The sequence below is a fragment of the Mesoplodon densirostris genome, chromosome 10 (assembly GCF_025265405.1).
Source record: "Mesoplodon densirostris isolate mMesDen1 chromosome 10, mMesDen1 primary haplotype, whole genome shotgun sequence".
Taxonomy (NCBI): domain Eukaryota; kingdom Metazoa; phylum Chordata; class Mammalia; order Artiodactyla; family Ziphiidae; genus Mesoplodon; species Mesoplodon densirostris.
The window spans coordinates 40,999,272-41,064,753 of NC_082670.1; the positions used below are offsets into that span (position 1 = coordinate 40,999,272).

General features: G+C 54.0%; 5 protein-coding genes across 14 annotated transcripts; 2 read left to right on the forward strand and 3 right to left on the reverse strand.

Moving 5' to 3' along the window:
* Positions 1 to 574: 574 nt before the first annotated feature.
* Positions 575 to 4,625, reverse strand: RING1 (ring finger protein 1). Its single transcript, XM_060110954.1, has 7 exons — positions 4,457 to 4,625; positions 4,201 to 4,335; positions 3,112 to 3,272; positions 2,795 to 3,010; positions 1,710 to 2,099; positions 1,254 to 1,527; positions 575 to 972 (listed from the first exon to the last, which is right to left on the reverse strand). The coding sequence occupies exons 2-7, from the start codon at positions 4,276 to 4,278 to the stop codon at positions 871 to 873; spliced, it is 1,221 nt and encodes a 406-aa protein (XP_059966937.1). The 5' UTR covers positions 4,279 to 4,335; positions 4,457 to 4,625; the 3' UTR covers positions 575 to 870.
* Positions 4,626 to 6,283: 1,658 nt separating this feature from the next.
* On the reverse strand, positions 6,284 to 8,380 carry HSD17B8 (hydroxysteroid 17-beta dehydrogenase 8). Of its 4 annotated transcripts, XM_060111219.1 has the most exons (9): positions 8,316 to 8,380; positions 7,916 to 8,133; positions 7,697 to 7,813; positions 7,491 to 7,583; positions 7,303 to 7,388; positions 7,127 to 7,211; positions 6,891 to 6,933; positions 6,652 to 6,726; positions 6,284 to 6,468 (listed from the first exon to the last, which is right to left on the reverse strand). In XM_060111219.1, the coding sequence occupies exons 1-9, from the start codon at positions 8,359 to 8,361 to the stop codon at positions 6,452 to 6,454; spliced, it is 780 nt and encodes a 259-aa protein (XP_059967202.1). In that variant the 5' UTR covers positions 8,362 to 8,380; the 3' UTR covers positions 6,284 to 6,451. The 4 variants fall into 4 exon arrangements, with proteins under 4 accessions (XP_059967202.1, XP_059967204.1, XP_059967203.1 ...); XM_060111221.1 differs by lacking the exon at positions 7,491 to 7,583; XM_060111220.1 differs by lacking the exon at positions 7,697 to 7,813 and having other exon boundaries at positions 7,838 to 8,133.
* Positions 8,381 to 8,640: 260 nt separating this feature from the next.
* On the reverse strand, positions 8,641 to 12,836 carry SLC39A7 (solute carrier family 39 member 7). 2 transcript variants are annotated; one of them, XM_060111218.1, is made up of 8 exons: positions 12,728 to 12,836; positions 12,017 to 12,419; positions 11,759 to 11,927; positions 11,544 to 11,597; positions 11,265 to 11,408; positions 10,976 to 11,116; positions 10,586 to 10,782; positions 8,641 to 9,471 (listed from the first exon to the last, which is right to left on the reverse strand). In XM_060111218.1, the coding sequence occupies exons 2-8, from the start codon at positions 12,413 to 12,415 to the stop codon at positions 9,199 to 9,201; spliced, it is 1,377 nt and encodes a 458-aa protein (XP_059967201.1). In that variant the 5' UTR covers positions 12,416 to 12,419; positions 12,728 to 12,836; the 3' UTR covers positions 8,641 to 9,198. The 2 variants fall into 2 exon arrangements, with proteins under 2 accessions (XP_059967201.1, XP_059967200.1); XM_060111217.1 differs by having other exon boundaries at positions 12,017 to 12,831.
* A 236-nt stretch (positions 12,837 to 13,072) lies between these two features.
* RXRB (retinoid X receptor beta) lies at positions 13,073 to 19,715 on the forward strand. Of its 4 annotated transcripts, none has more exons than XM_060111214.1 (10): positions 13,073 to 13,424; positions 14,094 to 14,341; positions 14,837 to 14,993; positions 15,358 to 15,537; positions 16,674 to 16,846; positions 17,240 to 17,369; positions 17,574 to 17,706; positions 17,810 to 17,913; positions 18,232 to 18,337; positions 18,449 to 19,715. In XM_060111214.1, the coding sequence occupies exons 1-10, from the start codon at positions 13,190 to 13,192 to the stop codon at positions 18,594 to 18,596; spliced, it is 1,614 nt and encodes a 537-aa protein (XP_059967197.1). In that variant the 5' UTR covers positions 13,073 to 13,189; the 3' UTR covers positions 18,597 to 19,715. The 4 variants fall into 4 exon arrangements, with proteins under 4 accessions (XP_059967197.1, XP_059967196.1, XP_059967195.1 ...); XM_060111212.1 differs by having other exon boundaries at positions 13,094 to 13,424; positions 17,822 to 17,913; XM_060111216.1 differs by lacking the exon at positions 13,073 to 13,424 and adding an exon at positions 13,632 to 13,704.
* A 1,381-nt stretch (positions 19,716 to 21,096) lies between these two features.
* COL11A2 (collagen type XI alpha 2 chain) lies at positions 21,097 to 48,619 on the forward strand. Of its 3 annotated transcripts, XM_060111199.1 has the most exons (66): positions 21,097 to 21,178; positions 23,834 to 23,983; positions 24,118 to 24,328; positions 24,805 to 24,967; positions 26,426 to 26,617; positions 27,419 to 27,496; positions 28,115 to 28,177; positions 28,859 to 29,038; positions 31,195 to 31,254; positions 31,355 to 31,396; positions 31,628 to 31,690; positions 31,975 to 32,049; positions 32,518 to 32,604; positions 32,866 to 32,922; positions 33,085 to 33,138; positions 33,225 to 33,278; positions 33,386 to 33,439; positions 33,596 to 33,649; positions 33,823 to 33,876; positions 33,969 to 34,013; positions 34,137 to 34,190; positions 34,629 to 34,673; positions 34,861 to 34,914; positions 35,106 to 35,150; positions 35,245 to 35,298; positions 35,553 to 35,597; positions 35,829 to 35,882; positions 36,012 to 36,056; positions 36,179 to 36,232; positions 36,595 to 36,702; positions 37,729 to 37,782; positions 38,055 to 38,108; positions 38,208 to 38,252; positions 38,337 to 38,390; positions 38,513 to 38,557; positions 38,696 to 38,749; positions 38,849 to 38,902; positions 39,130 to 39,183; positions 39,571 to 39,678; positions 39,825 to 39,914; positions 40,084 to 40,137; positions 40,343 to 40,450; positions 40,582 to 40,689; positions 40,831 to 40,884; positions 40,987 to 41,040; positions 41,223 to 41,330; positions 41,555 to 41,608; positions 41,836 to 41,889; positions 42,116 to 42,169; positions 42,313 to 42,366; positions 42,710 to 42,817; positions 43,205 to 43,258; positions 43,450 to 43,503; positions 43,620 to 43,673; positions 44,204 to 44,257; positions 44,529 to 44,636; positions 44,731 to 44,784; positions 44,927 to 44,980; positions 45,235 to 45,342; positions 45,495 to 45,548; positions 45,857 to 45,892; positions 46,087 to 46,140; positions 46,253 to 46,520; positions 47,081 to 47,193; positions 47,552 to 47,758; positions 48,479 to 48,619. In XM_060111199.1, the coding sequence occupies exons 1-66, from the start codon at positions 21,097 to 21,099 to the stop codon at positions 48,617 to 48,619; spliced, it is 5,211 nt and encodes a 1,736-aa protein (XP_059967182.1). The 3 variants fall into 3 exon arrangements, with proteins under 3 accessions (XP_059967182.1, XP_059967184.1, XP_059967185.1); XM_060111201.1 differs by lacking the exons at positions 27,419 to 27,496; positions 28,859 to 29,038; XM_060111202.1 differs by lacking the exons at positions 27,419 to 27,496; positions 28,115 to 28,177; positions 28,859 to 29,038.
* The last annotated feature ends 16,863 nt before the right edge of the window (positions 48,620 to 65,482 follow it).

Below are 65,482 nucleotides of genomic sequence, written 5' to 3' on the forward strand. Positions count from 1 at the left end.
CCCCGCGGCTCGGCGGGCACCGACCGGCTCGCTCGCTCCTGGGAACTGTAGTCCCAGGCCCTGCCCATCTTCTTCGGGAGGCTACCCGGGGGCGGGATATGTGCAGGGAGGTTCTCGCAGCCCTCCTCCCACCCGCGCCTTTTCTCTCCGGCTTTAGAAACCAGCTTCTCGCAGGGACGAGGAATTGTTCCCCTTCCAAACATCTCGGGCCTGCCCTGTCACCCTCTTGAGCCACTTTCCTTCCTTCCCTGTGGTATTGAAACCCGAGATCTCAGCCTGGGCATTCAGGTCATTGGGGGAAAGCTTGGGATCTGACTTCACACCTCTCCGCTCTCCACCCTCTTACAGCTTCACAGGTCCTTTTAATTTTCCTTCACATTTGCTGATTTGAAGGTTCAGGAAAATGGGATCTGCACACCGTGAATACCCTTTGACATTTCCTCCCCATTTCCAAGGCTGATTCTACATGATTTCTAGGGTTCCCTCCCCGATCTTTGTTTTCCTCTCCTTCTAGTACCCACCCACCCCGATAAAGAGACACAGAACCACAGGTTTCAAAGAGGAAAAAAAGCACATTTGTTGTTGTTGGTAGAAGGGCATGAAGGGAAGGGCTCTTCACCCTTCCCAACATCTTGCATGGGTGGGAGGTTGGGGGCAATAGAAAAGGCAGTAGATGGGGGCACAGGCCCCACTCTGTACAATATAGAAGAATCTGATATAGATACTTTGTATAAAAGCCACTTGTCCTCATTTGTGTCCTCTTGCTGGCTGGCCGGGCTGGGGGGCTCTGGGGGACAAAGAAGCTGGGTGGGTGGGCCAGGACTCAGGAACACCCCATGGTCCCCATCCCCTGGCTGTCCCCTTGAGGGGTCACTTTGGATCCTTGGTGGGGGCATAGCAGAGCTCCAGTGGTCGGGACACTTTCCAGAACTTCTCATTCACCAGCTCCAGGGTTAGCGAGCCATTCAGTGTCTACAGAGGGGGTGGAAGGGGGAGGAGAGGGAAGAGAAAAAAAAGTTGGGAAAGATGGTAAAGGAAATGAATGAGAGGAGAAAAGAAAAAGGAAGAAGGAATAATAAACGGGGCAAAGCAGGGACACGGATGATGGGGAAGAAGGACGGACAGAGAAGGGAGATGGGAGATGCAGAGGGAGAAGAGGGCTGGTCAGTTAGGAGGTCAGGATCTCGGTTCTGCGTCCCCAGGCCACCCTCCCTCCTCTCCTCTCTCACATCGCTGCCCTCAGAGGCTCTCACCGTGAAAGCTCCGCCCCCGGGGGCGATGTAGATGGTATACTGCTTTTCGCTGACACCTTCCAGACTGGGCAAGGCAGGCTCCTCAGGGCCGTCACCTCCTCCGGCACCCCCACCCTCCCCGCCTCCCCCATCAGGTCCTCCGGCGTCAGAGGCGCCCCCTCCAGGCCCTCCTGGCTCCCCGGCCTCTTGCTGCTGCCGCCGTTCGAGGGCAATGCGCAGGGCCAAGTACTTGGAGAGATGGTCCACTGTGGCATTCCCAGTTGTCTTCACATACCTGGAGTGGGAGAGAGGGCAGGTTGAGGGCACAGGAAACCTCAAATGGAGAAGGGAAGTTGGGGATTTCCCAAAGGGCCTCTGGGTTAGGGATTCTTTCTGGGTTTGGGCAAAGCCCACTTCTGATGGAAGATCGTGAGACCTTTGGTTTCTCAGTGGTCTGGGGAAGGACGAGGCTCTCACCTAGTCTGGCAGTATTCTCCCTTCTCCACGAGCAGGGGGTGGGGCCGGAACACGAGCTCAATTTCTCCACCTGGCTCTGGGGGACTGGGAGCCCCGGGAGGGCTTGGGGGGCCCAGGGTTCCCCCTCCCAGGGTCCCTCCCCGGTCACCAGAGTCTTCAGAACCGGCACCCCCACCCACCCCACCAGTGCCACCTCCCCCTGTCCCTACACTGCTCCCCCCTGCGCCCCCTCCACGGGGTCGCTTGGGAGCAGGGCCTGGAGCAGAGTCAGGGGCGGAGTCTGAGCTCACATCCTCTCCATCCCCCTCTCCCTCCCCAGGCTCTCCTTCCCCCCCACTCATCGTTGTGGTCTGATCTGACCCAGGCATCGGCCGCCTCACACGCTGGGCCCTGTGGAAACAAGTGGTCGAGGTTAGAAACCACCACAGATAAGGGGTTTAGGTTTTAAACTTCAGAGAATTAAGAGATCAGGGAAATCTTAATGATGACACCTAATATTTATTACATACTGACTACATTGCTAAGTATTTTGCACTGATTGCCTCAAATTATACAAATCCTATGGACACAGGTAATTATATCATCTCCATTTTATGGCTGAGGAAACTGAGGCTTAGAGAGGTTAAATAACTCGTTTGAGACCATAGACTCTTTGCCTCTCAAAGTGTGGTCCAAGAACCAGTAGCAGTCTTGTAGAGACGCAGAATCTCAGGTCCAACCTGTGACCTACTGAGTCAGAATCTGCATTTTTAACAAGACTCTCATGTAATTTGGATACACATTAAAGACTGAGTGATGCTGGCCTAGGAGGTGATTTAATTCCCAGCAGTGTGAACTCAGAGCTTATGCTCAAAAAGCACTCAACTCTTCTAACTTCTAGAAAGTTAGAAGATGAGCTATTTCCTTAAGAACAGTAGTACAAGTTGCTAAGAAGCTACAGTTTACATCCATGACCTCCAGGTGTGACAGTTAGACTGTGATCAGCACTCAGGATGCTGAGGCTTAGAAGCAAAGACAGCCCCAGGAGTCTGACCCACGGATCTGTCCCATCAGCACCGCTGCCACCTTCTTCATGGCCCCCGAACCTGTGCATGGCCTGCATGCGCAGCCCCTCCTCAATGCTGGAGCTCAGTGCCTGCTGGTTGTGCAGGCGGCTGAGGCGGATGAGCACCCTGTCTTGGTGGGCCTCATATTCCTCCCGGCTGGGGTAGATCTTAGAGATCAGAGCATCGAAGTTGGGGTCTGGCCGCAGAGACCGCTTGGATACCAGCTTCTTTCGGCAGGTAGGGCACTCCTTGTTCCTGGTGTGGGAGAAAGGAGGCCCTGAGGAGTCAGTCACCAGGGCATGGAGGGTCCAACTCTTGTCCCCCTCCCCCCATCTCAAACCTGTCCCTCCTGTTACCCGCTGCGCAGGGCCGTGACAATGCAATCAGAGCAGAATCGGTGGAGGCACTCCTTGGTTGTCATCGTATTCTTCAGCATGTCCAGGCAGATGGGGCACATGAGCTCTGAATGCAGTGACCGAGGGGAAACCGCAATCTCTGTGCCATCCATGATGGCTTCCTGGAGGCGTCGATGAGTGGAAAGGTGGTGAATGGGTTGGGGGGAAAGGGGTTTTAGAAACAAGTGGTCCATGAAATTGGAGTCTTGAGAAATACAGTGAGATGTCAGAATCTGGGTACCTCACGTTGGCCACTTGAGGAAATTGGGAATTCTAAGAGTAGGAGCTTTGGAATAGGAAGATCTGAGGTTTGGTGATAGGCCTGGGGATGGGCATGGCACAGATTTTCCATCTGTGGAAGACTTACTTGGTCAACAGAATTTCTTACAGTGCAGTCCTACCTATATCAGAATCCCCTAGGATGCAGGTTAAAAATTCAGATTCTGGGGTCCCATCCCTTTACTGTATCACAATGTTACAGGTAGGGGCCAGCGGGAATTCCTTTTTTTTTTTTTTTTTTTTTGCGGTACACGGGCCTCTTACTGTTGTGGCCTCTCCCGTTGCGGAGCACAGGCTCTGGACGCGCAGGCTCAGCAGCTATGGCTCACGGGCCCAGCCGCTCCGCGGCATGTGGGATCCTCCCGGACCGGGGCACGAACCCGTGTCCCCTGCATCGGCAGGCGGACTCCCAACCACTGCGCCACCAAGGAAGCCCGGGAATTCCATTTTTAATAAACTCCCAAGGTGAGTCTTAAATGCACTGACCTACGATGCGGAACTGAGAAACGGGGAAGGTAATTTCAGCCTGTTTACTATCTTTCAAATGAAGATAGTAATACTTGCTCTACCTCTCTGGCACGTCTGTTTTGAGGATTAAATGAGATAAATGTGAAAGCGCTTTGAAAGATTAAGGTGATTCAAAGGTAGGGCCAGGGAGTGTGAAATCGGGCAGAATGGGGCAAAAAATGGAAAAGAGGCTGTGAGATGGGGGTCTTGGGATGGAGGGGTCTGGGGAAAGGGAGTAAGTTGTAAAGGGAGAATCCCTGTCACCTGAGGGGTCCGGTGGAGCTCATAGAGACTCAGTTCCCACGTTTTGCTGGCATTCTGGGCATTCGCCGGCGTCGTCATGGTGATCGGGCACAGACCCCCACGAAGGCTCCACCGCCGGGGAGAAGGAGAGGTAGGCTGGGGAGTGGGGGAAGGGGGAAGGGGAGGAAGGGTGTTAGGGGGGCCGCCCCTCGCGCAGACCCCGCCCTCCCTAGGCTCCCTCCTCCGCCCCCCACTCCGCGCCGGCGCGGCCCCTCACCAGCTTCCAGCTGTCCGCGCTCCCGCCGCCGCAGCGCCTCTCCCGGGGCCCGGGCTCCCCGGCCGAGTTCGCTCGGTCCGCAGCCGCTGCTCAGACAGCAGCTCCCGTTACCGACGCCGCCGCCGCCATGGCCCGGGCGCTGGGGCCCTACGTCACTTCCGCCTGCCCCTCCACTCTACTCCACCCCCTGCCGGCGGAGACGTCACCCGCCAGTCGCGGCGCGGGTGGGACGCGACGTGGACGCCCGGGTTCCCCCCGGCCCCCGCGAGGAGCCGGCGTCCCCGGAGTCCCACGCCACGTGGGGACCGCGGTCTCCGTTCCCCGGCCAGCACCGTCGCGCGGCCGACCTCAGCCACTGTCCCCTTCCAAGACCCCCACTCGGGGCCTCCGCTCCGGGGGGCGGGGCCTGGGATCGCTCGGACCCCGGGAGGGGACAGAGGGAATTGGAAAAGGGGCCACCTCCCCCATTCCGCGTCCCCTGGCGGCTCTGGGGAAGGGCGCCCCTCCTCCCCACACACAACTTCTCCATAACCCCAGCCCCGGATTCCGGGGAAAAAAGAGCTGCAGAGGAGCCTCTGCCGCTACAGTCCTTCAGTCCTGTGAACGCAACTTAGTCCCGACGTGCCCGGGATTCCCTTACCACCCTGGTAACCTGCTCCACCCTCCGCTTTGGCTCTCCCTAGACCCTCCGACCCGCTCTCCCTTCGAGGTTTGGGGGCGACGGCTCGGGACGTCCAGACTCAACTCTCGGCCAGAGATAGAGACTCGAGAATTGCGTTTGGACAATCAAGAGCCGCGGCCCGGGGCGGGGGAGGGAGGCACACGGGAGGTATCGGGGAATGGAGACACCACGCGGAAGCAGGGACACACACACACACACACACACACAGGATGGGGCCCCTATCGGGGAGGGGTTGTGCGCGTGTAGGTGGGGGGCACAAGGGGCCGAATGTCTGGAGTGGGAAGCGGGCAGAAGTCTCCTCCAGGACTTCCCAGTAAAGGAAGGGGACCGGGAGGGAAGAGAAGAGGAAGGGGCAGAGCGACCCCCATTGAGGGCAGGGGATGAGAGGGATACGGGGGGGAAAAGAGACCGTGATGGGCGTCCTGTCTCCTCCAGCTTGGACTGGGGCTCCCGGACTTGGGCTGCAACTGCCAGGGGGTGGCCTCTTTCTGGGACAAGGCAGCAGTGGGTCCCCTCGCCCCCTCCCCCAGTTCCCCCCTACTTCCCTGTCCTCTCCTTCAGTCCGTGGCCAGTCCTTATGTGGGCTCCAGAGTCGATTAGCGCGGACCCCCTCCCCTTCCTCCTCCTCCTCCCAGCCCCCTCCCTCCCTTCTGCTCTCCTCCAGCCCCTTTCATCGGCTGGCCCATTCCCCTAATCCTGGCCCCCTCCCCTAATCCCCCCCATCCGACCCCCGGCCGGCTGCAGCTATTGTAAGGTGGAGAGGAAGGGGAGGGGGGGACTCAGAGAAAGGAGAGGGGTGGGGGAGGGCCACCTGTTCCAAGACCCCCTCCCAAGGCTAGACTGGATACTCGGATGGGGCCATGAACAAATCACCCTTGGGGACCATAAGGACCCAGGGAATTGGGGGAGGGGACTGGGGCTGCAGGATCAGTGGAAGGGGGTGGGGCAGAGACCCCCTCCCTCCAAAAGACCCAGAGTGTCACGCACACACAGTGACACACACTCTCTCCTCTCATACCCGGCGGCGGGGGTTGCCCTGGGAGACCAGGCAGTGAAAGGGAACAATCCTTCGCGAAAGGGAAAGGAGGGGGAGGTGGTGAAGGGTCTGAGGACTTGGACACAAGAAGAACCGGAGGTGGCAGGGAAGAGGATTTGGAATTTATTAGGGTCACAAGCACCCCTGCCTCCCATATTCAGCATTCCTGAGCCATACACTGCCACCCCTTTTGTAGCCTGGGAACTCAGAGTCCTCATCAGCAGGAGGCCCGGCAGAGTGGTGGGATAGTGAGCAGAGTCCCGGGTCCTTGAGGCAGTTACATGAAAAGACCTCCTGGGAGGGGCAGAAACATTTGGACAGATGTATAGGTGGAGACAAATGGGCTGGGGGGGAGGCATCCACTTCTGTCCTTGGCCTATGGGAACTTCTGCCCTTCCCTCAGTGGCTCCAGACTCCCCTCATTTGCTTTCTGGGTTCCACTTCTCTGCCCTCTTCCTCCCCCTGATGGCCTCATACCAGTGACTTCCACTGACGCCCCTGTGATGTATCCACTGTCTTCAGATGCCAAGAACGCGACCACATCTGCCACATCTACGGGAATGGTGGGGAGAGGGCAGAATCCTACTCACTCACACAGATCCAAAGTAGCCTCCTACCAGAATCCCTCCCCCAACCACCAATCCTGGTGAGACCCTCTCAGATACCACAAACTTTGGGATCTCTTCATTCAGGCCCCCTCTGCACTCAGTGCTCACCCTCAGGGTCCCCCATATGTCCCATCGGGATCCTTCCAGTCACCTGTAAGGAAACACTCGTGTGAAAGTTTTTTTCATGGTTTTTTTTTTTTTGTAGACCGAGTCTGTGACTTTTTTTGGTCTTCATTCCTTGTACACTTGCTGAATATGCCCCTCACTGGGCCCAGCATCCTCTCTCTGAAGCCCAGAGAGGTTGGCTCTCTGAATGATTCTGCCCTCCACCCACAGTCTCCTACCTTGTCCAGTACTTTCTGTGGCACTTTCTGTGTCATGGGTGTTTTAATGAACCCTGGGAGGACAGAGTTACAGCGGATCCCATGTCTGTGGAAAGGAGAGTGGCTGCTGACTCCAGAGAGGACTGAACACTGACCCTCCCTCAGACCTTCCACGTGGCCCCAGGTGTCTGACCAACCGTCCAAGCTCCCGGGCTGCAGTCTGGGTCAGTCCAACCACTCCAGCCTTGGATGCTGCGTAGTTTGTCTGTCCCACGTTCCCCACCTTTGGGTGAGCCAGAGATTGGGGTTAAGCTGGGAGTCCCAAGGAGGGGCTCTCCTCTCTGTGCCTACTTGGCTGGCTGACCTCGTCCCAACTCAACCTGACCTTCCCTACGATGCTACTGATGTTGATGATGGAGCCAGGACAGCCACTGGACACCAGGGCTTGGGCTGCAGCCTGAGTGACTAGAAAGATGCCCTGGGGGTGGGGAGAGAAAGTAACAAGGCAGAAAGGATCAGCAGGGGTGACACTCCTCCAACTCCCTCCCCAGGCTAGAGGGCCCCAGAAGTCATGGGTTCAGAGATCACCACCTTGAGGTTGACAGCTATGACTTTGTCCCAGTCATCCTCAGACATGTGGAGCAGAAACTCATCCCTGGTGATGCCCGCACAGGACACAACGACAGATGGCGGGCGAGAAAAGCAGGCCTATGTAAGGGGTAGGTTACACACCAAAACACCTTGTAGAGCCGAGGGCACTGGAGGCAACGTTAGGGCTTTAAAGGGGGCGACGTCGTCTCGCTTTTTCACCTGCACTTGATCCAGCAGGTGCCTGACGGCCCCGGCCTCGGACACGTCAGCCTGGAAGGCTGCGTGGGCCCCGCGGGGTGCCCCCTCTTCGCTCCCCGGCCCTCCCAGCAGCCGCACCGTCTCCCGTGCCGCTGGCCCGTCCAGGTCGCAAGCGGCCACAGTGGCCCCCTCAGCGGCCAGGCGCACACCTACTGCTCGGCCGATGCCGCTACCAGCACCTGAGATGGGAGAGAACACGCGGGAGGGGGGGAAGGAGAAGAGGGCAGGTGTCAGAGGTCAACAGGGCGCAAAGTTAGTAAAATTCAGACCACAGGCCACAGCGGTTGTAGGGTCCGAGGGAGCGCCCCGACGTCACTCTAGCACACCAACCCACCCTGCGAGAGGACACCCCCCCCCCAACCTGTGACCAGGGCCAGCGCGAAGCGAAGCCGGAGCTGAGACGCCATGGCGGGTGGTGAGTGGGCGGGCTCCCCAGCACTGAGCCAATCCGAGCGCAGAGGGGGCGCGACGAGAGCAAAGCCGGACCAATCGAAGACCCGCCAGCGTTAGGCTCCTGGCGGCCACCCGCGCAGGCGGACCTCCAACCGCGGGGGCGTGGCCAGACACCAAAGCTTGGGGGTCAGTGGAGCCGGGAGAAGAGGGGCCCCCATTCCCCCCAAAAAAGGCAAAGACTGCGCGTGGAGCGGAAGATTCAAGGATTTTATTTCCGGTCACCACCCCCCCTCCTCCATTCAGTGATATAAAAGAATACAAAAAAAAAATCAGGCCATGAGAGTAGCAACTAGCCCCCCTCCCCCCCAATCACTCCCAAATCAGGACACACGATTGACGTTTATCTCCGACTTCTGCTACCCACTTCAGGGATCTGGTCTTCCCTGGAGTTTCCACCAACCAGTGGGAGAGAGGGAGGTGGACCCTGGAGAAGCCAGTGTGTGGCAGCTTGGTCCTCTGTGAATAGGTACGGTGGGGGATATGGGGTAGGCTGCCATGACTCCTCTCTCTTCCAGCCTTCTTCATGGCCCCACTTAGCCCCTAAACCCAACAACATGGTCAGCACATGCCCAACACTATGGTCCCTCTGGGCTGTCATTCTCACCTCTGCAGCTCCTGTAAGACTGCCAAATCTTGATAGCTTTCAAGACAAAGTCGCCACCTCCCTAGGATACAACTCCCTCCTTTGGCAGATGTCCCAGGCCAGGGCCCCCAACTTCCACAGACCCCTGACCTGGAGGGTTTAGAGGCTAGAGGTTTGGGGCTGGGGTGGGGCTGGTTTACCCCACCTCTCACTCAAGGTGGGCAATCAGCACCATCATGACAACTCCCCCTAGCAGCCCCAGCACCTCCAGAAGTGATTGCAATGGTGATGCCTCCCTCAACAGCTCAGGCAGCACTGACACCGTTGCTACGTAGATAAAGCCACCTGCAGTGAATGGCAGAACCCAGCCAGGACCTGTGCCACCTGCAACTTCACTGCCCACTGCCCCTCCTTCAGTTAGGAGGGCACAGGCTGTGCCTGCCAGTGCCCCTATTGCCGTCAGTAGTTGTAGACGCATCGCCTGGTGGGCAGAAAAGAGAGAGAGGGGCACTCATCAACATCTAAAGGTTATCAGTGGTTTAGACGTGGCTGGAGGGGTATAAGTGTACATGGATAGGATGCATGTCTTTAGAAACTAAATAATAAGGCAAAAAGAGGGGGATCTAGAATAGACACTTTCTGAAAAATCTTAGATCAAAGAGCTCCTTTCCACAGACCTCCTGACTCAGTAGGTCAGGGTCAGGGGCATGGTGTGAAAGACCCCCATAAAACATTCAGATGGCTTAAGGACCACAGCTCAAGAACTACTGAGCTACAAGACAAAGAAACAGAACTTCTTCCCCCTCGTTTCTAGAGGATCCGTTGTCAACAATACAGGCATACCTCGGAGATATTGTGAGTTCAGTCCCAGGCCATCACAATAAAGCAAGTCACATGAATTTTTTGGTTTCCCAATGCATATATTTACACTATCCTGTAAGTGTGCAGTAGCATTATGCCTACAACGTACGTAGCTTAGTTAAAAAATACTCTACCAGGGCTTCCCTGGTGGCGTAGTGGTTGAGAGTCCGCCTGCCGATGCAGGGGACACGGGTTCGTGTCCCGGTCCAGGAGGATCCCACATGCTGCACAGCGGCTAGGCCCGTGAGCCATGGCTGCTGGGCCTGCGCGTCCAGAGCCTGTGCTCCGCAACGGGAGAGGCCACAACGGTGAGAGGCCCGCGTACCGAAAAAAAACCGAAAAAACTCTACCGATAAAAAATGCTAACCATCACGTAAGCCTTCAACAAGTTGGAATCTTTTTGCTATAGTAACATCAAAGGTCACTGATCACAGATCAACGTAACAAATATGATAATAACGAAGTTTGAAATGTTTCAAGAATTAACAATCTGTGACACAGAGACATGAAGTAAACAAATGTTGGAAAAATGGTATCCAGACTTGCTCAAGCAGGGTTGCTACAAATTTGTAAAAAATGCAGTATCTGCTAAGTGTAATAAAGGAGTGCAATAAAACGAGGTATGCCTGTAGTACAACTTGTTCGGAACTAATGGGTGGCAGTCTGGGTTTGGGGAGGGTTAGTGGGAGATAAAGGGCTTGAGGCAACCATGTTTGGTGCACACCATCACCAACCTGCTTTTTGCTGCAGCCAGACTGGACCAAGATGGCAAAGTCTCCGACTTCGTGGGGCACTTCATGTAGCAGAACAGTCATTGTGGTCAGGATCCCCAGTCCCCGACCCCCTCGAAATGAAGCACCAATGGCCAGACCATCTGTGAAGTTGTGTGCCAGGTCAGCAGCCAGATTCAGGTACCCTGATACACGTAGGTCTTTTACAGGAGAAAAGGAAGATGAAACAATTAGAGGTATTCATCACCCCTAGTCTCAGCCCTGATCAGCACCCCAGAGACCACTTCACATCCGGCCTCAGTATTTTCCAGACACCTGTCATCACCCACAGTGCTGTCCCATGTGATTCATGATGATGCCCCCTGCCCAAGCGTATGCAACCCTGGTCCTCACCTGAACCTGCTTTTTCCTCTTCAGAGTTCTGAGGTTTCACTGGCCTGTCTTTGGGCCTTGTGCTCCCTCCTCTGCTTTTCCTCGAGCCCCCTGCTTCCTTTTCTTCTTCCTCTGAGCTCTGTTTCTCCTTTGAAGGACGCCCTGAGGGAAGAAAGGAGTTGGTAAGAGTGGAGAACAGAGATTTGCCAATATGTCCTCATAAGGGTAGTCTTCTCCCCCCTGAGAACCATAAAATGAGGAGATTCAGAGATGGCAAGGTGGCTTTCGGGAAAGTTGTTCCTGGGCTCACCCTGTCTTCCATGTGTGTGACCGTGAGCGTGTCCATGTCCGTGTCCATGTCCTCCTTTCACATGTCTCACAAATTTTTCCACCACGAGAAAGGCGACAATTCCACTGAGGACCCACAGTCCCACAGACAGAATGGGGCCCTGGCCTAGGAATGGATACATTGAGACATTAAGGGAGATTTGGATTTCAGACTCTTCCTCCCCAAGCACAAGAGAAGAATAGGGAGGGATAGACCTTCCCCAGCACCCCAACCCCACGTCTTCACCTGCCCCTTCCTCACCACTGTGGGAATGTCCATGTCCAGGCTGCTCCAGAGGGTGGTGAGAATGAGGTTCTGGAGGAAGGGGGAGACAAAGCCAGATGAGGAAATACCCCAACCAAGGGGTGTGTATTTGGGAGAATATTGGAAGGTCAGGGATCACAAAGGGGAAAGAACCCTCTTGTCCAAAGCACAAAATACATTAAGATTTGAGGTAGAAGCTAGAGATCACTTACCCAGAGCATGAGGGATGAGGTGCAGGAAGGCATCTCCCAAGAGCCCACCCGAAGCAAAACTCAGCAAGATCTGGAGCAGAGAGCGGTGCCGAGGGGAGTTTGACTCCACGGGGATAAGGAAGAGGACGAAAAATGGAGCTGCAGAGATCAGCACTGTGGCCCCCAGTGCCTGGTGAGGGAGAGTCAGGGGTCAAGTGGTGTGGGGTTTCCCAACAATCCCGAACCAGCCCCCCTCTGCCCCATCCCCGGGGGACTCACATAGGCCCAGAGAGTGACAGTGTCCAGGTCCTGTTTGATGCCTGGAGCCCCAGACTCCTCATAGATTGCATGGCTGTGCTCATGATCATGTCCATGTCCTCGGTGGTAGACGCTCTCATGAGAGTGGCCATGACTATGGCCATGGTGCAAATCCTCATGCGAATGTCCATGGTCGTGACCGTGGGTATGCCCATGCCAGATGCTCTCATGAGTGTGGCCAGGGGCATGGCTGTGTCCATGGTGGAAATCCTCATGTGAGTGGCTGTGGCCCTGGAAGTCCTCGTGCAGGTCTTCGTACAGGTCGCCATGACCCCCGTGTCCGGCCACTAGCAGTCCCAAGGCCGCCCAGGTCAGCAGTCCCACGGCCACCCAGTGGGGGGCCCCCAGGCCTCTGGCCATCACGCTGACCAGAGGGACAGAGATAGTGACTCCACTTGACCCTCAACTCTATACCTATGCGGGGTCCGCTCTACTCCGTTCGCGCCCTCCGTCCACTTCTATGGGCTGCTTCCCCATTCCATCCTGTCCCCACCCACATTGTTCCCAAGACTCGTTTTCTTTATCCGGAACCCCATCCCAGATGCAGGGCCACCGGGACACCGCTCTAGGCTCTGATCCTCCACTATATGGACTCTCTGCGCCCTCGTCTCTATGACCCACTAAATGAAAAAGGCCTGAAAAGGACGGTAGGGAAAAACAGGGAATTCTCACCAGCTCCGGGATCCTCTCCTTTCCCGGTTTGCTCGGACGTGGCAGTCCCGCCTCTAGCTCCCGCGAGAACAGGGAGTTCCGTTCTACCTCGATCCCAGTACCTTTACCAATATGGCGGCACTCCGGTAGTGGTGAAGCCCTCTAGCCCTGGCGCGCATGCGCGGGGGTGGAGGTTATTTGAGGGGACGCTGGGCTAGGCGGGCTAACAGGCGGGAGGAGACCGCCTCCTCCGTTTCCAACCAGACGAGGAGGCGGGAACTAGCGCGGAGACTTCCCGTCTATACCAAGATGGCTGCCACATCGGCGCTGTCATTTTGCTACAGCGCAGAGCGAAGCGCTTAATTCGACCCGGTTAAGGCCAGAGACTTTTTGTCTGGGGCTTCCTCGTGCTCAGCTAGTCCAACGATCAATCCTTGGGAATCCCTGGTACCTCTTCGGTATCCCTACACTCAGCCAGGAATCATGTCTTGGGCTGCTCGCCCGCCCTTCCTCCCCCAGCGGCATGCCGCAGGGCAGTGTGGGCCGGTGGGGGTGCGAAAAGAAATGCATTGTGGGGTCGCGTCCCGGTGGCGGCGGCGACGGCCCTGGCTGGATCCCGCAGCAGCAGCGGCGGCGGCGGTGGCAGCCGGAGAACAACAAACCCCGGAGCCGGAGCCGGGGGAGGCTGGACGGGACGGGATGGGCGACAGCGGGCGGGGTGAGTGACCTAGCGGACGGACCGGCAAGCCAGTGACCGCGTTATCAGCAACCCCTTCCCCCCCTCCCCTGGTGTTCTTTCCCAGGCGCTCCCGCCCCCTTGTTTGTAAACACGCGTCCCCTCCCTCCCGAGGGCCTTAGTGCCCTCCCCCCGGGGCGGGGCGGGGAGGGGGAGCTTCCGCCCTCCTAGCGGTGGCCGCTTGAGGCCCTGCACTACGGAGGTCCCAGGCGTGGGACACTAGTCCTCGAGATTGAGGACTCTGGACGTTTGAAGGCAAATTGTATGTCCTAGGAGGGGTCTCTTCTGCCTATCTCTTTTCCCTGCACGTTCTGGCTACGAGCTGGGAATGGAGGGGCTGACTGGTCCACCCCACGTGCTGCCCCACCCACACGAGATGCGTCTGGCTTGGGGTGACCAAATGCATTGTTTGGAATTTGCCTCACCTGAACGATCCTCCTCTGTCAGCCCCCTTCTCTCACCACGATTAGGAGTTAAGCCGTTGTTTGACAGCAGGGTGCCTCTGGACTTGGGAAGGGGTGGGGTGAGGTGGGGGCGCGGTGGGGGGATCAGAGAGAGAATTAAAGGCTCCGGTTGGATGATCGAAGACTCATTTTCTCTTTTTGTCTCTTCTGTCTGTGTGTGTCTGTGCCTGTGTGTACCCCTCCCCAGACTCCCGAAGCCCAGACAGTTCCTCTCCAAATCCCCTTCCCCAGGGGGCCGCTCCCCCTTCTCCTCCGGGGCCACCCTTACCCCCTTCAGCAGCTGCATCCCTTGGAGGCTCTGGGGCTCCACCCCCACCCCCGATGCCACCCCCGCCACTGGGCTCCCCCTTCCCGGTCATCAGCTCTTCCATGGGGTCCCCTGGTCTGCCCCCTCCAGCTCCCCCAGGATTCTCCGGGCCTGTCAGCAGTCCCCAGGTGAGAGGTCGTGACCCACTTACTGCCTTTCCACTTTCATTTCCTTGTTTTCCTGGTGACCTAGATCCTTGTGTGAATTTCCCCATGGCCCACTGACCTTCCAGGCCTGTGGTCCTTGTGTGACTCCTGGCCTTTCTTGAGGTGACTGAGCTTTCAGTGCACACCTCCTCCCCAACCCTCTAAAAGAACCCAGCTATTCTTGATGTCCCTTTCATATATCAGTGATTTTTTTTCCCTTTTGGTTCCATCTACCCTTCTTAGATGCAAGCCCTTCAGGGCCACTGTGTTGCACAATTTCAGGGGCACCTTTATGTCTCATCTCTTCGGGGTTGTACTCCAGGGGTGGCCCTTCCCGGGCACTGCAGTGTAAATAATGTACTTTGTAACGTGCAATGCAGGGCCCTGCCTAGGTGGTAGGGAATGATGTCCCTCCCCTCTGAGAGATTATCCTTCCCAATGAGTCTCCCTGTGACTTCCCTATTTCCCCCAACCCAGATTAACTCAACAGTGTCGCTCCCTGGGGGTGGGTCTGGCCCCCCTGAAGATGTGAAGCCACCAGTCTTAGGGGTCCGGGGCCTGCACTGTCCACCCCCTCCAGGTGGCCCTGGGGCTGGCAAACGGCTATGTGCAATCTGCGGGGACCGAAGCTCAGGTATGGGGCTCAGAGGACCAGCAGAGAGGAAGAGAGCGTGTACCATTTACCATCACCTGTGGGATTCCCAGGGGCTCTTGAGGTTTGGTTAGAGCAAGTGAGCTGGGGGAGGCCTGATGAGAGTTAAGGACCCTGCGGCTCAGATTTGGTGTGTGGGGGTGGTCAGAGGGAAGAGGGGGCTGGCATAGGGTTTTCGAACCGTGAGAAGAGTGGGACTGGATCATGCCTCATGTCCTGATTCCCCATCTCTCTCTTTGGCAAACACAGAGCAGACTTCAACTAAATTTGCTGGGGGGAGGTAGGCAAGAGTCCTAGTGGCACAGGGTCTACGTGCAGTCTTACTGCTCTTCCTGTCCTCTCGCAGGCAAACACTACGGGGTTTACAGCTGTGAGGGCTGCAAAGGCTTCTTCAAGCGCACCATCCGTAAGGACCTGACCTACTCGTGCCGGGACAACAAGGACTGCACGGTGGACAAGCGCCAGCGGAACCGCTGTCAGTACTGCCGCTATCAGAAGTGCCTGGCCACCGGCATGAAGAGGGAGGGTAAGGGCCTGCCCTACCCAGGCCTCCCGGTCTACCCTGTGGGGGGAGAGGGAGGAGGGGGAGGGAAGACTGCAGGGACTATACCTCTTAGGAAGGCTGGACTCCTCTCTCTCCTCCAGAGGGCGATATTTGATTCCCTCTCCCCTGCGCATCAGCCCTCCTCTCTGGTACCTTGACCTGGTGCCTTGAGTTTCCTTCTTAATGGTTCTGCTTCTGTGGCCTGCCCCTCTGATCCCTCCCTGGTCTGGTGCTAGGGTAGGATAAGTTTTCCTTCCCCATGATGGGTTTCTCTAGCTCCCCTTCTCTAACCTGAGTAATTCTTCCTCATTTTGACCGAGTGCTTCCACTCTGGTCTCCATCTCCCTGTTATCTGTGTTCTCTCCTCCAGACTCTGGGACTCTACTCTCTTAAGCTGCAGCCTTTACTGAAGACCTCAGGGCTTCTTTTCCTCCTTTTTTTTTTTTTTTAATCTCTATCTTTTCTTCTTAAGCTTGATTCTGGAATTCTGAGAGAGATACTTTAGGGAGTATATGTTGGTCACATCCCTCATTTTAGAGAAGATGAGCCTGAAGCCTGGCTTTCCCAAGGTCATGCAACAAAAGAGTGGCAGGTCTTGGATCAGAACCCACACCTCTGCAGACCCAGGCCAGTGCTCCTTTTCCTGCTTTTTGGTTGAGTCAGAAGAGCACCAGATTTGCCATCAGGCACGCTTAGATTTGGACATACGGCTTGCCATGTATTGTGTGAACTTGGGCAAGCTGTTGAATGAACTGCCCCCAAATCGTTATTTTAAAAAATGGGGTCAAGAGCTCACAGGGTCGTTATAATACTTGAGTGAACGTGAAAGTGTGCTTGGCACGTTTCCTAGTATATAGTAGGCTCTCAGTTTAAATGCTAGCTTTCTCCGTAATTCCTTTACCTACCCTTTTACTTCTTCTGGGTTTATTTATCTGTTCTTTTATAAGTCCTGCTTCTAGACTGCCACAGATCTGCCGTGGTTTCAAGTGACTTCCCCAATTTGTATAAATACCTTCTAAGGGCCATGAGACCCTGATAAGACCCTAAGGACATTTTGGAATCTCCTCATGGCTGGCTGCTCACTTTCTACTTTTTTCTCCTTCCTCCTTCTCCTGCAGCGGTTCAGGAGGAGCGTCAGCGGGGGAAGGACAAGGATGGGGATGGGGAGGGGGCTGGGGGAGCCCCCGAGGAGATGCCCGTGGACAGGATCCTGGAGGCAGAGCTCGCTGTGGAGCAGAAGAGTGACCAGGGCGTTGAGGGTCCTGGGGGAACCGCGGGTAGCGGCAGCAGCGTGAGTGTTGGGGTCAATCTACTCTTCTTCCTGATGGGGGTGGGGAGGCGGGAGGCTAGGTTTGTTCTATCTCCCCCTCCCCTCCCTTCCCCTCACAACCCATCTAACACTGCCGGGGACCGGAAGTGCCGCCAAACAAGGTCTCTTAGACACCTGAGGTAGGCGTGATAGCATCCTCCGTCCCCACTCCCCAAACAACCCACTCACAGAACCACAGGCGAGTCCCAAATTAATAACTGTTTTCCTGAATGCTAGAAGAGGAGGAATTGGTTCAGATGGGGCTTGAAGAGAGACTACAAATAAGGAGGGGGTGTCAAAAGCCTCTTATGGGGTTGGGGGGGCTCCCAGTGTACTTCCAAACCTTCTATAACTCTCACCCCTCCTCCCCTGCAGCCGAATGACCCTGTGACTAACATCTGCCAGGCAGCTGACAAACAGCTCTTCACACTTGTTGAGTGGGCAAAGAGGATCCCACACTTTTCCTCCTTGCCTCTGGATGACCAGGTCATACTGCTACGGGCAGGTCAGTGACCTTGGACTCCTTGAATCTCTTGTCATTTGACCCCTCTTGGACCTCCTGACCTTCAGGGACCCCAGCGGCCTTACCTTGCATACTCAGAGAGCCAGTCTCATTGACCTCGCCACCCCCTTCTTCTCTTCCCCTGATGTGCTTTCGATCCCATGGCCTGATCCCTGGCTCGTCACCCTTGCCACCCCCCACCCCCAGGCTGGAACGAGCTCCTCATTGCCTCCTTCTCTCACCGATCCATCGATGTCCGAGACGGCATCCTCCTCGCCACAGGTCTTCACGTGCACCGCAACTCAGCCCATTCCGCAGGCGTGGGAGCCATCTTTGATCGGTCAGTGGCCCTCGGCTGGGCTGGCCTGTCGGTCGAGGGGGTGGGGCTATAGGCTGGTCCGTGTCCAAGGCTGGCTGAGCTGTGACCTTTGAGTGACCTGCAGGTCCCTCTCCAGGGTGCTGACAGAGCTAGTGTCCAAAATGCGTGACATGAGGATGGACAAGACAGAACTTGGCTGCCTGAGGGCAATCATTCTGTTCAATCCAGGTAAGAGGAGGATTACCCCCGTCTCTCAAGACCAAGGCAGCCTTGGAGCCTCCTCTTCTTCGGAGACTCCTAAGTTACCCAGCTATCCCCCTCAACCTAGAAATCTCACAGCTGACAAAGAAGAATCCACATCTGCTGATAACATTCCCTTTGCAGCCCCATCCCTCAAACCCATTGTGCCCTGCTTCCCTTGCCAGGCGTCTGGTGAAGGGCGTGTAGGTGGGGCCCAAAAGGGACATCGTGTGGGCCACACCTCCACATTTGTCCTGATTTGATTTGCCCTCCTTCCTCTTCCTCCTCTCTTCCCTGCCATCCCAGATGCCAAGGGCCTCTCCAACCCCAGTGAGGTAGAGGTCCTGCGGGAGAAAGTGTACGCGTCCCTGGAGACCTATTGCAAACAGAAGTACCCTGAGCAGCAGGGCCGGTGAGAAGGCGCTGTGGGGCTGAGGGGCTGCGGGAACCGAGGCTCCTGCTGGGGTGGGGGTAGTGCCATGTGGCTCTAGCTCTCACTCCATGTCTCCCATTCCCTCCTCAGGTTTGCCAAGCTGCTCCTGCGTCTTCCTGCTCTCAGGTCCATAGGCCTTAAGTGTCTAGAGCATCTGTTTTTCTTCAAGCTCATTGGCGACACCCCCATTGACACCTTCCTCATGGAGATGCTTGAGGCTCCCCACCAGCTGGCCTGAGCCCACACCCAGACGTGGTGTTCCTCACGCTTGAGGAGAGCACATGGGCAAGGGACTCTGAGCCTTGGGGCAGGGTGGGGAGGGACCATGTTCCTAGAATCTTGGTGGGGTGAGGAGCATAGGACAGAACCGAGACCTCCAAGGGGGGGTCCCTAAACCCTGCCAGGGTTTGCTTGACATCCCAAGTCAGAGGGGACCCCAGACCACTTTGAGGGCTGGACCTCTCCCTTCAGTGGCCTTGAGTCTCTGAATTTGTCTGGCTCTGCCATGATCTGGGGGTGCTTTCTTACCCCTGGCCTGGAACGGCCTCTCCTTCCCCCAGCACAGAGCACTGGCCTTGCTCCCAGGACCTGGCTTCCTTCTCATCTTGCTTCACTTAGCCCCCCATCTGAAGAATGGAAATGGGAACTCCCGCAGAGATGGATATTGGGGGGCAGGCCCCCCAAACGGATGGACATGGGAGTAAGGCTCTGACAGGCCTTCCTCCAACCAAGCCTCGCAGATGGGGGCTTCTCTGGAATAAGGAGGGGCCTTGTCGCTGTCCCCTGTCCAGAGCCCCCTCTCACGCTTCACCTTCTGCAGTCAGACTGAAAAAGAAAAAGGTGGTGGTGGTTAAGGGGCGGGTGGAGATGTAGGAACCCATCTGCTATTTTTAATTTTCTCTGAGGATAGAGACTTGCAGTTAGACTCAAAGAAGTACTGTACTTTCCCAGGTTGACTAAGAAATGCCAGTGGTGGAGGTGGTGTTTGGGAAAGGCAGGGCCCTGAGATGGTCTGCAGGGCTGGCTCTTCAGCACTGGCCTTCCCAGCCCCCTCCCCCACTCTTCCCGTCTGGCTTGGGGAAGGGGCCTGGGCTGTGAGGGCGGGGTGGGGGGAAGCGGCTTGGTGAGTAGTCCCCAGACCCTTCCCCTCCCAGCTCTCCCCCCAGCCCGGGGCACACACCTTGTAGGCTGGGGACACAGGCTCCTGGCCTCAGAATTGAGAGGAGATGGCCCGCCTGCAGAGATGGGGTGCTGGGGCTGCATGATTTTTGCCCTGCGGCTCTTCTCTCCGGGGTTCCCTTACCCTCTCTTTCACTCACATAAAATCGCTTTCAAATTAAAATCGCTCTTTTCTGGACTGAGGTGACTGTATGGGGGGTGGAGGCAGTGCCGCACCGGGCCGCGTGTGGGAGGGTATCCGGTCGGGAGCTCCGGACCGGCTCCCTGGACGCCGCCGCCGCCGCCTAGGTTCCCTGGGGCCTCGGAGGCGGGCGCAGGGTGGGGGACACAAGGCGCGCTTTGTCGCGGAGGTGGGGGGAGAGGGTGTGCCAGCCTGGGGGCGGGGCCGGCCGGAGTGGGGGGGGTGGCTGACTCTCAAAGGCGCCTTGTTCGCGGGCGCCCCCCCAGCGCCAGCGGGCGGCGGCGCCTCGGCTCGCTCCGGGCTTCCCTCCGGCCGCGCCGCGGGCTCCGGGCAGACCCGGCGCCGTGCCCGCTCGTGGGGGCGCACTGGGCGCCGAGCGCCGCGGCTTACTCCGGTGTTGCCCGCCTGGAGGCGGCCTCGTCCCCGAGTGACCCCGTTTCCCGTACTCTGCCAACCAGTGTCGGCGGCCCCCCGCGTCCCCGCCTCTCCACTGGGTGCCTTTCCACCTGGGCTCCCGGGCGCCCTTACGTCGTCCCCCTACTTCCATCCCTTGGGACCTGATTAACCTGTGTGTGGGTCTGTCCAGTCTCTGGCCTCCCCTCTAACCGCCCTCCCGCCTCGCCCCCCACCCCCGCTCCCCGTGGCCGTCGGTTGCAGGTCACCAGTCGCTATCTATAGCCGTGTCTATAAATACCGTGCCCCGGGCCAGGCTCTGTAATTACAGCGGGCGGGCCGGGCCGAGGGGAAATAATTATGGAGACCCGACGGGGTGAGGGGAGGTAGCGACCCCCAGACCCGCCTCTCACCTCCCACTGTGCTGTAAATCCCGCCCCGGACTCTGCTGAAAGGGGGGTCTGGGCCCCCAAGGGGGAGTAACGGGGAGGGGTGTTGTGACTGGACGTCTGCCCCCCCCAAAGAAAGAGACTGGGGAAGAGATATTGGGGTTCCCGAAAAGAGAATCCTAAGGTACAGGCCACTGAGTCCCTGCGAGAAGTAGAGGAGAGCAGTCCGAGGGTCAGCGAGGGAGGGTTCCCACTCGCACCCCCACACCAGGTGGAGATCGGGGGTGGGGTTTCCCTCGGTGGCTGTGGGCGGGCGGCTGGAGGCAGGGGCTGGGCCGGGGGCGGGAGCGGGGTGGGGGCTCTGGGCTGCCGGGGTGGCCGGGGACACACAGGAGCGGCGGCCACCGAGGAGGGAGCAGCGCCGGAGCCCCGACGGCGCCTCGCTGCATGGAGCTGGGTCACTGAGAGCTGTCGCCACCGGCAGCCTCCGACTTCCCCGGGACCCCTGCGTGCGAGCCTGCTCTCTCTCTCCTGCCAGCCTCGGGGTGTCCGGCGCCTCCGGCGGTCCCTGGGACCTGGCGTTCCGGGCGCCAGCTATGGAGCGGTGCAGCCGCTGCCATCGCCTCCTCCTGCTGGTACCGCTGTTGCTGGGCCTGAGCGCGGCCCCCGCCTGGGCAGGTAAGGGGAGTCCCAGCGCCTCGTTCATCGGAATCTCCGCACACCTCGGGACAGGGGACAGCTGATGCCTGGGGAGCAGGGGGGAGCTTCTGGGTCCAAGAATGGGATTTGGGGGGGGGGGGTCAGGGGTCCAGACTGGAGGGCAGGACACCTAGGTTCCTTGGAGCCAGGGTGGGGATCTCTTTGCTTCCTTGAAGTGACTGGTGGAGGGCAGGTTAGGCTGAATGGCGGAGCATCACCTGAGGGCAGTGAGTGGGGCTGGATGGTGGGGTCCTCCAGCACGGCCACTGTGGTCCAGCTGGTGCTGGAGTCAGGGGTAGATGCCAATGTTGATGGGTGAGAGGCGCATGTCTGTCTTCTGTCTTTCTGTCTGTATCTCTGGGGTGAGTGGGGGAGCATCCTTGGGTCAGAGCAGAGCCTCGAAAGTAGAGAATGAAGGGATACCTGGACTATTTGTCCCATCAGCTTCCCCGGCAGGATCCCCTTCCCCCTCCCCGTGCCCTCGATGCTGCCACGCGGCTGGCTCTGGGGAGCATTGGGGCTGGCTGCCAACAGGACGGCCGCTGGACAGGCCAGGATCAGGTGTCTGAGGCAGGAGCCAACTCTTTGCATTCCTGCCCCGCCCCTCCCCCTCTGGCCAGCCGGGCTCCCCTGGGACCCTGGCATCCACAATCCCAATCTTTTCCTTCTTTTTCCCAGGATCCAGAAGTCCTGGTTCCTAAGAAAGGGGGTTTGATGTTGGAGGGGAGGAGGCTGGGAGTACCTGGGTACTAGGCAGGCTGGAGCAAGCCCCCTCCCCCCGTGGAAACACTGGAGGCTGGTTTGCATATAACTTGACTATTCATTTCTTCTCTGCTTTGGAGAGAAGATGGTCAGAAAAGCAGCGTAAAGGATTAGATTGGATTACAGAAGGAAGAACTTTCAAGATAGGAGGAGCATGAGGCTCAGGGACAGAAAATTGAAGTGTGGGATGTCTGTAGACTCTAGGAGTCTTTTTTAGGGAGAAAAGGGCAACTTTAACATGGAGGCAGGGGGATGGCTGAGATGACTGTCTCTTATTTGGGGGCTGAGTGGGTAGAGGTGGGACTCTAGTGGGAAATAGGTTAGTGTGGAATTCATCAGAGTAAAGAAAGGGGCGTTTTGGGGGCCAGAGGTAGAGTGGTGGGGGTGATGGGGCCACCAGTGGGGAGACTGGGACAGATTGAGGCCAGAGACAGTGGGGCACGTATGTAGCTTGAAGTGGGAAGATAGGTGGGCAGACCTGTTGGTAGGTTGTCTATAGGATGGAACTGTACTCTTCTGGGGTTTGGTGGAGGGTGGGGCCCTCTGAGGTCTCCTTGGCCTGGGGTCTCTGTGAGTCTCTGTGTCTCTGTCTCACTTACCCTTCGTCTCTCAAAGCGGCCCTTGTGTGTTGGTGTTTGCGGAGCTGCCACACGTGGGGGCCAGGCTAGGGCAGGGGGGTGGGAGGGGGCAAGGCCGTGGTTTCCCGGCTTCTGGACTCAAAGGGCCTTTTCTCTGCCTGCCCGCCCCACCTCACCCACCACACCCACCTCTGCTCTCCCGATCACTCTGGCCCCTGCCCTGCCCCACACTTCTATGAGGGTTTTGCTGGAACTTTCTTTGGGATTTTTCCAATCGAGCTGATGGAGTGAGAAGTATGTGTATTGGGGAGCAAGTGAGGAAGAGGCGACCTGTGTCTTCTCAGGAGTTTGAACCCTCAGAAGCTGAGTTCTAGGGGGACAGGGCTGGTGACCCGGGTCTTGAATCTTTGGACCGTGGCGGGGTGGGGGGGCAGGCACGGTCAAAGTTCCAGGTGTGGGGAGCTTGCCCGGGTTTTGGTCAAAGGACTCTGATGGGATCCACAGATGTGTGGCTCCAGGCCCTGGACCTGCTCCGGCTCCGCGTGGCAGCTTCAGGCTCCCCACCCACCCCTGCACCCCAGCCCATCTCCCAAGCCAGGGGCACCAGCTCCTGGGGTGGCCCTTCCTCTGCATGGTCAGAGGTGTCCCCACCTCCCCAAACACGGGAATCCCAGCAGCTTGCAGTCCCCTCCCCACAGAGCTGCCTCTCTGTTCCCTCCCTCGTGGCCCCCCTGCACCTCCCGTGCCCAGGATGATCGTTTGCCCAGATGTTGTTTATGCTGGAGACGTGGGACTGAGGCCAGAGACCCAGAGACCAAGAGACACAGAAAGGGAAGAAGAGAGGGAGAAAGGAAACGTTCGGTAGAGTGTGAGGGAACCGGAGGAAGACAGAAGAGCCAGGGAGAGAGAAAAACCCACAGATACAGAGACAGAGAGAGTAAGCGCGACAGAGCTAGAGTAAAGGGAAGGCAGAGTTGGGACAGAGAGGTTAAGAGAGAATAGAGAGAGATTCATAGGCTGAAAGACGGAGATAGGGAGAGAGTGACAGAGACAGAGGCTGGGAGGCGGGGACAGTGGTGGGCACGGAGCTGAATACCGGCTCAGTGCTGCCCTTTTCCAGGTGACTTTCGTTTTCCATCCATTCAGGCCCCGTTCAGGAGCGAGTAAGGGAGAGGTGACTTTTATCTTCCAAGGAGTTTGAGCCCCAGGAAGCTGAGCTCTAGACCCCAAATGTCCCCTGTGTGGGCCTTCCTGAGAGTGTGTCCCTTCCCCTGACCCTCGTGGACTCTCCCAGGTGCAGCCCCTGTGGACGTGCTGCGGGCCCTGAGGTTCCCCTCCCTCCCTGACGGTGTCCGGAGGACGAGAGGCATCTGTCCAGCTGATGTGGCTTACCGAGTGTCCCGACCCGCCCAGCTCAGTGCACCCACCCGCCAGCTCTTCCCAGGTATGGGTGACACGCTGGAGGAGGGAAAGTTGGCCAAGGTCGCGGGGCAGGGTCTGGGATCAGACACGAGAGGGGAAGGGGTTAATGTCTCGCTTTGCCTCTCACTCCACCTGTGTGTATCTCTCGGGTACCAGGAGGCTTTCCCAAAGACTTCTCTCTACTGACTGCTGTCCGGACCCGCCCTGGCCTCCAGGCTCCCCTCCTGACTGTCTATAGTGCCCAGGGCGTCCGACAACTGGGCCTGGAGCTTGGCCAACCTGTCCGCTTCCTGTACGAGGACCAGACTGGACGGCCTCAACCCCCTGCTCAGCCCGTCTTCCGAGGCCTCAGCCTAGCAGATGGCAAGTAAGTCAGTTTGCTCCTCTGGCCTGTCTGGCCTACCCTTTCAGGAGCTCCCCTCTGGCCCCTGCCCGCAGAGCCCCCACGCCCTAATCTAGGAAACCCTGCTGACCCTGTGGGCCACCACTCACTTACCCGCTGCCCAAACTTCTGCCTAGTCACTTCTAGCCCAGAGTTTGGGCTTTAGAGTTTAAATCCTTGCAAGTAGGACTAGCTTGTACCTTGGGCAAGTTCCTTGACTTTTTTGAGCCTCGGTTTCTATGTCTGAAAAATAGGGATAATAGAATTGTGAGAATCAAATGAGAAAGTGATGGGATGGTGCCTGGTGTATGGTAAACCCTCGGTACATGGTAGGTAACTGTGATTACTACTATTGTTATCATTGGCTTGTCAACTCTTCCATCAAGGGCTGCTCAGCCCTCTTGACTTTCCCCCCTTCAGTCAGTTGCTTGAACCTCCCGCCTCCCTGTCCCTATGACCAGATGGCACCGTGTGGCTGTGGCTGTGAAGGGCCAGTCGGTCACCCTCATAATTGATTGCAAGAAGCGAGTCACCCGGCCCCTCCCCCGAAGTGCTCATCCAGTATTGGACACCCGAGGCGTGATCATCTTTGGTGCTCAGATCCTGGATGAAGAAGTCTTTGAGGTAACCAGAGCAGTCAGAGAGAGGAGTGACTTCTGGTCCTATGCCTTGTATCCACTCCCCTTCTGACCTCAGTACCCTGTCTTCCTATGTCCTACCCTTCACTTTTCCTTTCATAAATTTATATTTCCATTTCCTATCTTCAGGGCTAATTTTTTTTTTTCTGTAGGAGAATTAGGTGCCCACTTATGTGGCAGGATTGTCCACAGTCACTTATTCTGTCACTCGGTTTTCATTAGTCCACCCATCCATCCATCCCTTCAACTGATTCATCTGCCCATCTATTCACCCATGCATCCATTCACACACTCACCCACCTACTCAAGCATTCAGTCTTGTATTCTCCCACCTGCCCATAGTTCCCCTGCTCAGTCACTCCCTCCTTTAAACCACCCATCTATTCAGCTATCCTTCCATCCATCCATCCTCTTTAACCCATCCATCCATCTATTCACTCATCCATCCACTCACCCACCCCGTCTACCCATGCATAGGATACATGCATGCCTCTAGCAACTCATTTACCCACCGCACTCTCCACCCTACCATTTCTTCACTTCCATCCATCTACCTACATACTGTTTGTATCTACTCTGCACCCCCGATTTATTTACCCACCAATCCACCCACACATACATTCACCATCCATCAACGCTCCCATTCAGTCAAGTGTTCGAGCCCCCATTCCCCCACCCACCCACCCACCCATCTATCCATCCACCCATCCATCTGTCCATTCACCCACCCAGCCAGTCAACATTTTCTGAATACCTGCTGGCCCAACACTAAGGGGGAACACAGAAGAAGAATATCAGATCTCTATCATCCCAAGGAACTACCAGTTCCACTGTGGAGATGAGACAGTAACCCCAAACTAGAATACAATGCAGGGTGCGCGTATCACCACATGTGGGCACAAATAAATGCCACTGGAAATCAGACATGTCTTCCCCCCATTTCCAGAGATCCTGAGAATTCTCATCATCACTGTCATTGGAAGGTCAAAGCAACTAAGGTTGGGCCACTGTCTCCAGAAGCCCTTGTGAACAGGCTCATGCATGGCCACATGGGCGGGGTGTAGGCCAAGAGTTGAACTTACAGCTGGAAGGTTTGAATTCTAGTCCTGATTCTACCACTTCGAGTGACCTTGGGCCAGTCATTGTCTCTTTGAACTTTTACAAATGGAATGTGCTTGGAAAATAGGCATAAAGATCCTTGTCCTACTGACTTCAATCCTTGTCCAAATGTCCAGTTGTTGTGAAGGTTCAATGGCATTATGAATGAGAAGGTCTTTTGAAAACTGAAAAGAACTGTGCACATGGGAGGGCTGGTAGTGACCTTCTCCATTATACAGTCTTATCTCGGATTGGCCTCCGACCCCGTGTCCCAGACTCTACCCTGTGTCTCTTGGAAGCCCACTCTGCCTCCCTCCACTGGTGTCCCTTCCTCTTGTCTTTGTAGGGTGATGTTCAGGAGCTTGCCATCGTCCCGGGGGTGCAAGCTGCCTATGAATCCTGTGAACAGAAGGAGCTGGAGTGCGAGGGGGGTTGGAGGGAGAGACCTCAGAGACAACAGTCTCACAGAGCCCAGAGATCTCCGAAGCAGCAACCACCAAGACTTCATAGGCCACAAAACCAGGAACCCCAGCGACAGGTGAGGGAGCTGGGTGAACCCCAAACTGCAGCACACCCCAGGGAGGGAGACACCTTCACATCTCCCCAGGGGAATTCCCCCCATGTCCCAGAGCTCCCCATCCTATTTTGGGCTCCTGTTCTCCCCTCCCTTGTGCCCCTCCCCAGCTGTACCCTCTATTCCCATCATACTCCCCCACCCCCAGTCCTCATTCATCAACCTTTTTATTTTCATTTAAAAATAAAAAGTCATCATGAAGAATTCGTGGCTGGGAGCCGTGTCCCCTCCTTGTGTCTCCTCCTCTGCTAGTCTTCCTGGGACCGTGCCCTTGGGCTTTCCATCCCTTCCTCGAATTAAGAGATTGCGAGACCATGGAGGGTGGGGGTGAGAGCTGGGGACAGAGGATGGGAGAGCAGAGGAGGGGAGAGACAGAAAGAGGGAGAAAGTTGAAATGGTAAGACCAGGAGGGGAAGAGGGGAAGGAGTAGGAGGTAGGGTAGGTCTGTGCAAGTGTGGATACGGGGGCCCTCTCTCTGGCCCCCTGCACAGGGAGGTGCAGGATAAGGGACTGGGGGGCGGAAGGGAAGGGAGGGTACGAATTGGGTGGAGTCTTGACAGTGACAGGGGTCAGTGGTCTGAAGATTGGAGGGTCAATCTCTTAATCACGTCTGCTTCTGTCCCACGTGTGGGACCCACCCCCCTTTCCCACCACCCCTTCTCTCTCCTGACTCCACCCCTCCTTTCATCCCCAACTCCCACGCCACCTCCTCACCTGCCTGCCCCCCCTTCCCACCTATTCCCACCTCCCCTTCCCTAACCCTAGTCCACTGAGTCTCTCTACTATGATTACGAGCCCCCCTATTACGACGTGATGACTACGGTGACCACCCCTGATTATCAGGTAAACTTGAGGGACTTCTCCCGTTCCCCCCCACCACCCCTTGCAAACATCTATGACACCTTCCTCTCCTCCCCACATGCGGGGAGAGTCACCTTGTATTTAGACTGTGGGCGTTTCCTCACTGCCCCCTCCCGTGTCTCTCTGCTGCAGTGGCCTCCAAGCCCCAACCACAGGGCTCCCCCTCCCCCCAGGGGGCGTCGGACCCCTCCCCGAAAGCCTACCCCACCTGCCAAGAGATCAGCGGCCCGGCAGGCGTCCCCCTCTCGAAGTGGAGATTCTGGCCCAGCTCGGGGCCAGCCTCCCCTCTCCCAGCGCCCAGCTCGGATGGCAGCTCCCCTCACTGCCCGGGGCCCCCCCAGGACCAGAGGCAGCGGTTACCGGCAGGTAGAGCCGGGGCATCCAGATCTCTGCCCCCAAACCTCTGTGACTTCGGAGATTCACTCTCCCCAAAGCGTCCCCCCTCCTAAGGGGCTGCAAGATCTGAGATTGCCCCCACCCCCCAGCACAGACAGACACTGCCCCCTGGGGATGAACTGCTGCTTGGCCTCCCTTTCTGCTAACCTCTCTCCTTTCCTCCCGCCCCGTGCTCCTCTCCCCACACCTTCCCCCTGGGGTTAGGACCCCACCCCAGGTGAAGAGGAAGGAAACCTGGAGTCACGCCCCTTGCCACCCCCTGAGGAGGTAACTCCATCCCCCACCCTCGCCCCAGCTGGGTCGGTGGGCGTCTGTGACCCACTCCCCTTGCCCCACGTCGTCTTGATGAACCAGCCCCTCCTCTGGCCGGAGGGCTCTTTGTCATCTCCATTCGTGTCCTTCTGTCTCCTGGTTACTCCGGACCTATCGGTCTGCTTTCCTCTCTCAGAACAGTCATTCTTCTCCAGTGTCCATGTCTCCTGCCATTATTCTTTGATTCTGGAGTAACTTCCTCTCCCTGTTGGTGTCAAATGGTTTTACTTTCTGTCATATTTCTGTTCCCAGGAGCCATTTTCTGTCCAATGCTGTCCCTTTTCCTCTTCTCCCCCTCTTTCCATCCATTTCTTTGGTCATTCCTTGGATTCTTTCATCGATTATTATGTCCATGGACTGTCCACTCTGTGTCCAGCCCTCTGGCCACCCTTCTTGTTACCCATCATTTCTTCCAACCGGGCCCATTTTCTGGACCTCCCTCCACATTGGGGGCCTTTGATGGCCATCCCCCTTCTCTACAACGGCTCCCCTTGCTCTTCTTGGGAGGAAAACTCCAGTCCCTGTTACCCTTCAGAATCCTTTGGGCTGGAAGTTGTCACACCCTGGGGTCCAGGGAAAACCTCCTCTCGGCCCTAATGCCCCCGTCTACCCCTCTCCCTCCCCATCCCCGGGAAGGAGCAGACAGATCTCCAGGTCCCCTCCACAGCCGACAGGTTCCTGACAGAGGAATATGGGGAGGGTGGCACAGACCCCACAGCAGGGCCCTACGATTACACCTATGGCTATGGGGACGATTATCGTGAGGAGACGGAGCTTGGCCCTGCACTCTCTGCGGAGACAGCCCACTTGGGAGCCGTAAGTGAAAGGAGCTCCTCTTCCATCCTTGACTTCCAGTGGGAGCTACAAGAATCGCTTCCTGTTGTTTTTGATTGTTGTCTCTTGTCTGTGAGCTGCTTCCCATTAGTGGTTTTCCATTTTCTGTTCACATAAGATGTATCTGTTGCTTGAAAACATTACTTCTTGCCTTCCCTTGCCAAAAGTCTTATTCTATGGATCTTTCTGTCCAGGGCAATTGGTTGTTGTTGTTTTCTTTTCTTTTCTTTTCTTTTCTTTTTTCAATCCTATGGCCACTTTCTGTCTTTCTTGGTCACTTCCTGTCTCCATCAAGCTGGATTTTATAAAGCTTTTGGTCAATAAGCCCCTACCTTGTGTCCATTTTCAGTCTGTCTCGATCATTTCTTCTTGGTTGAAACAATTTCTTGTCCGTGTTGCTGCCAAATAATCTAACTTCCTCTATCACATTTTCTAACCTACAGGCCACTTCCTGTCTGTCCCCCCCTGTCTTCTGCCCTTCTCTACAATGGCTCCCCTCCTGTCTTCTCCAGTCATGGCATCCATTCTGGTGACTGTGTCAGATTGAACTGGAAGGGACTTATTTTTTGTGTTTTGGCTCTAGTTTTTCATGCTCTCTTATCCTTTGATAATAAGCCGCTTCCTATGTGTCTCAGGTCATCCAAATCATAAAGTTTCCATTGTGGGCCTAGATATTTATCACAGCCACTTCTTGTGTGTACTAGCCTTGATGTTTGTGTTTGCTGGAAGAATTGCCTTTCATTGTCATAATCCATTTCCTGGAGTTACTTTCTGTCTGTTTTGTGAATTTCTTTTCTCTCTTGGTTGTGGTAGCCATGTTGTTATTGAAGGTCCACTTCCTGGATCCTCTTTCCTTGGCTGCTTCCTGTCTGTCCCACCACTTCCTGTTTATCTGGTTCATTTTCTAGCCGTCTTGGCCATGTTTAATTTTTCTTGGCCCTGGTATCATTCTTGCTTCCAAGTGTTTGTCCCTTTTTTCTGTCTCCCTTCATTGTGTCCCATGTTTCCAACCACCCCCTGTCAGTGGGGTATTTCCTGTCTACTCACTTCATCTTTTGCCTCTACCCCACTGCCTCATCCCACCCTCCCTGCTCTAACAATTCCACCCTTGACCCTCTGCTGCCTTTCCCTTATGCTGCTTTCTGGAAATTTAGGGTTGATCTGGGGTATGGGAGAGTTTGGAAATTGATCACTATTGTTTGATCAGGATGGAAGTAGAGGGGGGCATTTTGAAGATCTTTGTTGGGAGAGTTGGGTGGTGGTGGTGAATATCCTCCATTCTCCTTGTCCTTATCTTGGTTCTGGCCCCAGAGTTGGGAGTGGGCATCTGAGTGGAAGTGTGGAAGAGAGGCGACGGGTGGGCTTGAAGTATAAATGAGGGTCAGAGGACGGGTGTAGCATCCTTGCTGGGAGAGGAACTGGGAAGACTTGAGGGGCTTGGCTCAGGGCTTGAGCAACTGAGCCCAGGAGCTGTATTTTTCCAAAATCCAGTTATGAGGTCTAAGTTTGAGATATCAGTGGGGACTGCTCTCCAGATCTACTTACAGTATGAATGTCTAATCTCCAGGGAGTTTTAAACCTGTGAACCCCTTGAAACTCTAAGTAAAATTCTGTGCATAAGGGCATACACTTTTTCTTTTCTGGAGAAAGACTCCAGAGATTACATCAGATCCTCATATGGATGCATGATCTTCCCCTAAACCCAAGTAAAAATCTATCCACAATCTTAGAGAGATTCTTATTTGGTGAGGTGGGGTAAAGGTGAGGAAGTTGATGGTTTCTTAAGGTTCTCAGGGAGTTTGGGGAATAAGGTGCAGTCCTCTAGAAGAGGGTTTGGGAAGGTTGGGGGTTTGGAATCCTAGGAAGTGTCTGGGGACCTTCCTGAGAGAGGTTCTCAGGGAGATGAGGAGACTGTGTTTTCTGAGGTGGAGCTGGGAATTGCGGGGAGGGGAGCCCTGAGGTCTCCCTTGGCAGACCTGGGAGGTCTGTGAAGAGGGAGTCTTAGAGGAGGAGGAGGGGACTTAGGGGTAGGGTCAGGAGGTCTCCAGAGGACCTGAGACTGCCACTGGGATGGGGGCAGTCCTGGTGTCTTGGCTGCTTACGGGCCCCCCTGGGGGTTACATATGTGTCTCTCTCAGGCTGCCCGTGGTCCCCGGGGGCTGAAAGGAGAGAAGGGGGAGCCTGCGGTGCTGGAACCTGTAAGTCACTGTGGTCACCGAGCTGAGGGCAGTGGGATGAAGGGAAGGAGGTGGGGGTGCTAGCCCTATAGCCTCTGACTTTTAACCTTTGACTCCACAGGGTATGCTAGTGGAGGGGCCCCCTGGTCCAGAAGGCCCTGCGGTGAGTTCTAGCTGAGACCCACTAGCCTCCATTCTTTTCACAGAGATGCTTCCTACATGCTCACCTGTGCCTTCCCCACATAGGCCCAGGCCTCCTTCTTAGGACTCAGAGCATCCTTCCAATCAAAGCTTCCCAGATCCCCAGATCTCTTCTGTAGAGACCACCCCTCAGCCACATACCCCTCTTCTATCTGAACGCCCACACCTGACACCCTCTTCTTGTGTTCTTCAGGGATTTCCTGGTCCCCCTGGCATCCAAGGCAATCCAGGCCCAGTTGGAGACCCAGGCGAGAGGGTATGAAGACATCCTCTGGGGGTGGGGGGAGGGCTGCAGAGGAGCCACTGGTACCCAGTAGGGGTACCATGCTCAGTAATTTATCATTAGAAAAGAAGGTAGACTCTGGTTGGGGAGGCGAGTCGTCTGGTGTCTCACCATCATTTTTCTCCACGGGGTGTGGGGAGAGCTTGGGAAAGATGTAGGGAGGTCTATATTTATTCTGTTGAGGAGGGTTTCAAAATGATGCCAGGACCCTAAGAACCCCCTGTGGCCGTATCCTTCTCATTCTTTCCCCACTCTAGGGCCCCCCTGGCCGAGCAGGGCTCCCTGGATCAGATGGGGCCCCTGGCCCTCCCGGCACATCCCTCATGCTCCCAGTGAGTTGTCTTCTGGGCTTTGGAACGAGCTGAGGGGGGAGGGCGGGAGAATTGTGTTGTGTCACCAAGAACCAGAGGAGCAGGAACGCCAAGGAGGAGTCTCTAAAGACCATCCACCCAAAGAGATTGATCTTAGGGGTGGAGGGTTTAGGGCCTCATTAGATGACCTGGAGCCAAACATGGAGCATCTAGAATTGGGCAGAAAATCCTAAATTTCCAGGGGTCTAGAGCCAAAGGAGAGTCTTTGGGGAGGAAGAGGCTCAAGAGTGGAGGAGGAGGACAGGAGTTGAGTTTCTGAAAACCTCTAAGTGACTACCTGGAACCCATGGGAGACACTGGAGGGGGGCATGGCGGGAAGTGGTGTCCTGGAACCTGGGGGATGGGGCAGACATGCTGGATGATGCCTCTGGCTGGGAGGGTCATGTGGATTTCCTGGAAGGCCCTAGACCTTCTCTCCTTGGCCCGCAGTTCCGGTTTGGCAGTGGTGGGGGTGACAAGGGCCCCGTGGTGGCGGCCCAGGAGGCCCAGGCCCAGGCAATTCTTCAGCAGGCACGGGTGAGGAAGGCTGGGGGATCTTGGTGTGGGGAGGGGTGTGGTGGGAAGGGGAAGACTCTAGGAAGAGTTGGAAGGGTAGGTTGGAGTGAATGTAGGGCAGGCGGAGATCTGGGTTGGCTTGGGGTTGAGAGGGAGGTTGGGGAAGATATAGGGCAGTGGAATGAAGATCCGGGGTACAGGGGTGACTTTGGGAAGTGACCTGGGGCCTGGAATTCTCCAGCTGCCTCTTGCTTAGCTCTTCCGTCTCCCCTGCTCCCCCAGCTGGCGCTCCGAGGACCCCCGGGTCCCATGGGATACACAGGCCGCCCTGGACCCTTGGTGAGTGAGTGGGGTGTTGGGATAGGAGATTCTTTGTGTGTGGGGGTATGGATAGTTCTGGAAAAGGACCAAGTTGCAAGTGTTTTGCTTCTTTGGGGGAGGGCTCTGAGGCCACCGATGGGTGTGTCCTTCAGCACAGCCACCCTGTCTTCTCTCTCACAGGGACAACCTGGGAGCCCTGGACTGAAAGGAGAATCTGGAGACCTAGGACCTCAGGTGACAGCCCCCACCCACCTGATCCCCAAGCCAGTGTCCCCCCACTGTCTATACCCACTAACCCTGCCCCTGCCTCTCCCTCCCAGGGCCCCAGAGGACCTCAGGGCCTCATGGGCCCCCCTGGCAAGGCTGGGCGAAGGGTGAGTGACCTGGGGGTAGGATGGGTGAGGGTGGGGGATGGGAGACAGGGCACGGGGTGTGGAGGACTGTGCCCCCGCTTGCTCTGACACCTCCCCTGCACCCCCAGGGCCGAGCGGGTGCTGATGGAGCCCGAGGGATGCCTGGGGAACCTGGAGTGAAGGTAACAGGCTTGGGCCCCTCTCTGACACCCATAACTCCCAGCCCCACCTGAGCTCATTTGTTTTTAGGGATAACCGCTCCCCACTCAGGACACAGTAGAGAGGGTGGGGTGGGAACGGGACTGGGACCTCACCTGCACTGCCCCTCTTCTCCCCAGGGTGACCGAGGATTTGATGGCCTCCCAGGGCTACCTGGGGAGAAAGGACACAGGGTGAGTATAGGGGCATGGTGTGTTGTGATGAGGGGGTAGATCTTCTGTGGAGGGGAGGCGAGGTAGGAGGCTGAGGGTCCCAGCAGGAGCTCGGTGAAGGAGATTGGTTGGTTAATTGAAGACAGTCAGTGTCTGCCTGTGCACCCCCTCCTACCTGTTCACCCATTCTCTAGGGTGATACTGGTGCCCAGGGCCTTCCTGGGCCCCCCGGCGAGGATGGAGATCGGGTAAGTGTTGTGGACGGCGGGGGCAGGGGTGGGGGCTGGGTACAGGAGAGGTCTGGACGCTGAGCCTGCTTCCCCATCTCCTCCTCCTCCAGGGAGACGACGGGGAGATTGGGCCTCGGGGGCTGCCTGGAGAGTCGGTGAGTGTCAAGGGGTTTGGGGATGTGGGTGGCTCTGGGGATGCCAGAGGAGGGATGTGGGCATGAAAGGGGCACGTTTTCTCTTACCCATGCGGGTCCTATCTTCCCCTCACCTGAATGCAGGGATCTCGAGGTCTCCTTGGCCCCAAAGGTCCACCTGGGATTCCTGGGCCCCCAGTAAGTGACTGTCCCTGACTTCTGACCCTGCCCTCTCCCTCTCTCCACCTTCCCTGACTGCCTCTCTCCTCCCTCCCCTCCAGCTCCTCCTCCCTGGCCCCCACCTAGCCCTGCTTCAGCCTTCACCTCATGGTGCCCTTGCGGGACCATGTCTTGTAGTGCACCAAAGGCTCTCATCATAGCCAAAAAAAAAAAAAAAAAAAAAAAAATCCTCAAGAAAAGCAAAACAAACCCCCACAAACCCACAGCCCCAGAGCCCCAGAGCCCCAGAGCCCCACGCCCTGTGGATCCGGACCGGCTGTGTTTGCTTAGGTTTGGGATGAACTGCTGTATGCCTGACCCGTCCCACCTTCTGGGATGGCCTGGCCTCAGAAACCACAGGTCCCTCCAGGGCCCAGGGCCGCCTTCCAGCCTGCTCATGCCCCTCTCGTGTTTCAGGGAGTCCGAGGCATGGATGGTCCCCATGGTCCCAAAGGAAGCTTGGTGAGTGATGGGCATGGAGACCCCACCTGACCCTTAGCCCCTGGGGTCTCTGCCAAAGTCCTGTTCCCTTTGCCACCATTTCGACCCCCTGCCTGCCGTCTCGGCTGTCCCTGCTGGGACTCGGCTCTCTGCCCTGTTTGTTCTGTCACCATCTCCTTCTGACCCCTGCCTGGTTGCCTGTTTCTAGGGACCCCAGGGAGAGCCAGGACCTCCTGGACAACAGGGCACTCCTGGGACCCAGGTGAGTGGTTCTGTCCATCCCCTCCCCAACTTTAATGATTTCCCCTGGGCTTCCACAGTGGGCCAGATCCCGGGTGGGGACAGGAAATGAAGGGTCTCAAGCCTTCGCTGCTCGTGCTCTGAATGGGGGCTGCTGCCAGAGAGTGGCCCACCCCTGGGGGGCCCCCAGTGACTTCTCTCTCCTGTGTCTAGGGTCTCCCTGGGCCCCAGGGTGCCATCGGCCCTCATGGGGAGAAGGTAAGTGATCGGGGGAATGGTGGATGGGCCAAGGCGGGGTGTAGGGTGGACCCCAAATATCTGGCTGGGGCTGAGCCTCCTCATCTCCCTGCAGGGTCCTCGAGGGAAACCAGGGCTTCCTGGCATGCCTGGCTCAGATGGACCCCCGGTGAGTGGCCTCCACCTCTTAATACCCCACCTCTTAATCCCCCTTGACCTTCCACCCCAGGGAATGACTTTCAAGCACCTTCAGTGAGTGTCCATACTGTGTGTCCCTTGCACTGGGAGGTCACTGGTGGTGCTGCTGCTAATGGTCGGTCAGTTTCATTAGGTCCCAGGGGGGCATTTGGGTGGAAGAAGTGTAGGGAAGGGTGCAGGAGGTGACAGGGGCCAGTGGTCACGCTGTCCTTCCCCTACCCCCAGGGTCACCCGGGCAAAGAAGGTCCCCCTGGAACCAAAGGAAACCAGGTGAGATCTTCCACGCCTCCTCTCGTCCCCTGGAGGGGTCTCCACCCAGACCCTGGGCCTCCAAGTCCTTGGGATTTCCTCATCTCGTCACGCGGCTCTGACAGTCCTTTGTCCTATGCCCCTCAACCCTCTCCAGACTCCAATGTTGTAACTTCCATTTCCCCCACACCTAGGGGGTCCCCATGGTGACACCCTGAGACCCCTTTTTAATGCCTCTCTGTCTTCTTCCAGGGTCCATCTGGACCTCAGGGTCCTCTGGGATACCCAGGACCTCGAGGCGTCAAGGTAACGAACCACCGGGCTGGGAGATAAAGGCTGGGGTCAGGGGAGCCAGCTGGGGCCCCAGGAGCTTGGTCCTGCCAGCCCAGCCTCCTCCCCTGATCTGTCAGTCTCTATCCCCCACTCTAATTCCAGGGTGTGGATGGAATTCGGGGTCTGAAGGGTCACAAGGGTGAAAAGGTGAGCAATGCGCCCCTAACTTCCCAGTCCCTCCACCTGCCCCACAGCAGCCTTTCTGTCCATCTCTGCCTCACCCCCTCCCTCCATCATCTGTGGTGTCCTTTCACCCCAATCTTTCTCAGGGCGAGGATGGCTTTCCTGGGTTCAAAGGTGACATGGGTGTGAAAGGTGACAGGGTGAGTAGAAACCCCCACAGTGGCTCCCCAACTCTAAGTGCTGATGATCCTCCCCTTTGGAGCCTCCAGTTACCAGCCTTCCCCCCACCCCACCAATACCCCAGACTCCTCATCTCCAGGCTCCCTTTAGAGGACCTAATCGCCCTCTAGAGCCTGATCTGAGCAGGAACCCAACTCCGTGCTCTGTGACCCACCAGCTCGCCAATCACAGCACTCTCCCTGCCCCTGTGGGGCTCCCTGTCCTTCAGTAGCTTCGGGGACCCCCACCGACCCCACTCAGCCTCACTGGGGCCTGCCTCTCCTCTCGGGGCTCAGCCCCTCCTCCAGTCCCTATCACTCACTTCTCCAACCCCCTCACCCAGGGCGAGATTGGAGTCCCTGGTTCCAGGGGAGAGGATGGTCCCGAGGGGCCGAAGGGACGCACTGGACCCACTGGAGACCCTGGCCCCCCTGGGCTCCTGGGCGAGAAGGTGACGGGGACGGTGTGAGGGGTCTGGTCTACATGCTCTAGGGCATGGAGGGGATGAGGCCCGAGGCGCTGGGATCAGGGTTGGGGTGGGGTGCCAACAGCTGAAGTCTGCAAGTCAATCAAAGATGACCATGCATTATGCTCCTCTCTGTGTATATGGCGCCTCCTAGACACTGATGCGTTGAAGGTGGGGGGATACATAAGAAGTCAAGGAAAAGTCTCTGTTGTGAAGACCTTACAACAGATTGATGGGGACAGGGCAGAGAGGCCGTCATAGGATACCTGAAGGTACCGGGCAGAGTGAAAATGTGTCCAGACTCCAAGCAGTAGGCATTCCGAGAAGGAAGAGAGTCAGAGAGGAGGTGAGCTCTGACATCTTCAGAGCTAACTCTCACCAAGCCCTCACCGTGTGCCAGCACCGTGATAACTTGTCCTGTCAGTCCTGTGGGGTGGGCGCTACTACAGTCCTGAAGCATCAGGAGGTTTAGAAACTTGTTCATCACACAGCCAGTGAGGGCCAGAGCCAGGGTTTGAGCCCCAAAAGTCAGGCTGCAGAGCCCCTGCTCCCCACTTCCGCTCCACAGCTGCCTTGGCAAGACAGGTCCTGAAGCCTCAGGGGGCAGGGGTGGATGGTGGCGGGGGGGGCCCGGGGTGGTGCAGAGTGGAGCCAAGGAGTGAGGCGGGGGGTGGGTGCCTGCAAGGTCTTGGTGGAGCAGGACTGTGTGCTGGGAAGATGGAGCTGAGGTTGACAGGTAGGCAGGGGCTGGATCACAGCGCCTGCGGGACTTGAGCGGCAGATTTTAAGACACAGGGGAGGTGAGATTCCAGCACTAGAGTTTGGGGAAAATCCACTCTCAGCAAGGAGAGGTTACAAACGCCAGGCATCCTGGGAGGTGGGAAATGAGGGGCCAGGGGCTGGGGCTTTGCTGGGTGGGGGCTCGCCCCCATCTCTGAGGGTTGGGATCTCCAGGGACGGAGCGGCATCCGTGGTTCCTCTCGCTCCTGATCGCTCCCTGTCCATCCACAGGGCAAGCTGGGTGTTCCTGGTCTGCCTGGCTACCCCGGACGCCAGGGTCCCAAGGTGATTTGTTGCCCCGCATGTGCCCCTCCTCCTTTTCCCTTCCCTGACCCCTAATTACAGGAAGCACAGACTGACAGAGCAGCGGGGGACCCTAGAGAGAATTTAGCCCACGCCCATTCTACAGATGAGGGAACAGAGGCCAGAAGCACTAGTTATTGGCAGAGCCCGCGTCTCCCACCCTGCCGCCTCCACCTCTCCTGACCTCCCTTGGCCCTTCCCTGGTCCTCTCCTTTTGTGACGTGTCCATTTTTCCCCTTCTCCATCCTCACCAGGGGTCTCTGGGATTTCCTGGTTTTCCTGGAGCCAGTGGAGAGAAGGGAGCCCGTGTAAGCTGGGGAAGGGTTGGGGGGCAGAGGGAGGGGCATCTCTGGGAGCAGCGGCCTCACGCCCCGGGTGATGTGTTGTCTCTGCTTCGTTCCCACCAGGGCCTGTCGGGGAAATCAGGGCCTCGGGGAGAACGTGGCCCCACGGTGAGTGCAGGGGAGAGACATGCGGCTCAAGGTCCAAAGAGGTGCTTTGGGGCTTTTCTGACAACTCCCCTGTCCTCTCTCTAGGGTCCACGGGGTCAGCGGGGACCCCGAGGCGCCACTGGGAAGTCTGGAGCTAAGGTTGGTGGTCTTGGCAGGGCTCATCCCCCCCTCTGCCCTGTAGCCCAGCTGCCCTCAACTCCTCTGGCCTCAGGGTTGGCTAGAAAGCATCTCCTCTCACTCTCTGACTGTTTCCCCCACAGGGAACATCGGGTGGTGATGGCCCCCACGGGCCCCCCGGAGAGAGGGTGAGTGTGGCTTGAGCCCCCTGTTCCCCAGCGCTCCCCAGAGAGCCGGAGTGGGGCCAGCTCCCTCTCACCGCAGGGAGAGGCCCCTTGCCCAGCACCCGTCCCCATTCTCCTGACTCAACCCAGCTTTGTCTCTAGGGTCTCCCTGGACCTCAGGGCCCTAATGGATTTCCTGGCCCCAAAGGACCTCCAGTAAGCTGACCTCTGACCTCTGACCCGCCTTGGTACTGTGAATCCTTCCCCATCCCCCTTCCCAGCCTAGAGCCCACCTGACATCTGAACCTCTTCCAGGGCCCCCCTGGGAAGGATGGGCTGCCGGGACACCCAGGCCAGAGGGGAGAAGTGGTAAGTGGTGCCCCCAGCCTCCTCAGACCCTCACTCCCGAGCTGTCCTGTCCCGAAGGCCCGCTGGGAAGGTTCTCCTGGCTGAGTGGAGTGCATCTCGGCACTGCTCAGACCACAGCCAAGGACTTGGTGGTGACCCGGCCCTCCCTCCGGGAGCCTGGGGACCGTGCCACAATGTCCACGCCTGACTGTGTGTTCTGACTGCCCTCTCCTCTCTTCCTCTCTCAGGGTTTCCAAGGGAAGACCGGCCCCCCTGGCCCCCCAGGAGTGGTGGGACCCCAGGTATGCCTGCTCCCTGGAGAGAAAGGACCCCAGACCCTGGAGTTAGTCTATCTGCCTCTCTTCTCCCTTTTCCTGGTCACGGGCTCCTGCCCCTCCTTTGCCTGAGCTGGGCCCCTGGGACTGGGATTTGGAGCAGGGATCCCAAATTTCAGTCTGTTTCCTGGACCGGTTCTCATCTTCTCGCATCTTGGAGAAGAGGAAGGTCCCCTCAGGGACACCAGGTGGTATGGTTACTCCACACCCGGGAATGAAAACCAGAGCGGGGGCCTAGGAGAGCTCCGGGAATTTCCCAGGAGCTTTGGGGCAGACATGAAGGGGTTCTAAGGGAAACTTTAAGGTGGACAGAGTGAAGGCTCTGAGACTGGAGTCTCTCTGTCTCTTTCCCAGGGAGCCGCAGGAGAAACCGGGCCCATGGGGGAGCGAGGTCACCCAGGACCCCCGGGACCCCCTGGAGAGCAGGGACTCACTGGAACAGCTGGAAAAGAAGGGACAAAGGTCAGTAAGGGGTCCGGCAGGGGGGAACTTGGGGGTCTAGGGTTGGGGTGCCTAAGGGAACAGGCAAATGGGGATTTGAGGGAACAGAGATCTCTCTGCCCAATTTGGGAGCGTGGAAGTGGCTCATCACCTCTGTTTCCTTTTAGGGCGACCCTGGGCCCCCTGGGGCCCCAGGGAAGGATGGTCCTGCTGGTCTGAGGGGCTTCCCGGGAGAGAGAGGCCTCCCTGGCACTGCTGTGAGTGTGATTCCAACCTGGCTGCCTGTAATAATTCACCAGGCTTCCCGGCACCCCTCAGCGTCACCCTACTCCCGTCTCCCCACACCCATCCTTCCCTGCATGTCTCCTGGACCCCATGTCCCCCCTTCCTGTCTCATGTCTGTTGCCTCTGATCTCTGGTTCATAGGGCGGACTTGGTTTGAAGGGAAATGAAGGTCCAGCTGGTCCCCCTGGCCCTGCAGTAAGTCTGGGGTCCCTGCGGGGCAGAGGGAAGGAAGGATGCGGTGTGGCATCTGGATTTTGGCGGGGCTGTGGGACCGGGCAGGGTCAGCCATAAGGCATCTGATGTTGGGCTCTTCTCCTGGGAACCATGGTCAGTGGTCCTCTGGTGTAGGTGGGCTGTGGTCTCTTCCTTGGGGGGTGTCTGACTCTATCTCCTGTCTCAGGGCTCCCCTGGGGAGCGAGGTGCAGCAGGCTCTGGAGGACCCATTGGCCCCCCAGGGCGCCCAGGGCCGCAAGGTCCCCCTGGAGCAGCAGGAGAGAAAGGTGTTCCGGTGAGTGTGGGGTCCCTGGGGAGATGCTGGGGAGGGGTCTGTGAGCTGATGGGTTACGGGGGATTTCCTGTAGGGGTGTTTGAGGGGCACAGCCATCTCTGGGTCATGACTCCTTCCTTCATTTCTCACAGGGTGAGAAGGGCCCCATCGGTCCGACTGGCCGCGATGGGGTGCAGGGTCCCGTGGGGCTTCCTGGCCCTGCTGGCCCCCCGGGCGTGGCAGGAGAGGATGGAGACAAGGTGAGGGAGCCCACAGACCCTGGACCCAGTCTCTTTCCCGATGAGATCGCTGGTCTGGGCATGGCCCGCAGTCCCTGTCTGCTTATTCTCCCCGCCCCACCCACTCCTTCCTCTGACGTCCCACCTGCTTTCTACCCCCAGGGTGAAGTGGGAGACCCCGGACAGAAGGGCACTAAAGGGAACAAGGGGGAACATGTAAGTGTCCATTCCTTTGACTTTTCACCTCTGGCCTTTAACCTCATTCCCACCTGGTCTCTCCCCTTGTCTTGGCATCTCTGACTCTTCTTTCTCCCCCAGGGCCCTCCTGGACCCCCTGGACCCATTGGTCCCGTGGGGCAGCCTGGAGCCGCGGTGAGTGACCGATATCCTGTCTGCAGCTTTGATTCTGCCCTCAGTTTCCCTCTGCCCTTGGGCTTGGGGGTGGGAGTGGGGGGCTCCAGGCCTGGTGCCTGGCTCTGTGTGGGGCTTGTGGCTAGAACACACCTGACCCACGACCATCTTTGTGTCCTTGTCCTGCCCTCCTCCCACCTCAGGGGGCAGATGGGGAGCCTGGAGCTCGGGGTCCCCAGGGACACTTTGGAGCCAAAGGTGATGAAGGAACAAGAGGGTTCAATGGGCCCCCAGGACCCATTGGTCTACAGGTGAGTTGGGGGGTGGAGACAGGGGCTGAGAGGCAGGGTCATGCTGGAGCTGATGTCTGCCCCAGACCCCCCAGACCCCTGATGACAAAGGAGGTCTGGGGAGGTGGCGGCAGAGGACTGGGTGGTGGGGGGGTGTGTGGAATCTGGGTGGGGGGATCCCTCTGCCGAGGGCTGTGCTCCAGGTGGTTTGGTCACCTGGGTCTGTGCTGTGTACACCTGCGCAGGGTTTGCCAGGCCCCTCGGGGGAGAAGGGAGAAACAGGAGACGTGGGCCCTATGGTGAGTGGGACCCCATTGATAGGGTGTGATCCCGACTGATTCCAGCCCCACCCGCTAGGCACACCCCTGCTCATCCAGCCCCCACCCCAGCAGCCCACTGCCCCCGACTCCCAGCTCCCTGCATGCCATTCCCTGGCCTGGTTGCCTCCCTCACCCTCCACCACTCACGTGCATCCACGGCTTGCTTTCTCTCACTTCCCTTCCCATCATGTGTATCTTTTCTCCAGGGACCCCCCGGACCCCCAGGACCTCGAGGCCCAGCTGGACCCAATGGAGCTGATGTGAGTCCTCTTGGCCCCTTGTCCCTCCAGATCAGTGTGGCCAGTCCTCTGCCTCCCTTTCCCCAGACTGTAAACTCTAGTCTCATCTCAGATGCCAAGAGAAGCCGGTGGACCCTGGGAAGGTCTCCCACTGTCTCACTGCTCTGACCTCAGGCCCTCCTCCAGGCTCCGCCCCCCCATGCCCCCCCACCATAAACCATGATCCCTATTTCTATTCCTCTTCCAGGGTCCACAAGGTCCCCCTGGAGGTGTTGGGAACCTGGGTCCCCCTGGAGAGAAGGTACTGGGAAGGGGTACATAGATGGTCTCGGGGCATGAGGGTTGGACTTTTGCCAATTTGGGGGGCTCAAAAGAGAGTGAGGGGGAATATCAGGATTTTTTGGGGGGTGGTGGTGGAGGTTTTTGACCCCAATCTCCTTGCAGGGGGAGCCAGGAGAGTCAGGATCTCCGGGACTCCAGGGCGAGCCAGGGGTCAAGGTGAGTGGTCGTTCTGAGGCCCTGCTCCGCAATCCCCTTCCCCCCCTCAATCCCACCCCCACCTTTCCTGTGACCTCCTGGAGCTGGAACTCCTGCGCAGCCCATGAGTCTGTGCTCCCGCTCATTCTCCGTGAGGCCTGGTTCCTGGATCCGGGCGGGCTCTGTCCCCCTTTCCTTCAAGGCAAGAGGGGCCAGGGACTCCCACCCTGGGCTTGACTTTCTGTGTGCACCCCGATGTCAGCGAGGCACGAGGGGGAGGCTGGAGGTTTCTTAGAAGCAGGGGCTGGATCTTTGATCTCTGGGACCCCTTTGGGACCATCTGTAACCTCCGCTCATCCTCTAGGGCCCACGCGGGGAACGTGGGGAGAAAGGAGAGTCGGGGCAGCCAGGAGAGGCGGGACCACCAGGGCCTAAGGGCCCCACCGGTGATGACGGCCCCAAAGGGAACCCTGTGAGTTTGGGGGTAGAGGCTGCGAGGAGGCCCCTGTGAATGGAGATCTGGGGATATGGGTGTGAGGATCTTGGAGTTTGGGGAGCCCAAGAGTGTGGGGGATGCCTGGGAGGAAGGCTTTGCGAATGGGGTCTCCTGGGAGGGATGTACGGGGTCGGGGACCCAGAGAGAAAGTGAGAGAAACCTTAGTTAATAACCTGAAAGCCTTAGAGGGCAGGCAGTGCAGGAGGTGGGGAAAAGGGGGTGCTGGAGACCCTCTTCCTAAGTGGTGCAGGTGGGCACTGCCTGTAGAGAGGGAGAGTGTGGCATGTGGCCATGGGGGTCTGTGTTGGCCCTGCGTGGGCTTAGGGGGCTGTGATCCTGACCCTTGGTTTCCCTCTGGATCAGGGTCCTGTTGGCTTTCCTGGTGACCCTGGCCCTCCTGGAGAAGGTGGCCCTCGGGTGAGTCTTACCTGGGGAGGGGAGGGGCGAAGAGGTGGTCTGCTCTGGAGGGGCTCTGTGTGGCCGATGGGCATGGGCGTGGGGACCAGGGTTGTGGTAGGGCAGGTGGAGGGATGGGAGGATTGGCAGTTTGGGGGGTGATGTCAACCAGGTCAGGGCCCCCCCTCTCTGACCTTGCTTCATCCCTGCAGGGCCAGGATGGTGCTAAGGGTGACCGCGGAGAAGATGGAGAGGCAGGACAGCCTGTGAGTGCCCGGTGACCCCTACCCCACCACTAAGCCCAGGCCCTCAGCCCTGTTTCCCCTCTACTATGCCCTATGCCTGAGGGGTCCCTCACCCACCACTCTTCCTCCCTCCATAGGGATCCCCTGGTCCCACTGGGGAGAATGGACCTCCTGGACCACTTGGAAAGCGGGTAAGTGAGGTCGTCACCTGGGACCTTGCGGGGCAGGCTGGATGGCAGCTGGGGCAATGGCAGGTGGGATGTGGAGGGAGGTGCCTGGTGTGCCGGTTGTCCTTGGGTGAGGTGTGTATGTGTGTGACCACGTGTGTTTGTAAGCGTGCTGTGTATATTTGTTCCTGTATATTCTGTCTGTTCTTGCCAGGGGTGGTGTTGTGTACCAACCAATCAGAATGGACACGGAGGGAAGGGGCTGGCTTTCCTGGGGAGGTCCCTGCTGGGTCAGGGATTAACCCTCTTTTTGCTGGTGGTGTGTGGGCAAGAGGCTCTTCACCAAATGCACAGAACTACTCAGTATTTTAATAGCTGATTTAATAGCTGATACAGCTGATACAGCTGTACCGGCTCTCCCATCCATGAGTCGGCCTCTGCGATTGTGCCTGTGCATGCGCAGGTGTGTGTGTGTACACGTGTGTGTCTGCACCAGGAGGACAGTGAGGGGGAGGGAGGTGAGCCTGGCTATTCACTGCCGCCTCCACCTGCAGGGACCTGCTGGTGCGCCTGGTCCTGAGGGGCGACAAGGAGAGAAGGGAGCCAAGGTGAGGGAGAGGCTACCCTGGATGCTGGAACATCCCTTCCATTGTCCCACCCCTTTGGTCCTCACACTGCAGCCTCCAAATGCCTCCCCCACATCCACCATCTCCACGCCGAGCCCCCTGTGGGGACAGGGTTCCCTATACTTGTCCCTGCCCCAGGGGTCCCTGGGGTTTGACCCCTCCTCCCTGCCTCACCCCCGTCCACCTTGGACCCCCTGGCCCCAGCCACACCCCCTCCTCTGCCCTTCAGGACACTTTTTTGGGTGTGTTTCAGGGGGATGCTGGTGCTGTGGGGGCCCCGGGAAAGACAGGCCCTGTGGGTCCTGCAGGCCCAGCAGGAAAACCTGGTCCTGATGGTCTGCGGGGGCTCCCGGGCTCAGTGGTGAGTCACGGAGCAGAGAGGCTTGGCTGGGGAGGGGGAGGTGCACGGTGTGGGGACACTCTTCCTCATCCCCGTGGTCCCCTCAAATCTGCAGGGTCAGCAAGGCCGTCCCGGGGCCACAGGCCAGGCTGGGCCTCCAGGCCCTGTGGTGAGTGACTGTGGATAGGGTGGGTGGGTGGTGATGGGGCCCTGGGGCAGTGGGCATCCAGCCTTGGAGGAAGTGGGAAGTGGTGGGGGGAGAGTGTGGTCCCACCTCCCCCAGGAGAGAGTGACTTCCTGTCTCCCCACAGGGACCCCCAGGGCTTCCTGGCCTCCGGGGCGATGCTGGGGCCAAGGGAGAGAAGGTGAGTGACCGCACATTGCCAGGTGTCTCAGCCGCACCCCTGAAACCTCCGGGGGGCCTCGTGCTCTTGGGGAGCCCTTCCTCAATCAGGGCCGTGGCAGCCCCCCCACCACTTTCCTCAGACCCGGCCTTGTCTGGGCTTTGACCCCTGTGGTTCCCTCTCTTGTCTTCTGGGCTTTGACCCCTGTGGTTCTCCTTCTCCCCATCCACGTGTCTCCTCTCTGCATCCCCCTGACCGCCTGGCCCCTTTTCCAGGGTCACCCAGGTCTCATTGGACTGATTGGCCCCCCGGGGGAGCAGGGAGAGAAGGGTGATCGAGGGCTTCCTGGTCCTCAGGGATCCACAGGGCCAAAGGGGGAGACGGTGAGTAGAGTGCGTGGTCCTGGGAGGTCTGAGGGTGGGGTGAGGGTGGGGATCCATGGGGGTGTGGGAGGGTGGGGGGTGGAGACTGAGCTGTGGGGGGGGGAGGGGGAGGGGAGGAGGACCCAGTTGAACCAGGCCCCTTCCTTTCCTAGGGCATCCCAGGAGCATCTGGCCCTATTGGTCCTGGAGGGCCCCCCGGCCTCCCTGTGAGTACCCCATCTGTTCCTCAACTCAGTCCTCTAAACCCCCCTGCCCCCCTCCATAATCCCCCCACTGGCTTCCACGACAATGCTAGCATAACACTCATCGGCTCCCGTGTCCCCCATATGTTCCTACACCTTCAGTGTTTCCACTCCTGTCCTTCCAGGGCCTCCCGAATGTCCCCATGTCCCCCATGCCTGCCCCTCTTGTGATGGCTCCACGGTCCTGTGAACTCATGACCTTGCCTCTCCAATTCTCCTTGTTCTGATCTTCCCCTGTGGTGACCATCTCTTTCTTGCTCCTCGTTTCACAGGGACCTGCTGGCCCCAAAGGAGCCAAAGGAGCCACAGTGAGTGACCCCCAGCCAGCTCTGACCTTCCCTCCCCCCAGCCTTCCATGGGTGGACTGTCTCTTCAAGACAAACGTACTCCCTGCCAATGGAGCCCCTCATTCCCAGCCCAGAGACTGATTTGACCCTTCTGTGACCTTGATTGCATTCTTGACCTCTTGATCCCTCCATGACTTCATTGACTCCCTTGGCAGGGCCCAGCTGGACCTAAGGGAGAGAAAGGCATCCAGGGCCCTCCGGGACACCCGGTGAGTCAGTGTCAGGTCCTGCTCTTCTGACGGTCCCCCTCTGTCTGGGTGTTTCTCCGCATCGCCCTCACCCTGACCTGTCTCTTGCCCTCTCCACCCTTCCCTCAACCAGGGCCCCCCCGGAGAGGTGATCCAGCCCCTGCCCATCCAGATGCCCAAGAAGACTCGGCGCTCAGTGGATGGGAGCCAGCTGATGCAGGAAGATGAGGCCGTGCCAACCGGGGGCGCCCCGGGCAGTCCTGGCGGGCTGGAGGAGATCTTTGGCTCCCTGGACTCCCTGCGGGAGGAGATTGAGCAGATGAGGCGGCCGACGGGGACCCAGGACAGCCCCGCTCGCACTTGCCAGGACCTGAAGCTCTGCCACCCAGAGCTGCCTGACGGTCAGTGCCAGGCACACGACATGTGAACAACTGCATGGACACGAACAAGCAGGATGGATGTCGGGGGAGGCTTGGGGAAGCTGTGGGGCGGGGCCGAGGGTGGAGGGCCTCGGGGCAGCAGCTCTTTACCAACTGGGTCAGAGGTATTTCAGTATTTAGCAACTGACATGGTCCTACCAGGCTCATCAGCTCATTATCTGCTCGGGGTCTGCAGGAATAGATAAACATAGACTCGTGGACACACATGCTGGCATGTACACACACAGACACGTGTGCAAGCCTACAGCCACACGTTGGACCAGTGTGAGGGTGTCAGTGCTCCTACCCCCTCCGTTTGCGAGCCTGGGGGTGCTGCTGGGGGGAGGGGTGGCAGAGACAGACAGGGGCATAAGGTGATGAGGAAAACCAGAGCTGTGTTCTGGGGGTCTGGCGGGGGAACGGAGGACTGGGTGTCTGAGGGCATGTGGGGGCGGCTGGTTGGAGCAGTGGGAGGGAAGTGGGGCAAAGAGCATCTTGGGTCCAAGACCTCGGGGGCCCTGACCCTCCCCTGCACTCGACAGGAGAGTACTGGGTCGACCCCAACCAGGGCTGTGCTCGGGATGCCTTCCGGGTTTTCTGCAACTTTACGGCAGGAGGGGAAACCTGTGTGACGCCCAGGGATGATGTCACGCAGGTGAGATCTGGCCTCTGACTGCCCTGTCCCTTGCACCACAGTGGAGCCCCCCTCTGGGCCTAGTGGTTTCTGGGTTTGTTTGACAAGTTCCCTGACCCTTGACCCTGCAGAGCCTGCTGACTCTTATTCCGTTCCTTCTCACCAGTCTTCTGATGCTCACTTCATCTCCTTCCCTTGAAAACCTAAGACAAAAGTCTGCCTTTTATTTATCCCCTGGTTCCCACCCCGGCCCCTTATTTCTCCCCCAGCCCTTTCCTCCCACCCATTCCCCACCCATGACCCTGGCTCAGCCGCCCTGCTTCTGTAGCTGCTCTGCAGGCCCGTGTCCATCCTTGACTACAGCCCTCTCTCCTGCCAGTTCTCTTACGTGGACTCCGAAGGCTCCCCGGTTGGTGTGGTCCAGCTCACCTTCCTGCGGTTGCTCAGCGTCGCAGCCTACCAGAACATCTCGTACCCCTGCTCTGGGGAGGCCCGGGATGGCCCTCTGAAGCTCCGAGGGGCCAATGAGGATGAGCTGAGCCCGGAGACCAGCCCCTACGTCAAGGAATTCAGAGACGGCTGTCAGGTGGGAACCAGGGAGAGCTGGGTGGGGGCGGGTCCCAGACTCAGGCTGGAGGAGGTGGTGGGAAGACCCTTTGGCCAGGGGTGCTTGGGGAGAGCATGAGGAGGCCAGCTTCCTGGTGTCAGGAAGGGCAGGAAGGATGGAAGGTGGTTGTCACCTGTGTGCACATGGCAGTGTCACCCGGAGTGAGTCATGCAGGCTTGTAAGCACATTTACACAGGTTTCCCTCTGCACACACGGGGTATAAACAATGCCCCCTCCCCATGGAGGGGCACATGGACACCCCCAATCCGTATATACATCCCCAGAGTCACCTGGAGAGGGTCACACAGGTACACACACGTGGAATCGTGTTGGCTGTCATCACACACTTATACCCACAAACACATGTACACACGTCCCCGTGGAGTCACACAGGCTCACACAACCACTACAGACAGATAATCTCAAAGGCAAACCCAAAGCTGCTCAGACTGGCCCAAGACTGCATGCGTGTGCATGCACACACACATGCACAACATTCCCAGCTTTCCCAATCCTGACTCTCTGGAAGAAACTTTAGGAAGAAAATTTAGCAAAGTCTGAACATGGGACACGGGTGAGAGGAACAGCAACTCAGGGCACTTGAAGGCGCGGAGAGCCTGGGCCTGAGGTTGGGGTGTCCGCGGGCCCTGTGTACCTCTCCCATGCTCACTCCTCTCACTCTGGTGTCTCCCCCTCAAGACCCAGCAAGGCCGGACGGTGCTGGAGGTTCGAACACCTGTACTGGAGCAGCTGCCAGTGCTGGACGCCTCCTTCTCAGACCTGGGGGCCCCCCCGAGGCGGGGAGGGGTGCTGCTGGGGCCTGTCTGCTTCATGGGCTAAGACCTTCTCCCCTGTCTGACCCTGTCCGTCGACACCAGGCCCACCTGGAATCCCACAGCATCGGCTCTGTGCCACCTCGCAGAAGGGCTCCTCGCCATCTAGGGGGCCTTGGGCCAGGGCACCGAGTGCCCCCAGTCAGGGGCAGTGCAGGGGAGGGGTGCACCTGGGGCTCGCAGCCCTCCCACTTGGAGCCTGTGCCCTGTTTGACAGCTGAGACCCTTATTTAAAATTTACCTCCCAATCACCCCAAACATGTGGAAGAGAAAGGACACTGTGTATTTTGTATTTAAAAGTAATTATATTAATTATTTAAAGAGTGGAAAACAAAATGACAAAAAAGATAAAGAGAAATGCCAACAAAAATCAGCGGACTTTGGAGACAGGGCTCTCCAGGGGCGAGCCTGGCACCCTCATCTTTGCCTCAGGGCTCTCCTCAGAGACTGGGGGGGGGGCGGTTGGGGGCTGAACCCCGCCTCCCTCACACCCCACCTGCAGCACCCACTGTGAACGTTGTAATACATGGTCTCCTTTGTCTCAGGGCTCTGCCTCTCTCTGCCCAGTGTGGGGCTTGCTCATCTCTACCTACCGGGTGTTTGGCTCCGTGGCCCGCATGCCTGCTGTCTTTCACTTGGTCTGGGGCTCGCAGGAATGCCTGCTACTCGGGGACCAGGCCAGTCCCTCAGGGGAGAAATGGAATGGTGAGGGGTGTGTGCAGGGCCTGCGGTCAGCAGACTGTTGAACTATTGAAATTCTTCCACGTTAGCTGGGAAATCGCCGTGGCCCTGAGCCCCCCCAGTACACCATTGCCATCCTGGCCACCCCCATCCCTCCCCTGGGTGCCCCCTCACCTTCTCTGATCCTGCAATTAAAGGGTTAATGTGTGGCATCTGGATGGGACTCCCAGGGCCTTGTCTAGCACTATGACCTGCGCCCATTCTGACTGTTGGTTAAAAAATGGGATTGTCTCCTGCTGGGGTGCATGTGTGTGGTGCTTGTGTTGTTATTTCAATCCCCAACCCCACTCTCATCCAAAGGCCTCCCTTCTGACTGAGCTGTTACCAGAAATGAATGGCTTAATCCCTATTTCCTGGAGGGCCTGTCCAGCTGGGGTGTTAGGGTGCAGAGAGAGTTCATAAAGCCTGGCACACGAGTTCAGAATCTCAAACAGATCCCCCAGTGACAGCAGGTGGGGGTCCAGGGTTCTGCCTGACGCTGGCGCTGGATTGGTTCTGTGTGAGGGTGTGCCTGCCCTCCCTGGTTTCACCTCAAACACCCCATTGCCCCCCAGCTTTAGGGACCTCAGGGCTGGAAGGAGCCTTAGATGTCTAGTCTGAACTGTTTGCAAATGAGACCGAGGCTCACTTTCACGACAGCGTTTACCGCCCCAGTCCCTTTGGTACAGGCTTGCATGTCCTGCCATAAAAAGCCAGGGCTGCGGCTGGGGCCCCTCATGCTTGTGTGTATTAGCGTCTACATTACTCCAGGCTTTGTGCCGTGTCAAGATGCATAATCCTCGCCCAGTGTCTCCTCCGACTGCGTGCCGCCCGCCGGCGGCCCCTCTCGGGGTTTATTCAGCAGCTCCGAGCCCTCTGGGTCAGGTGTCTCCTCTGTTCAGGGCTGGCTGCACAGCCGGGCATTCTTGGCAGCTCCTGGGCTTCCCATCCTCACACAGCACATCCTGCCTCCCGCCCGTCCTGGCAGGAGATGAAGACTTCTTTCAGGGCCTCCTGATTACGACGCCCCTTTCCTCGAGCTGCTGGTGCGGGAGGGGGACGGTGTACGAGCGTGTGCACGTATGTGTGTCCCTGCTTCTCTTCTGCAAACTCCCGGTGCGGGTCGGGGAAGGGCTGCTTTGCACCCCAGACCCGGAGTCCCAGTAGGCAGCGCCCCCGCCCCTCGTCCCCGTACTTCTTCCTCCCGGCGGATTCCCGACGGCAAGGACAAAGCTCCGATCTTTGAAACCCTGAAGTATTGGAGCTAAGTCAGTATCGATCCCAGGGAGCTCACCTACGGGCATCTAGAAGTCCGGCCTCGCATCGTCGGCGGGTGGGCAGGAAAACCGATCGCAGGTGAAAGCCCCCTTCCACGCACCTCCTCTTCGGGCTCCGCGCATCTCTCTGCCTCTGCAGCCCCCTGGTGGCGGCGCGGAGACCTCGCCCGGCTAATGCGCAAGCGCAGTGATTCCGCGCCCTAAGTCATCCCTAAACCGCCGCCCCTCCTGCTTCACCAACTGAACCCTCATTCCCACGCCCCCAACCCAGGAGGAGGCCGAATGGAGCAGAAGCCCCTGGCCCTCGTCTATATGGAATCAGGCGATGGACGTGGTTTCTGGGATCAGCCACGCCCTCCATCTCAATGGCTTCAGGCACCCTTCTCCCCCAAATCCCAGGCCTCAGCTGAAGAGAAGATCAGCCCTAAATAGATGCTCCTCACACTGCTCGCCCGCACCCACCCAGACAAACCGGGCCAGAGCTGAGGTTTCTTCGGAGCTCTCTTTGCAGTTGGAGCCAAACCCACAGAGGTCGCCCTTGGAGCACAGAGGGGTGTGTTCCCAAAGGTCACTTTTGGTCAGATGCTCTGAGCTCAGAGAGATTTTCTCCGTGGAAGCAAAGCCATGCATTTACTCAACTAACATTTATACACGGCGGTTAGGTCCCCAGGCCCATCCACAAAAGCCTATTTAACTAGTATGCCAAGCAACCCCATATAACGGTTTTATGAGCAATTGTGTGCCAAGCTGCAGCCGAGGACGCCAGGACCACAGCCCTCTCCTTGCAGTGGGGCATCTCCTGCCCCCTCGTCCAGCAAGCTGGGGCCTCGCTCTAAGGAAAGATGAGGAGAAGCACCCAGAGGTGGAAGTTTTGGGGTGTGACTGGGCGTGGGTAGTGCAAGCGTCCTGGAATCTGGACATGTGGGGGCTGGCAGGGGCTCCAGTGGCTTGTGCACAGTGGAGGCTTCTAGATGGGATGGGGAGGAGATAAAGGAGATAAAGGAGAGAGAAATAGAGACTTGGGGGAGTGACTTCGGGCCCCCCCAGGCTGGAGGAGGGTGTGAAGGTCCTAGACACATACACAGCCAACAACAGGTTGGGAGGCTTAGGAGGGGAGGGACTAGGAGTGGGGAGGACAATGAGGTCGTAGCGCGAAGGCTGGGGGGTTGGGTCCTCTAGCCTGTCACATCTTGGAGCTGCTTCTTAGCCTTGAGCTGATATTTGTGGCGTCTGTGACTTATGGTCAAAAAAACAACTTGTAAAATTTGGACAACTTAGGTAACTGTACTTGGGAGCACTGCATATCCCAGAGGGCCATGGCCTACATATTTCTGTCTTCCCTTGGTCATCAAGTCAGTGAAATCTGGCACCACTGTGTGAATTCTTACACATTTTCTTTGCCTAAAGTACATGCACATGTTTTGGTTATAGCTGTTGCGGTTCTGTTTATGTCACTATCACACATGACATTCACCGACATTCATTCATCAGACATACCCGACACCACTTAGCGGTAGAAAAGCCCAGTTCCACTTTGCTGTGTCTTTAAAGAGTGATTTTATGGCTATTGCAAAAGCTTTGAAGATACTAAGTCTCCTACCTGGCAGCTCGGGATGCAACATGGATATTGGAAAGTCTATCAGCCACTGTATTGTCTTATTGATTTATTACCACAAGTAAATCTATACCAGCTCCTTTCTGAAATCCTTTGATATGGCACCAAACTCAACAGATGCCCATGGGCCCACACAACAGCGTCTGGGATTCCTTCCCCATCCTGTCAGTCACAGTTTCGGGGCTCTTTACTGACAAGCACCATGGAGGGTGCCATGTTGGACAAGGCACAATGTAAGGTGTGATTACCAAGAAGATAAGCAGCTGTGAGAGAGCTGTTAGTGACAGTCCTGCACCGGGACTGAAGGAAACCATTCCATCATTTTACTGTATCTGATACTTGAGGGTGATATGTACATTGAGAGCTCCATTTTACATTTCCATGAATCTACTCTTATTATAGCTTGGCTGCGAACAAGAGATGCTGTATATATTGGTTCAGATTAGGTTGAGCTGTGAGACACAGATACCCTGAGAACAATTGTGGTTTAACCAAGATAGACTTTTATTTCTCTCTCACATTGAGCTCCAGGGCTGGTATGGTGTTTAACAGTGTCAGAGATTCAGACTTTTTTCCATCTTCTTGTTCCACCAGCCTCAACATGGCTCTTCCTTCTCATGTCCAATATGACTGCTTGAGTTCCAGCTTTCAGGTTTGCATTCAAATCAGCAGGAAAGAGGAAGGGGAAAGAAGGACCCATCACCCTCTTTATAAGGCCACCTTCTAGAAGTTGCACACAGCAGTTCTCCTTACAGAGCATTGGACAAAACTTACGTGTGGCCACACATAAATGGAAGGAAGGATGGGGAACTAGGACTTATTCTGGAAGTCCATGTGCCCAAATGAAACAGAAAGTTCTATTAGGAACTGTGGAATTATGGATATCGGGGAACAATTCTCTGCCTGCCATGTCTCTAAATCATTTCTTTAGATCCAGAAAGGGGGGATTCTCCAGTGGCTGCTTTTACCAATAAAGCAGTCCCACAGTTTCCATAAAAATTAACTGTTTAAGAACATATTTGCCCTGAGGGGAGGGGGTTCCAATATTATCTACCCCCGAGCACTAGGCAAAGTATTAAGCAGAAATTTAAAAACAAATAGGCTATGTATTCTGTTTTGCTGGCAAAATTCCCTCTAGGGATTTCTTGAAGTTTCTGCAGGCTGTTACAGGCACCTAGAGCTTGTTCTTGTTGTCACATTTTCCTCCCTGACTTCACCATCTCTATTGGTGTGCTTGCCTCTGAGTGAGGCGGTAATTGGCCTTGTTGGAGTATAAGTAGAATAGTTATACTATTCTATATACTATGTGTATATACTATATACTATGTGTATCATCTCAAGATGATTTTAATTAGAAATGTCAGCCAGTTGAATTTGCAGAGACCCATGCCATACAGATATGTATTCAATACTCCAATCCTTAAACTCCAGTGGTCTAAATATCTATTTGCCCTCTAGAGCAGTGCTGTCCACTAGAACTTTCTGTGATGAAGGAAATATTCTGCATCTGTGCAATCCAATGTGGCAGCCATTAGCCGCATGTGGCTATCAAGCACTTGAAAAGTGGTTAGTGCACCTAAAGAATTTTATTTTTTTGTTTGTTTTTTGGCCACACGGCATGCAGGATCTTAGCTCCCCAACCAGAGACGGAACCCGTGTCCCCTGCATTGGGAGAGCAGAGTTTTAACCACTGGACCGCCAGGGAAGTCCCACAAGAATTGTATTTTTAATTTTATTAAATTTTAATTAATCTAAATAGCCACATGTAGCTAGTGGCTACCATACCAGAGAGCACAACCCTAAGGTATCTTGCTGTTTAAAGATCCATATGATTTGGATCCATTTTTAGTAATATGATGAAGAGATCCAAGTTTAATACAGACGTGGGAGATGCAGATTTCAGAATTCACACATGCCAATTAATTTCTGGTCTTCTTTTTTGGGATAGGGTGTTTCAAGGGCGAGGGCTTTTCCCTGATCCTAGGCAGAATTTTTCTCCCCCAATTTACTGAAAATTTTATGGTTCATTCCTTTTAATCATAAAATCAATAAGGGAAGACATAGTTTTGGGGTGCAGTTGCTTTTAAAAAAATCAGGTTTACTGAGATATATTTTACATAAAATGAAATTCATCCTCCTTAGCTGTACTGTCCTATGAGTTTTAACAAGCATATTCATTGTGTAATCACCACCACTATCAAGATAAAGGCTATTTCTACCACTCCCATAACGTTCCTCACAGGCATAATTGTTTTCAGTTCACTCCTGGTTAATGTGTCATAAGTGTAACGAACAAATTTTAATACTCTCATTGGGTTTAGGTCATCTCTTTAACTTCTGCTTTATTGGATTGTGCCTCAAGGTGAAAAAATCTACTGAGGTCATATAATAAATGAGACTTGTTGGGGCAGCCAAGGGAAAGCAAACTGGTGATGGACATAGTTTATTGATATTGAGAAGAATATATCAGCTAGATGAATACATACACGCTAATCAAGGATTGACTTAGAAAGATCTTTTAGTAAGGAAATAATATCAGGTACAGTGCTAAACACATTTTGTTTATTTTTATTTATTTACTCTTTTTAACTTTAAAAAATTTTTATTTTATTTTATTTTTGGCTGCATTGGGTCTTCGTTGCTGTGCGTGGGCTTTCTCTAGTTGCGGTGAGCCGGGGCTACTCTTCGTTGCAGTGCGCGGGCTTCTTACTGCGGGGGCTTCTCTTGTTGTGGATCACGGGCTCTAGGCGCGCGGGCTTCAGTAGTTGTGGCACACGGGCTCAGCAGTTTTGGCTCGCGGGCTCTAGAACGCAGGCTCAGTAGTTGTGGCACACGGGCTTAGTTGCTCCGTGGCATGTGGGATCTTCGCGGACCAGGGCTCGAACCCGTGTCGCCTGCATTGGCAGGCGGATTCTTAACCACTGCACCACCAAGGAAGCCCTATTTTAAAAAAATTAGATGAGTGAAATATATAGAGTACTTAGAACAATCCCTGGCATCTAGTAAGCACGATTTAAGAATTAGCTATTAAAAAAAAGAATTAGTTATTATTCTTTTAAAAAACTTTATTGATAGTTGATTTACAACATTGTGTTTGTTTCAGGTGTACAGTAAAGTGATTCAGTTGTGTATTTTTTTCAGATTAAATTCCACTCTAGGTTATTATAAGATATTGAGTATAATTCCATGTACTATACAGTAAATCCTTGTTGCTTATCTATTTTAGGTATAGTAGTTTGTATCTGTTAATTCCCTACCCCTAATTTTTCTCTCCCTCCCTCTTCCCTTTGGTAACCATAAAGTTGTTTTCTATGTCTGTGAGTGTGTTTTGCATATAGATTCATTTGTATTAGTTTTTAGATTCCGTATATAAGTGATATCATATAATATTTGTCTTTCTCTGACTTCACTAGGTATAATATTCTTTAGGTCCATCCAGGTTGCTGCAAATGGCATTCTTTTTTATTTTTTAATTAAAAATTTTTTTGTTTTACTTTTTAAACTTTTAAAAAATTGAAGTATAGTTAATTTAGTGTTGTGTTAATTTCTGCTGTACAGCAAAGTGACTCAGTTATACATATATATATATATATATATACACATTATTATTATTTTTTTTAACAGTCACTTTACTTTTTATTTTATTTTTTATTTTTGGCTCTGTGGGTCCTTGTTGCTGTGTGCAGGCTTTCTCTAGTTGCGGCGAGTGGGGCTACTCTTCGTTGCGTCGCGCGGGCTTCTCTTTGCGGTGGCTTCTCTTGTTTCAGGGCACGGGCTCTAGGCGTGCGGGCTTCAGTAGTTGTGGCACGCGGGCTCAGTAGGTGTGACGCACGGGCTTAGTTGCTCTGCGGCATGTGGGATCTTCTCGGACCAGGGCTTGAACCCATTTCCCCTGAATTGGCAAACGGATTCTTAACAACTGTGCCACCATGGAAGCCCTACACATTATTTTCTTAATATTATTTTCCATTATGGTTTGTCCCAGGACATTGAATATATTTCCCTGTGCTATAAAGTAGGACCTTATTGTCCAATATTTCATTCTTTTTTTTAATCACTGAGTAATATTTAGAATTAGCTATTTGGGGCAAGGGATAAATTGGGAGATTGGGATTGACATATACACACTACTCTAAATAAAATAGATAACTAATAAGAACCTGCTGAACAGCACAGGGAACTCTACTCAGTACTCTGTAATGGCCTATATGGGAAAAGAATCTTAAAAAAAAGAGTGGATATATGTATATGCATAACTGATTCACTTTGCTGTACACCTGAAACTAACACAACATTGTAAATCAGCTATACTTCAATAAAAATTTTAAAAAAGAATTAGCTATTATTTTTATATGGTATTTTAAATTTTTATTTATTTATTTATTTGGCTGCATTGTCTTTGTTGCTGCACGGGCTTTCTCTAGTTGTGGCGAGCGGGGGCTACTCTTCGTTGCGGTGCGCAGGCTTCTCATTGCGGTGGCTTCTCTTGTTGTGGGTCACGGGCTCTAGGCGCGTGGCTTCAGTAGTTGCAGTTCACGGGCTCTAGAGCGCATGCTCAGTAGTTGTGGCGCACCAGCTTAGTTGCTCCGCGGCATGTGGGATCTTCCCGGACCAGGGATCAAACCCATGTCCCCTGCATTGGCAGGTGGATCCTTGACCACTGTGCCACCAGGGAAGTCCCTAACTATTATTCTTAATATTGCTATAATTCACAATTAACTTCTGAGATTCACCTACCTTTGGACTGAACAAAATGAGATGTTAAAGAGTTCTGTTGGTGGGATGGATTATCTCAAGTTTCTCCAGCTATTTTATCATAATTGTTTTTTTACATACTTTGTTAGAGACTTGGCCCTGTTTCATATTTACATTTTTTGGTGGAGATGTGAAATTCCAGAGGTTCAAAGTGGGAGCTTTTCTATTTCCTGGAATTGCAGTAGTAAATTCAACATACCCACGGGCAGGTGAAATCACCATAGGAACTTTTTTGTTTCTCTGTAACCTCATTTAATGTTATCACAACTTATTCCTTTAGATACTTTCTCCTCCACATGCCCCAACAGTCAAAATAGCCCTCTTATTAGATTAGGTTTCCTAATTAAAAGTTCCTGTTGATCCTGTATCCCAAAGTTCCTAGAATTCTGCAATGTCGTCCTTTGTCCAAAGTTTTAATAGAGTGTAGTGTTTCCAGACAGATCTACTACCGTAACAGATCTGGAGGGAAGGAAATTGAAGTTATTTGTGCTGTCCTAGGAGAGGATCTGGCTTGATCTTCAGGGCAAAGCTTTTTAAACTCAAAGGGTGAATCAGAGGAGGTGTGTTGAAGTGCTTCCTTTCCTGTATGTTCTGAGAAAACATGTTCTTAAAATTTGTAAGCTCTTTGTCTTGGAGATTCCCTTTGGCTTTGTTCCCAGCACTTTTCAACTGCATGAGTTGAGGGTTTGCCAAGATTCTTTCTATGGCTGTAGCTTTTGTATCTGCTAGAATTGGACGGGTTTTGATGCTTCTTTAATCTCTTTTGTAAATGTGTTAAGTTGCTAGTGGGCCTCTTATGTTTTTGAGATTTTGCTATCCCCCAATCTAATGATCCATGACCAGAGAAGACTCTTTATCTCTACCTTCCCTGGTTTCTCAAATTCTATTTTTTAAAAAATATTTATTTATTTATTATTTATTTTGGCTGCACCAGGTCTTAGCTGCGTCACGCAGGATCTTCGTTGACACATGTGGGATCTTTAGTTGCAGCATGCGGAATCTTTAGTTGCAGCATGCAAACTTTTAGTTGCGGCATGCATGTGGGGTCTAGTTCCCTGACCAGGGATCAAACCGGGACACGCTGCATTGGGAGTGTGGAGTCTTAGCCACTGGACCACCAGGGAAGTACCTGAAATTCTTTTTCATTTTTCAGTTTTCTAGCAGCTTATCCTACAGCCTCCAGTAAAGGCTACTAAGAGAGGGCCTACATTTTTTTAAGAGAAAGATTGTAAACTCTACTTTGCCTGTCCAATATGGTAGCCACTAGTCACATATGGCTATAATTTAAATTTAACTAGTTTAGAATTAAATGAAAATTTCAGCCCATTGGTTGCACCAGCCAGTGGCATTTTCAGTGCTCAAGAGTACATGTGGCTAGTGGCTGCTCTATTGGGCAGCTCAGATATAAACATTTCCATCAAAGCAGAAAGTTCGAATGGGCAGGGCTGCTCTAGATGTTCTCTGATGAGCACACTCACTTTACAGATACTATGACTCTCTACCTCTGTAGACCTTCTCCTTTCTAAAGTTAATTTTGAAGAGTTGTCTTCTGTTGGTATATTTCTTTATATTCAGTTATTTAACAAAAATATAAATATTGCAACAGAGCAATGATTAGTATATTTTCATGGCTGCTGTCTGAGGTACAGCCAAACTGCAGAAGTGCTGGTGCTGCCAAAGCCTCTACATTTGGCCATATTTATCCCGACTTTTTTTTTTTTTTTTTAAACTTTTGGCTGTGTTGGGTCTTCGTTGCGGCGAGCAGGGTCTACTCTTTGTTGCGGTGCGCGGGCTTCTCATTGCGGTGGCTTCTCTTGTTGCAGAGCACGGGCTCTAGGGCAGGTGGGCTTCAGTAGTTGTGGCGCACGGGGTTAGTTGCTCCGCGGCATGTGGGATCTTCCCAGACCAGGGCTCGAACCGCGTCCACTGAATTGGTAGGCGGATTCTTAACCACTGCGCCACCAGGGAAGTCCCACTCCAACATTCTTTACAAAAAAGTTAGAGAAAAGGTTACACATATAAAAGTCAGGGTAGGGACTTCCCTGGTGGCGCAGTGGTTAAGAATCCGCCTACCAATTCAGCGGACGCGGTTCGAGCCCTGGTCTGGGAAGATCCCACATGCCGCGGAGCAACTAACCCCGTGCGCCACAACTACGGAGCCTGCGCTCTAGAGCCTGCAAGCCACAACTACTGAAGCTGCGCGCCTAGAGCCGGTGCTCTGCAACAAGAGAAGCCACCACAACGAATAGTAGCCCCTGCTCACCGCAACTAGATAAAGCCTGCGCGCAGCAACGAAGACCCAACGCAGTCAAATAAATAAAAAATTTAAAAATGTATATATATTTAAAAAAATGTTGGAGTATTCCAACAAATTGTTCACAAATCCCATGATTTCTTGTTCCAAGGCTAAATCCCACTGTTGGCCACTAGATGGAGATGGGAGCCTATTGAACATTCTCTAGCTTTACAGAACATGTAAAATTCAGATTCTTGGCAATGGATAATCTGACTTTTCCCTCAAAAATCTTAGACTATTTCTCATAAAAATTAGCCCACAGTTTTATTTATTTATTTTAAAGTTTTATGTTTATTTATTTATTTATTTATTTATTTATTTTTTTAAAATATACTTTTTATATTAGAATATATTAAGATTCATGGAAAAGTTGCTAAGATAGCACAGTTCCCAAATATCCTGTACCCAGTTCTTCCTATTACTATATCTTACATTATATGATCCATTTGTCACAATTAATGAACCAGTACTGGTATAATATTATTAACCATAATCATACTTTTTTTTTTTTTTTTTTTTACAAATTTAATCAGTTATACATATACATATGTTCCCATATCCCCTCCCTTTTGCGTCTCCCTCCCACCCTCCCTATCCCACCCCTCCAGGCGGTCACAGAGAACCGAGCTGATCTCCCTGTGCTATGCGGCTGCTTCCCACTAGCTATCTACCTTACGTTTGGTAGTGTATATATGTCCATGCCGCTCTTTCACTTTGTCACAGCTTACCCTTCCCCCTCCCCCTATCCTCAAGTCCATGCTCTAGTAGGTCTGTGTCTTTATTCCTGTCTTACCCCTATGTTCTTGATGACATTTTTTTCTTAAATTCCATATATATGTGTCAGCATACAGTATTTGTCTTTCTCTTTCTGACTTACTTCACTCTGTATGACAGACTCTAGGTCCATCCACCTCTTTACAAATAGCTCAATTTCATTTCTTTTTATGGCTGAGTAATATTCCATTGTATATATGTGCCACATCTTCTTTATCCATTCATCCGATGATGGACACTTAGGTTGTTTCCATCTCCGGGCTATTGTAAATAGGGCTGCTATGAACATTTTGGTACATGTCTCTTTTTGAATTATGGTTTTCTCAGGGTATATGCCCAGTAGTGGGATTGCTGGGTCATATGGTAGTTCTATTTGTAGTTTTTTAAGGAACCTCCATACCGTTCTCCATAGTGGCTGTACCAATTCACATTCCCACCAGCAGTGCAAGAGTGTTCCCTTTTTTCCACACCCTCTCCAGCATTTATTGTTTCTAGATTTTTTGATGATGGCCATTCTGACTGGTGTGAGATGATATCTCATTGTAGTTTTGATTTGCATTTCTCTAATGAGTAAAGATGTTGAGCATCCTTTCATGTGTTTGTTGGCTGTCTGTATATCTTCTGTGGAGAAATGTCTATTTAGGTCTTCTGCCCATTTTTGGATTGGGTTGTTTGTTTTTTTGCTATTGAGCTGCATGAGCTGCTTATAAATTTTGGAGATTAATCCTTTGTCAGTTGCTTCATTTGCAAATATTTTCTCCCATTCTGAGGGTTGTCTTTTCGTCTTGTTTATGGTTTCCTTTGCTGTGCAAAAGCTCTTAAGTTTCATTAGGTCCCATGTGTTTATTTTTGTCTTTATTTCCATTTCTCTAGGAGGTGGGTCAAAAAGGATCTTGCTGTGATTTATGTCATAGAGTGTTCTGCCTATGTTTTCCTCTAGGAGTTTGATAGTGTCTGGCCTTACATTTAGGTCTTTAATCCATTTTGAGCTAATTTTTGTGTATGGTGTTAGGGAGTGATCTAATCTCATACTTTTACATGTCCCTGTCCAATTTTCCCAGCACCACTTATTGAAGAGACTGTCCTTTCTCCACTGTACATTCCTGCCTCCTTTATCAAAGATAAGGTGACCATATGTCCGTGGGTTTATCTCTGGGCTTTCTATCCTGTTCCATTGATCTATCTTTCTGTTTTTGTGCCAGTACCATACTGTCTTGATTACTGTAGCTTTGTAGTATAGTCTGAAGTCAGGGAGCCTGATTCCTCCAGCTCCATTTTTCGTTCTCAAGATTGCTTTGGCTATTCGGGGTCTTTTGTGTTTCCATACAAATTGTGAAATTTTTTGTTCTAGTTCTGTGAAAAATGCCATTGGTAGTTTGATAGGAATTGCACTGAATCTGTAGATTGCTTTGGGTAATAGAGTCATTTTCACAATGTCGATTCATCCAATCCAAGAACATGGTACATCTCTCCATCTATTTGTATCATCTTTAATTTCTTTCATCAGTGTCTTATAATTTTCTGCATACAGGTCTTTTGTCTCCTTAGGTAGGTTTATTCCTAGATATTTTATTCTTTTTGTTGCAATGGTAAATGGGAGTATTTCCTTGATTTCACTTTCAGATTTTTCATCATTAGTATATAGGAATGCCAGAGATTTCTGTGCATTAATTTTGTATCCTGCAACTTTACCAAATTCATTGATTAGCTCTAGTAGTTTTCTGGTAGCATCTTTAGGATTCTCTATGTATAGTATCATGTCATCTGCAAACAGTGACAGCTTTACTTCTTCTTTTCCCATTTGGATTCCTTTTATTTCCTTTTCTTCTCTGATTGCTGTGGCTAAAACTTCCAAAACTATGTTGAATAAGAGTGGTGAGAGTGGGCAACCTTGTCTTGTTCCTGATCTTAGTGGAAATGGTTTCAGTTTTTCACCATTGAGGACGATGCTGGCTGTGGGTTTGTCATATATGGCCTTTATTATGTTGAGGAAAGTTCCCTCTATGCCTACTTTCTGCAGGGTTTTTATCATAAATGGGTGTTGAATTTTGTCAAAAGCTTTCTCTGCATCTATTGAGATGATCATATGGTTTTTCTCCTTCAGTTTGTTAATATGGTGTATCACATTGATTGATTTGCGTATATTGAAGAATCCTTGCATTCCTGGAATAAACCCCACTTGATCATGGTGTATGATCCTTTTAATGTGCTGTTGGATTCTGTTTGCTAGTATTTTGTTGAGGATTTTTGCATCTATGTTCATCAGTGATATTGGCCTGTAGTTTTCTTTCTTTGTGACATCCTTGTCTGGTTTTGGTATCAAGGTGATGGTGGCCTCGTAGAATGAGTTTGGGAGTGTTCCTCCCTCTGCTATATTTTGGAAGAGTTTGAGAAGGATAGGTGTTAGCTCTTCTCTAAATGCTTGATAGAATTCGCCTGTGAAGCCATCTGGTCCTGGGCTTTTGTTTGTTGGAAGATTTTTAATCACAGTTTCAATTTCAGTGCTTGTGATTGGTCTGTTCATATTTTCTATTTCTTCCTGATTCAGTCTTGGCAGGTTGTGCATTTCTAAGAATTTGTCCATTTCTTCCAGGTTGTCCATTTTATTGGCATAGAGTTGCTTATAGTAATCTCTCATGATCTTTTGTATTTCTGCAGTGTCAGTTGTTACTTCTCCTTTTTCATTTCTAATTCTATTGATTTGAGTCTTCTCCCTTTTTTTCTTGATGAGTCTGGCTAATGGTTTATCAATTTTGTTTATCTTCTCAAAGAACCAGCTTTTAGTTTTATTGATCTTTGCTGTCGTTTCCTTCATTTCTTTTTCATTTATTTCTGATCTGATTTTTATGATTTCTTTCCTTCTGCTAACTTTGGAATGTTTTTGTTCTTCTTTCTCTAATTGCTTTAGGTGCAAGGTTAGGTTGTTTATTCGAGATATTTCCTGTTTCTTAAGGTGGGATTGTATTGCCATAAACTTCCCTCTTAGAACTGCTTTTGCTGCATCCCATAGGTTTTGGGTCGTCGTGTCTCCATTGTCATTTGTTTCTAGGTATTTTTTAATTTCCTCTTTGATTTCTTCAGTGATCACTTCGTTATTAAGTAGTGTATTGTTTAGCCTCCATGTGTTTGTATGTTTTACAGCTCTTTTCCTGTAATTGATATCTAGTCTCATAGCATTGTGGTCGGAAAAGATACTTGATACAATTTCAATTTTCTTAAATTTACCAAGGCTTGATTTGTGACCCAAGATATGATCTATCCTGGAGAATGTTCCATGAGCACTTGAGAAAAATGTGTATTCTGTTGTTTTAGGATGGAATGTCCTATAAATATCAATTAAGTCCATCTTGTTTAATGTATCATTTAAAGTTTGTGTTTCCTTATTTATTTTCATTTTGGATGACCTGTCCATTGGTGAAAGTGGAGTGTTAAAGTCCCCTACTATGATTGTGTTACTGTCGATTTCTCCTTTTATGGCTGTTAATATTTCCCTTATGTATTGAGGTGCTCCTATGTTTGGTGCATAAATATTTACAATTGTTATATCTTCTTCTTGGATTGATCCCTTGATCATTATGTAGTGTCCTTCTTTGTCTCTTCTAGTAGTCTTTATTTTAAAGTCTATTTTGTCTGATATGAGAATTGCTACTCCAGCTTTCTTTTGGTTTCCATTTGCATGGAATATCTTTTTCCATCCCCTTACTTTCAGTCTGTATGTGTCTCTAGGTCTGAAGTGGGTCTCTTGTAGACAGCATATATATGGGTCTTGTTTTTGTATCCATTCAGCCAGTCTGTGTCTTTTGGTGGGAGCATTTAGTCCATTTACATTTAAGGTAATTATTGATATGTATGTTCCTATTCCCATTTTCTTGTTTTGGGTTCGTTATTGTAGTTCTTTTCCTTCTGTTGTGTTTCTTGCCTAGAGAAGTTCCTTTAGCATTTGTTGTAAAGCTGGTTTGGTGGTGCTGAACTCTCTCAGCTTTTGCTTGTCTGTAAACGTTTTAATTTCTCCATCAAATCTGAATGAGATCCTTGCTGGGTAGAGTAATCTTGGTTGCAGGTTTTTCTCCTTCATCACTTTAAGTATGTCCTGCCACTCCCTTCTGGCTTGTAGAGTTTCTGCTGAGAGATCAGCTGTTATCCTGATGGGGATTCCCTTGTGTGTTATTTGTTGTTTTTGCCTTGCTGCTTTTAATATGATTTCTTTGTGTTTAATTTTTGACAGTTTGATTAATATGTGTCTTGGTGTATTTCTCCTTGGATTTATTCTGTATGGGACTCTCTGTGCCTCCTGGACTTGATTAACTATTTCCTTTCCCATATTAGGGAAGTTTTCAACTATAATCTCTTCAAATATTTTCTCAGTCCCTTTCTTTTTCTCTTCTTCTTCTGGAACCCCTATAATTCGAATGTTGGTGCGTTTAATGTTGTCCCAGAGGTCTCTGAGACTGTCCTCTGTTCTTTTCATTCTTTTTTCTTTATTTTGCTGTGCAGCAGTTATTTCCACTATTTTATCTTCCACCTCACTTATCCGTTCTTCTGCCTCAGTTATTCTGCTATTGATCCCATCTAGAGTATTTTTTATTTCATTTATTGTGTTTTTAATCGATGCTTGATTCGTCTTTAGTTCTTCTAGGTCCTTGTTAACTGTTTCTTGCATTTTGTCTATTCTATTTCCAAGATTTTGGATCATCTTTACCATCATTATTCTGAATTCTTTTTCAGATAGAGTGCCTATTACCTCTTCATTTGTTAGGTCTGGTGGGTTTTTATCTTGCTCCTTCTCCTGCTGTGTGTTTTTCTGTCTTCTCATTTTGCTTATGTTACTGTGTTTGGGGTCTCCTTTTTGCAGGCTGCAGGTTCGTAGTTCCCGTTGTTTTTGGTGTCTGTCCCCAGTGGCTAAGGTTGGTTTAGTGGGTTGTGTAGGCTTCTTGGTGGAGGGGACTACTGCCTGTGTTCTGGTGGATGAGGCTGGATCTTGTCTTTCTGGTGGGCAGGTCCACGTCTGGTGGTGTGTTTTGGGGTGTTTGCGGACTTTTTATGATTTGAGGCAGCCTCTCTGCTAATGGGTGGCGTTGTGTTCCTGTCTTGCTAGTTGTTTGGCAAAGGGTGTCCAGCACTGTAGCTTGCTGGTCGTTGAGTGAAGCTGGGTGCTGGTGTTGAGATGGAGATCTCTGGAAGATTTTCGCCATTTGATATTATGTGGAGCTGGGAGGTCTCTTGTGGACCAGTGTCCTGAAGTTCGCTCTCCCACCTCAGAGACACAGCACTGACTCCTGGCTACTCAATTTGGGATGATTTGTTGTCTATTCATGTATTCCACAGATGCAGGGTACATGAAGTTGATTGTGGAGCTTTAATCCGCTGCTTCTGAGGCTGCTGGGAGAGGTTTCCCTTTCTCTTCTTTGTTCTCACAGCTCCTGGGTCTCAGCT

What these genes read in the sequence shown, in the direction of transcription:
- RXRB (XM_060111213.1), top strand. Translation starts at nt 13,190, where the DNA reads ATGTCTTGGGCTGCTCGCCCGCCCTTCCTCCCCCAGCGGCATGCCGCA. An exon ending in GATGGGCGACAGCGGGCGGG is followed by an intron (nt 13,425 to 14,093) that starts GTGAGTGACCTA and finishes ACCCCTCCCCAG; the next exon opens with ACTCCCGAAGCCCAGACAGT. An exon ending in GGTCATACTGCTACGGGCAG is followed by an intron (nt 17,370 to 17,573) that starts GTCAGTGACCTT and finishes CCCCACCCCCAG; the next exon opens with GCTGGAACGAGCTCCTCATT.
- HSD17B8 (XM_060111219.1), bottom strand. Translation starts at nt 8,361, where the DNA reads ATGGCGTCTCAGCTCCGGCTTCGCTTCGCGCTGGCCCTGGTCACAG. An exon ending in GCAGCCCGGGAGCTTGGACG is followed by an intron (nt 7,212 to 7,302) that starts GTTGGTCAGACA and finishes TCCTTTCCACAG; the next exon opens with ACATGGGATCCGCTGTAACT. An exon ending in ACATATGGGGGACCCTGAGG is followed by an intron (nt 6,727 to 6,890) that starts GTGAGCACTGAG and finishes CCATTCCCGTAG; the next exon opens with ATGTGGCAGATGTGGTCGCG.
- COL11A2 (XM_060111199.1), top strand. Translation starts at nt 21,097, where the DNA reads ATGGAGCGGTGCAGCCGCTGCCATCGCCTCCTCCTGCTGGTACCGCTG. An exon ending in CCTTGCCACCCCCTGAGGAG is followed by an intron (nt 28,178 to 28,858) that starts GTAACTCCATCC and finishes ATCCCCGGGAAG; the next exon opens with GAGCAGACAGATCTCCAGGT. An exon ending in CAGGGCCAAAGGGGGAGACG is followed by an intron (nt 45,343 to 45,494) that starts GTGAGTAGAGTG and finishes TTCCTTTCCTAG; the next exon opens with GGCATCCCAGGAGCATCTGG.
- SLC39A7 (XM_060111218.1), bottom strand. Translation starts at nt 12,415, where the DNA reads ATGGCCAGAGGCCTGGGGGCCCCCCACTGGGTGGCCGTGGGACTGCTG. An exon ending in CTGTCACTCTCTGGGCCTAT is followed by an intron (nt 11,928 to 12,016) that starts GTGAGTCCCCCG and finishes CTCCCTCACCAG; the next exon opens with GCACTGGGGGCCACAGTGCT. An exon ending in CCTCATCCCTCATGCTCTGG is followed by an intron (nt 11,598 to 11,758) that starts GTAAGTGATCTC and finishes CCCTTCCTCCAG; the next exon opens with AACCTCATTCTCACCACCCT.
- RING1 (XM_060110954.1), bottom strand. Translation starts at nt 4,278, where the DNA reads ATGACGACGCCGGCGAATGCCCAGAATGCCAGCAAAACGTGGGAACTG. An exon ending in CGCATGCAGGCCATGCACAG is followed by an intron (nt 2,100 to 2,794) that starts GTTCGGGGGCCA and finishes TTGTTTCCACAG; the next exon opens with GGCCCAGCGTGTGAGGCGGC. An exon ending in GGAGAATACTGCCAGACTAG is followed by an intron (nt 1,528 to 1,709) that starts GTGAGAGCCTCG and finishes CTCCCACTCCAG; the next exon opens with GTATGTGAAGACAACTGGGA.